This window comes from Lepisosteus oculatus, chromosome 14 (genome assembly GCF_040954835.1).
Source record: "Lepisosteus oculatus isolate fLepOcu1 chromosome 14, fLepOcu1.hap2, whole genome shotgun sequence".
In the NCBI taxonomy this organism is placed as follows: Eukaryota; Metazoa; Chordata; class Actinopteri; order Semionotiformes; family Lepisosteidae; genus Lepisosteus; species Lepisosteus oculatus.
This window is the reverse complement of record NC_090709.1, coordinates 56,255,459-56,314,081: the sequence shown is the minus strand read 5'-3', so window position 1 is coordinate 56,314,081 and position 58,623 is coordinate 56,255,459. Positions and strand designations below refer to the sequence as shown.

General features: G+C 46.4%; 12 non-coding genes and 2 pseudogenes across 12 annotated transcripts; 8 read left to right on the top strand and 6 right to left on the bottom strand.

Annotated features, from left to right (window-relative positions):
• Window positions 1-18,261: 18,261 nt before the first annotated feature.
• LOC138243866 (U7 small nuclear RNA) lies at window positions 18,262-18,317 on the top strand. Its single transcript, XR_011192484.1, has one exon. It is a non-coding gene; the product is annotated as a U7 small nuclear RNA (small nuclear RNA).
• A 306-nt stretch (window positions 18,318-18,623) lies between these two features.
• Window positions 18,624-18,929, bottom strand: LOC138243142 (histone H4-like; annotated as a pseudogene).
• A 750-nt stretch (window positions 18,930-19,679) lies between these two features.
• trnay-gua (transfer RNA tyrosine (anticodon GUA)) lies at window positions 19,680-19,767 on the top strand. Its single transcript is given in 2 exon segments — window positions 19,680-19,716; window positions 19,732-19,767. It is a non-coding gene; the product is annotated as a tRNA-Tyr (tRNA).
• Window positions 19,768-23,545: 3,778 nt separating this feature from the next.
• trnal-uag (transfer RNA leucine (anticodon UAG)) lies at window positions 23,546-23,627 on the top strand. Its single transcript has one exon. It is a non-coding gene; the product is annotated as a tRNA-Leu (tRNA).
• A 5,913-nt stretch (window positions 23,628-29,540) lies between these two features.
• On the top strand, window positions 29,541-29,612 carry trnaw-cca (transfer RNA tryptophan (anticodon CCA)). Its single transcript has one exon. It is a non-coding gene; the product is annotated as a tRNA-Trp (tRNA).
• A 1,549-nt stretch (window positions 29,613-31,161) lies between these two features.
• On the top strand, window positions 31,162-31,235 carry trnan-guu (transfer RNA asparagine (anticodon GUU)). Its single transcript has one exon. It is a non-coding gene; the product is annotated as a tRNA-Asn (tRNA).
• Window positions 31,236-31,932: 697 nt separating this feature from the next.
• Window positions 31,933-32,004, top strand: trnah-gug (transfer RNA histidin (anticodon GUG)). The gene has a single exon. It is a non-coding gene; the product is annotated as a tRNA-His (tRNA).
• Window positions 32,005-32,760: 756 nt separating this feature from the next.
• Window positions 32,761-32,833, bottom strand: trnaf-gaa (transfer RNA phenylalanine (anticodon GAA)). Its single transcript has one exon. It is a non-coding gene; the product is annotated as a tRNA-Phe (tRNA).
• Window positions 32,834-34,066: 1,233 nt separating this feature from the next.
• trnav-cac (transfer RNA valine (anticodon CAC)) lies at window positions 34,067-34,139 on the bottom strand. Its single transcript has one exon. It is a non-coding gene; the product is annotated as a tRNA-Val (tRNA).
• A 1,341-nt stretch (window positions 34,140-35,480) lies between these two features.
• trnav-aac (transfer RNA valine (anticodon AAC)) lies at window positions 35,481-35,553 on the bottom strand. The gene has a single exon. It is a non-coding gene; the product is annotated as a tRNA-Val (tRNA).
• A 108-nt stretch (window positions 35,554-35,661) lies between these two features.
• trnaf-gaa (transfer RNA phenylalanine (anticodon GAA)) lies at window positions 35,662-35,734 on the bottom strand. Its single transcript has one exon. It is a non-coding gene; the product is annotated as a tRNA-Phe (tRNA).
• A 6,275-nt stretch (window positions 35,735-42,009) lies between these two features.
• On the top strand, window positions 42,010-42,118 carry LOC138219188 (5S ribosomal RNA; annotated as a pseudogene).
• Window positions 42,119-48,895: 6,777 nt separating this feature from the next.
• Window positions 48,896-48,968, top strand: trnaa-agc (transfer RNA alanine (anticodon AGC)). Its single transcript has one exon. It is a non-coding gene; the product is annotated as a tRNA-Ala (tRNA).
• Window positions 48,969-49,714: 746 nt separating this feature from the next.
• On the bottom strand, window positions 49,715-49,787 carry trnap-agg (transfer RNA proline (anticodon AGG)). The gene has a single exon. It is a non-coding gene; the product is annotated as a tRNA-Pro (tRNA).
• Between the last annotated feature and the right edge of the window lie 8,836 nt (window positions 49,788-58,623).

Below are 58,623 nucleotides of genomic sequence, written 5' to 3'. Positions count from 1 at the left end.
TGAACTGTGTTCAGTACTTATCTAGATGTGTTGTATTTAAACGAAGCAATGTTTATTGCAACTTTGGAATCAGTCCAGAGAAAAGCAACCAGATACGAACCAGGGTTGAAGACAGATGACAGGCTAAAGGAACTGAGTCTCTTTAGTCTAAAGGGAGTGTCCCACACTGACAGCCTGGAGGGACTGAGTCTCTTAAGTCTAAAGGGAGAGTCCCACACTGACAGGCTGCAGGAACTGAGTCTCTTTAGTCTGAAGGGAGTGTCCCACATTGACAGGATGCAGGAACTGAGTCTCTTTTGTCCGAAGGCAGTGTCCCACTCTGACAGACTGAAGAAACTGAGTCTCTTTAGTCCGAAGGGAGTGTCCCACACTGACAGGCTGCAGGAACTCAGTCTCTTCAGTCTGAAGGAAGTGTCCCACATTGACAGGCTGCAGGAACTGTCTCTTTAGTCTGAAGGGAGTGTCCCTCCCTGACAGACTGAAGGAACTGAGTCTCTTCAGTCTGAAGGGAGTGTCCCACATTGACAGACTGAAGGAACTGAGTCTCATTAGTCTGAAGGTAGTGTCCCACACTGACAGGCTGCAGGAACTGAGTCTCTTTATTCTGAAGGGAATGTCCCACACTGACAGCCTGGAGGGACTGAGTCTCTTAAGTCTGAAGGGAGAGTCCCACACTGACAGGCTGCAGGAACTGAGTCTTTTTAGTCTGAAGGGAGTATCCCACATTGACAGGCTGCATGAACTGAGTCTCTTCAGTCTGAAGGGAGTGTCCCACCCTGACAGACTGAAGGTACTGAGTCTCTTTAGTCTGAAGCTAGTGACCCACACTGACAGCCTGGAGGAACTGAGTCTCTTTGGTCTGAAGGGAATGTCCCACACTGACAGCCTGAAGGAACACAGTCTCCAGTCTGAAGGGAGAGTCCCACACTGACAGGGTGCAGGAACTGAGTCTCTTTAGTCTGAAGGAGACTAAAGACAGGCTGCAATGCCCCACACTGACAGCCTTGAGGAACTGAGTCTCTTCAGTCTGAAGGGAGTGTTCCACAGTGACAGGCTGCAGGAACTGAGTCTCTTTAGTCTGAAGGGAATGTCCCACCCTGACAGACTGGAGGAACTCAGTCTCTTAAGTCTGAAGGGAGAGTCCCACACTGACAGGCTGCAGGAACTGAGTCTCTTAACCCCCTAGGCTCAACCTAGAGTGATACCAGCTCAAGCACTCTTCAGGATCTTTGATCAGCTTCTAGAACTTTGTCTTTCCAAAATCAAATCGTCTCGCGGGGGAGCCAGAGCCTCTCCTGCATTCAACGGGCACAGGGCGGGGTACACCCTGGAGAGGACACCAGTCCATCACAGGACACACACTGGACAGGACACCAGTCCATTACAGAAGACACACAGGACACACACAGGACACCAGACTCCCAGTACTGACACCTGCGCCCCCCTTCTGAGGTAAGCATCTTGTAGAAAGAAAGGGAACTGAAATTAAGGCACATGAAGATATAAGTAAATGAGATGTGACTGTTAGATGTGTTCAGGCACATCTGGGTGTCTCCAAGCTTTTATACGCACTGTAACACAACACCTCCAAGCGACCCATAAGATGCTCAGACGTTCTGACAAGTCATTAACCCATGAAAACCCGGAAAAAAATGAGGCAGCGAGTTCTTATTTTCAAACTTTAGTTCAACATCAAATCAAGTCAAGTCAAGTCAAGTCAAGTTCAAGTTTATTGTCATTACACTCATATAAATGGTACATGGTATAACAAAAGGCTATTTAGCTAGCTCTGGGACATAAGAAAACAACAACAACAACAACAACAACAACAATACAGTTGTGTAGCAAAAAAAAGGCAGAGACAACAGGCAGTGTGCAAAAAACAACAGACGATGTGCAAAAAAACAACAACAGGCAATGTGCAAAAAACCAACAACAGGCAATGTGCAAAACAAGTAAGGTAACAGGTTGTGTGCAAAAATATACATCAACAGAATAAAATAAAGGGATAGAAATTATGGGGAGTGAGCTTTTGTATGGTAGAGGTAGATTTTCAATGTGTGTTTGGGTTTTTGGTAAGAAAGAAAGAAAGGAAGAAGGCACTGTGAGGTTCAGATCATAGGTGAGAGGTGAGGTGAGAGTGAGATTGAGAGAGGCTGGGAATTTAACAGTTTGATAGTGCAGGGGTAAAAACTGTCTCTGAGTCTGGTAGTCTGGGCCCGAATGCTCCAGTACCATTTTCCAGATGGTAGCAGATCATAAAGTCTGTCGCTGGGATGTGTGGGGTCTTTGATTATGCTTAGAGCTTTCCTCAAGCACCGTCTGTCATAAATGTCCTGGATAGATGGGTAACCCCAGTGATGGACTGGGCAGTTTTCACCACCTGCTGTAGGGCTTTGCGGTAAGCAGCACTGCAGTTGCCATACCACACTGTGATGCAGCCTGTCAGTGTGCTTTCTGTAGTGCATCTGTAAAAGTTAGTGAGGATCTGGGGACATATCTTAGCCTTCTTCAACCGTCTTAGGAAGTACAGGCGCTGTTGCGCTTTCTTGATCAGACAGGTGGTGTTGAGAGACCATGTGAGGTCCTTGGTGTATGGACACCAAGGAATTTAAAGTGACTGACATTTCCACTTCAGTCCCGTTGATGTGGATAGGGGCATGTCCGGTTTGCAGTTTCCTGAAATCAACGATCAGCTCCTTGGTTTTGCTGACATTGAGGGTGAGGTTGTTGTCATCACACCATGTTGTAAGGAGATTGACCTCCTCCCTGTAGGCCCTCTCATCATTGTCTGTGATCAGACCTACAACTGTGGTGTCATCGGCAAACTTGATGATGGAGTTGGTGTTGTGTTTGGCCTTACAGTCGTGGGTATAGAGGGAGTAGAGCAATGGACTAAGCACACACTCCTGGGGGACCCCAGTGTTCAGAGTTAGTGTGCTGGAGGTGTGGTTTCCAAGCCTGACAGCCTGAGGTCTGCCAGTCAGAAAGTCCCGAATCCAGTTGCAGAGGGTGGTGTTGAGACCCAGTGCACTGAGTTTCTTGACTAGTTTCTCTGGGATGATAGTGTTAAAAGCTGAGCTGAAGTCGATGAATAGTAGTCTTGTGTATGTGTTCTTTTTATCCAGATGAGATAGGGCCGTGTGTGTGGCAATGGAGATTGCGTCATCTGTGGATTTGTTGGACCGGTAGGCAAACTGGTACGGGTCCACTGTGTTTGGGATGGTGTCCTTAATGTGCTTCATGACCAGCCTCTTGAAGCACTTCATGATGACAGGTGTTAGTGCCACAGGTCGGTAGTCATTAAGACATGTCACTGTGGTTTTCTTTGGTATTGGGATGATGGTGGTTGTCTTGAAGCAGGTGGGGACTACGGCTTGGGCCAGAGACATGTTGAAAATGTCTGTGAATACACCAGCCAGTTGATTGGCGCAGGCTCTGAGGACGCGACTGGGTATGCCGTTGGGTTCTGCAGCCCAGAGAGAGAGACAAACAAAGGGAGGAAAGATATCCAAAAAATATGTGAACGAAAAAAATACACACACACACACACGAAGCAATACGCAGCTAGAGGTTATTATAAATCAGTTTTATATACATCTATTGTTTTTTTAACATTGTAATTTTTCATCTTCATAATACAGTTTAAGTGATATTGCAGTTCCATTTTAGAAGCGTTAAAGGAGGGGGTATCAATGGGCTGTTTTGTTTTGTGATTGCGATATCTAGCCAGTTTTACTAACAGATCAAATGTAAACAGTCAACTTCCACATTACATCTTGCACAGTATAACATAATATCAAACGCCTTAAATCTAACATTGGAACTTAAATGCTTAGAGACATAGTTCTGCAAGTCCATCTAAAATAACTTTGTTAATATATGGAGGTGATAAATAAACGTGTCTGAGTATCTTTTCCAGCTTTACTGAATTACATCAACTTGCCCACCGAGGATAAGCGTACCTCCGTTGCCCGAGTAACGTGACGCCTGTGAATGACGAGTAAAGAGCGCATTCTATACCTAGTGGAGATGGACAACGTTTCCAGCGCTGGGTTTCAGGGGCTTTCCCAAACTCTCCTCGACCTTTAAACGCCTTACATAGTAAATTTACATTATCCTGTAATATGAATTTCCCTAACAGAAAACAAAATGTAACAGAAAAAACTCTCGTAAGGTTAAATTCCCCCCCACGATTACACCCTCCAATTAATCTGCTGACTGGCCGGTGTACGCGTCGCCAGTCCGCTCCGGCTCTGCAGGAGACGGGCTGTCAAACCCGAGACGGGAATCCGGGTCCGGGCCGCCCCAGGGGTGAGTGAACCGCCGTCCTCTCCGGGCTTAGTCCGGACGGAAGCTCAGTAGTACCTTCTGCCCTGTTCACTAACTGCTGTAGGGTTCGTAAGGTCGGCGGTGACTAAACACTCCGCCTACAGGGAGAGGGACGGGACAGGATGGAGACAGTTATTCTCTTCTGGCAGTTTATTTTAACTGTCACATTTCCACCGTCTCTCTCTCTCTTTCATTTTTGTCCTGCTCTCTCCCGGTTCCTCACCAGGGTAAAGTTAGCTCGAAGTTCGAAAACGATTTTGGCACGCCTGTAGCGCTTTCACGAAACCTCTTAGAGTTGCGAGAATGCTTGTTTTGTGTATAAAATACATTGTGAATGCTTTCTCAGCCTTTACTTTTTCGTTTTTAGGACATTTTTTTTAAACAAGCAGGAATATTCTTTTGTCCATATCTTCGCAATGGAAGCACAGAACGCCGTCAAACCAAATGCATTTTAAAGACCACGACTTGTGGATATTTCTTTACATCAAACTATCAGTGAGCTAATTATCTTTTTTTAAACCTCCGTTTTTTCATCGATGCGTAATTACGCACGAACTGGAACCCGGGGGACCGCTGTGTGCACACGTTCACAACGCGAGAAATACTGTTCAATACGGCTTCATGCGAAAAACCAGGTCATCTGACTATTCCCAGCTTTGTTTTGGGTTATGGAACCTTTATTTTTTTATGATTTTCTGAAGATAACACTACAGTTAACACACTGGGATAGGTGGGTCGTCTTCATGGCTCAATAGCATTTCAAATACAACAGCCACACTGCTGAAACCAAGTGTTTTAAACACCAGATATGCCCCAGAACCTCATCCAACCTTGCTGTGGCTGTGGCCCCTTTCTTTATTTTGTAATAATTTTTTGAAGATAACACTACAGGTAATACACTGGGACAGGTGGGTCGTCTTCATGGCTCAATAGCATTTCAAATACAACAGCCAGACTGCTGTACCCAAGTGTTTTACACACCAGACAGGCCCCTGAACCTCATACAACCTTGCTGTGGCTGTGGGCCCTTTCTTTATTTTTTTATGATTTTTTCAATGTGGCACCATTAGACAGGCGGTACATGGGGATAGGGGGGTGCTATTTACGAGTCAATAGCTCTTCAAGCACAACAGCCACAGTGCTGCAACCAGGTGTTTTACACACCAGACAGCTCCCCTAACCTTATACAACCTCGCTTTGAGTTGTTTAACATTTCTTTCAAATCACTTGGGTTCATCAATCATTTGATCATTTTTCAGCGTGGAATAAACCTATTACTTGTTCCTTGGAGATTACCATCTGCTGATAAGATATGATCGCTTTATTGACCATATACAATTTCTTGCATAAGGAATTCATATTCTGCATACACCGATCCCCCCGGAGTCCCAAGTGATTCTGGTTTTGGAAAGCTAAAGGACAATGAGCTTCATGATACCAGGGGGACAGTGGGTGTTCAAGTCTCCCCTAGACAATGTCTCTTGTCAGATTATGATGTCAGTGCTTTTAATAATGTTGTTGAACTCTCTTTAGCCCAAATACAGAGGAGCCCAGACCCAGAATGTTACACATACTGACAGAGAGTGATCTCATTATGTGTGTTTGGATTTTAACAACTATCATTATTGTTTGCTAGAACCAAAACAATCTATGTTAGACATTTTCATCTTCAGCCAAAAATACAAACCTGTGTACGTAGTGTGGTGCAGATACTTGTCCCATCCTGCTCTTGGTCCAGGTTGGAGGGTTGCACCGATTCTGAGTCTTGTTAGCTGGTATGGATGGGTTTGGGGGTGTTGATACCAGAGTGGTCCAGGAGGGGGGTGCAGGTGTCTCGGGGGCATTCTTGTTTTTCTATGAGTTCAGGTTGATTCTGTTGGTTCTGTCATGAATCTCCCTCACGCAGGCAAGCGCTCCCGCATTCCCTCGAGCTCTCCCCATACCAAACGTGCACATGTCAATCAGTCCTCTACTTAAACCCTCATCTGTCCCCCGGTCATTGCTCACGATTGAGATTCTCTCCCGGAGCTTACCTACTAACTACGCCTTTGCCTTACTATGACTTCTCCCCTGGACCTCGACCCCGCTTTTCCGACTACCGCTTTAGCCACTCGATTTTGTACCTTCACCTGTTTTACGCTTTCTCGGATCCTGACCCCAGCCTGTCTCTTCGTTTACGCCTCTGCCTACCGACGCAACTTCTACGCCTTCCCGGACTCCGACCCCTGCCAGTCCCTCGACTACGCCTTCGCCTGTCGATTCTGTGCCTACGCCTGTACTACGCCTTCCCGGACTCGGACCCCTGCCTGTTTACTCCGACTACGCCTGCGTCTCGCGCCAACACTACCAAGGGCACCGCATTGGATCCCTATCCTCAGCAGTCAGCCCCTGCGTGACAGGTTCTGAGTGTCTTGGTTACATCCGTTTGTGTGTATAGATGAAAAAGCTATTGAAGAGCACCCCCACACCCCCCACCCGTCTCGGTGGAAGTTGCCATGTTCAAAAAATCCTAAAAAGATCATTAAAGTTGCACACAACAAAGCATGACTGTGAAAGGTCAGGAGGCCTGCCTAGTGAGCACAACACTTGATTACAGTCAAGAAAACCATTAAAAAATAAAGAAATGTTCCACAACTCAAAGCGAGGTTGTATAAGGTTAGGGGAAATGTCTGGTGTAAAACACCTGGTTGCAGCACTGTGGCTGTTGTGCTTGAAGAGCTATTGACTCATGAATAGCACCCCCCAATCCCCATGTACCGCCTGTCTAATGGTGCCATATTGAAAAACTAAAATTCTTATTAAAAAAATAAATAAAGGGGCCACAACCACAGAAAGGTTGTATAAGTTTAGGGGACCTGTGTGGTGTGTAAAACACTTAGTTTCAGCAGTGTGGGTGCTGTATTTGAAATGCTATTGAGCCATGAAGAATACCCACCTACCCCAGTGTGTTACCTGTAGTGTTATCTTCAGAAAATCATAAAAAAGAAAGGTTCCATAACCCAAAACAAAGCTGGGAATAGTCAGATGACCTGCTTAGTGTGCAAAACACTTACCAGCAGCATTGTGGGTGCTGTGGTTTAAATGCTATTGGTTTGTGAACAGAATACCCCTATCCCAGTGCATTGTGCCACATTAAATAAAAGCAAGAGAAAAAGAGATTCAGAACACAAAGCTGTGTCAGTGTTCTGTGTAAAAAGACCGGGGTAAAGTTAGCTTGAAGTTCGAAAACGATTTTGCCACGCCTGTAGCGTTTACACGAAACCTCTTAGAATCGCGAGAATACTTGCTTTGTGTATAAAATACATTGTGAATGCTTTCTCAGCCTTTACTTTTTCGTTTATATTACATTTCTTGGACCAAGCACGAATAGTCTTTTGTCCATATCTTCGCAACGGAAGCACAGAACGCCTTCAAACCAATTGCATTTTAAAGACCACGACGTGGATATTTCCACAGCCTCTACATCAAAGTATCAGTGAGCTAATTATCTTTTTTTAAACCTCCGGTTTTTCATCGATGCGTAATTACGCACTAACTGGAACCCGGGGGACCGCTGTATACACAAGTTCACAACGCGAGAAATACTGTTCAATACGGCTTCATGGGAAAAACCCGTATATGACTATAGGCAACAGAATAGTGCAGTCTCCAATTACTCAGACTGTAAGCACGCGAATAAAGCTTTGTCTGAATTCTGAAACCCTTTCTTTACGTCCTGTTTTCATTCAGGTAAGAGTCAACTATATGCACAATACTACCGACAGCAGGAAGATTAAAATATTCTTTACTCAGCAGCTTATTAAAAACAGCTCCCATGATGTTCAAACCGATTTTTTACACAGAACACTGACACAGCTTTGCGTTCTGAATCTCTTTTTCTCGTGCGTTTATTTAATGTGGCACAATGCACTGGGATAGGGGTATTCTGTTCACAAACCAATAGCATTTAAACCACAGCACCCACAATGCTGCAAGTAAGTGTTTTGCACACTAAGCAGAGAGCGATGTCTTCCTCGTTAGTATAGTGGCGAGTATCCCCACCTGTCACGCGGGAGACCGGGTTACATCAGGACGTGCATTGAAGTGAAAGCAGGATGCGCTGCGACATCCACTGTGCAGATCCCGCCACACTAAGAGGTGAGTGGGTCTTTTCGATCACAGCGCTAGGCGAATCCCCAAACAGTGTGCATGGCAACAAACGAAACAGGCCTGTTTCAGCCCGGTTTCGATCCGGGGAAATCGGGCCCAGTAGTGGCGGGATCTGTACAGTGCATGTCGCAGCGCTTCAATGTGCTTCCTGATGTCCTACCCCGAGAACAGAAAAGACAGCATCCACAGCAACAACAGCTCAGGTCTCTGCACAGGAGCTAAGCTGCCCCCATCTCCTCTGCTCTGCGGCTCCTGCGGAGTGGAGTCCTGCCTGGAGCCGTGTTTGCAGGCGGCAGCTCCCCCCGCCCTGTCTGTGCGTCGTGTCCAAGAGCTCCTGGGAGGAAGAGAGAGCCCTCCCACTCGGGGGCTTTTCCACGGTCTGTGTGAGGAGGGGCGGGTGTGTCCAGTAGCTTATCGAGCGGAAGCCTGGGGCGTCGGAGAGCTGTGATCGTGCAGACCTTGAGGTGTCACCTCTTTGTCTGCTTTCCCGCCCCCCCTCCGCCCAAGCTCTGCTCCAAAGTAGCCCGGCAACCCCTCACACCTGCACCTTTCACAACTTAAGTTGTGGTCATGAGACACCCATGGGGCGTTGTTCTGTTCTTGCTAATTGTTTCCTGCCCGTCGCAGGCAGGAGTCCATGCGAGGAAGATGCGCTGGACAGAGCTCAGAGGGCGCACCTGGGTGGCTTTCCTTCTGAGTGACGTTCCTGCAACACTCTCCCGCTCCTCTTGGTGCGCTCATGCCGCAACACAGGAAGGCTGGAGCAGGTGGGTGTGGAGAGTGTTAGACTGAAGATTTAAAGGTCCCTGGTTCGATCCCGGGTTTCAGCGTTTTGTTTCATGGAGCCCTCTGTTCCTCTCTGCAGCACCCCCTTCCTAAAGTGACGCTTCCCTTTCTCGTTTCAGCGTTTTGTTTCATGGAGCCCTCTGTTCCTCTCTGCAGCACCCCCTTCCTAAAGTGACGCTGAAACCTGAAAAGTCCCCGGTTCGAGACTGGGCGGAAACAGCATCGTTTTGCACGCTCCTGTACTTCACAGAGGTCTTGAGCGACCGGTCATTTGTTGCCAATGTATTTCCGGTGCCTTCATGCACTCTTGTACCAAACGCACGTTCCTTCTGTACACGGAGCAGATCATTCGCAATTGGGCTGTGCCGACAGACCAGGACGAGCTCTGTTGGCTCAAATGCAGTGCAGGACCTGCAAGAACAACAGAAAGATTAGCATCCAGCGGGGGCTTCTTAGTGAGCCCAAGATCTCATCAAGAATCGGCTCCAGCAACAGGGCTGGGCGCATTGTTCCATTCTCCGCCCACTCTCGGTGTAAACAAGTCTCTCCTGGTCTCTGCTTGAATTGCACTTTCCTGCGTTTGCTTTGGTGTAACTGGCTTCCCCTGCATGGGCGAATGTGAAGAAGATCCTTAGTAAGTCATTGAAGAAAACCGAGAAGAGGTCGGAGTGACCTCTGTCGTTCATCAACGATCCAGTCAGGCAGTACTCCTCTGTAAAGCGCCGTTCGTTCACATGGATTGGCTTTTTTTTGCCTTCATTCATGCAAGTAGTAAAAGCAGACGCCCCTTTAGGGAGCCTGTCAGCACCCGGAGTTTTCCCCTTCTGTAAGCTCTCCATAGCCTCTCAGCTCTTCTACTGTCAAATCCCCCTCAAGTACTTCCCTATCTTCTTCACTCAAAACGTTTTCTAGCTTTGAGGTAAAAAAATGAATTTCTTCATCCTTTACCTCTGTAGAGCTGTACAGTCTTGAGTAGAAGTGTCACGCGCTCTGCAGCCAGAGGGCGGTCCTTCTCTGTCCTGTCCCGAGTTCCTGGTCTGCTGTCCTTCCTGTCCCTCTCTTTCCCTTGGGCTATATATTTCCGGGTCTTGCACTCTGTCCTCGCTCAGCACTGACGTTCGGATGTCCTGAGACCCGCCTAGCACCAGGGCGCCCCACGTCCGCTCCCTGAGGGCACAGGTTTCTATACGGCATTCCTGAACTCTTTGCACTAATGAGCCCGGGCCTTTTTCCCGTCTCGCCGCTACGCATATGGGTCTTTTTCCGCACTCCTGCTCCCCACAGTTAGTCCCTTTGGACGTCCGTGACAAGAAGGCCTCGATGCAGGAGAGGATAGCACTCAGCTCTGTTCTCTCTCTTCCCTCCTCATCAACTACACTTTCCATGACAGACTTGGAGCCTACCACTTTCCTGAAAAAGAAGCAGGTACACTTCTCATTTTCTTCCAAGAACTGCACTCTGCTTCTTAACAGCACTCCTCGACTGCTTTCTTCGGCTATGCTCCGGATGTCCTTTTTTAAAAGGGTGATATCCTCAAGCACATCGAAGCCACTGTGCAGCATCGTGTAGAGACGCTGCAGCTGCCTCTGTTTCCTGGCTAGCACTCCTCTCCGTCTGGCAGCAGCCTTCCTTCCCTCAGCCATGAAAAAGGCCTTTGTCCTCACCTTCACCTCCTCCCACCACTCTCTTACTGACCCGTACAGACACTGCAAGGACAGCCACTGTGATAGTTTCTCCTTGTAGCGGGATACTACCCCCTCGTTCTCTAGCAGCTTTGTGTTGAGTTTCCAGAGGCCTGGGCCAAAGACAGTCCCGCCCTGGAGTTCCACTCTACACCCTAAAGCCTGATGATCTGAGAAGAAGACAGGCTGAAGACTGACCCCAACAACTTTCACTCTCTCTGAGACAAAGCAATAGTCAATTCTGGAGCTGCTATTCCTCCCTGACCATGTATATCCTGCTGTTGTGGGATATATACATCTATATGTGTCTGAGAGTTTAAAGTCTTGAACTAAGTTTTGCAGGGCCAGTGAGCTGGAATCCAATTTTATCGGCCTTTTGGCTAAGATCAAGTTCAAGTGGCATGCCCGCAGTTCTTGTCTTTCCAAAGTTCTAGAAGGCGATCGAAGATCCTGAAGAGTGCTTGAGCTGGTATCGCCCTAGGTTGAGCCTAGGGGGTTAAGGCCAATCAGCAACTGAGCTGGTTGGGATCCGGCAGCAACGTTCTCTCTCTCTGCTCTCTCCTCTCCCCTCCCCCTTTCTCTTGCTCCACCTCCTTGGCCTCTTGGCTGGGAGTAGGTACTCGTGGCCTGCCCGCGGTGCTTGCTTTCTTCCTCGAGACTCAGAAGCGCTATCCGCTCCCTCTCTCTCTCACCTCCTGCGCTTGCACCTAGCTGGGCTTTGCCCACAAGGACAAAGTCCAGGGCTCACTCGCTGCTCCTTTAGCAGCTAAACCGTCCTCTCCACAGGACCTTGCTCTCTCTCTTTCTCTCCTTTTTTCTTTTTTCTCCTTTCCAGATGGCAGACAAGAAGACACTGATCCGGTTCCACTGGACCAAGAAAACAGAGACGATGCCAACTGCGAAATCCTTTTTCATTACCTTCCTGAGAGGGATCCTGCAGTTGGTGGCCGGAGATCTCTACTGCCTGCAAGACAACAAGGCAGAGAGATACATGGAGGCCTACACAGCCACGGACGCCTCATATGAAAAGGCAACGAAAATGATCAGAGAAAAAGGTAAGCACCCCCGTTTCTCTGATTTCAGGCCGGAGCCTATGAGGAAGACAAACCAGAGGACCATCACAATCCTCACGTACAACCCCTACGTACCAATGGCACTGGTAACAGCGTACCTAGGGAGGTATGTAACTGTGGTGGGCAAACCAACGGAGATCAGGGACAGTTGCGGCGTCTGGTACGGCAAAGGCCAGTACCGAGTCCTCCTGAAAGAGGACCTAGAGGGCGTCGACGGTTTCCAGCACCCCCCGGCCCGCTTCAACATCGGAGCCAACAGGGGGTACCTTTACTACCCCAGGATGCCGGATTTCTGCAAGAAGTGCAGACAGTCCGGCCACAAGGAGAACACGTGTGACATCGTCAGATGTCACAACTGTAACAAAGAGGGGCACCTGGCAAAAACCTGCCGGGAAGCAAAAAAGTGCGATGGATGCGGTGCCGAGGGACACCTCCTTCACTAATGCAAGGTAAGCAAACCTTCGTTTGCGCAGGTGGTGGAAGCCGACCAGCAGAAACCGGTCTCAAGACAAAGGGAGAGAGGTGAGAACAAAGAACCCGCACCTCCCCCGCAGAGAACCGAAACTGCCGAGGCCACACCCCAGCCGCACCAGTGCCTCAAGATGGCTGCCAGGACGACGGACAAAATGGCTGACCGGAGGAAGGGCCCTGGATAACTCCCAGCAAGAAGGGAAAGAGGATCCACCTTCGGAAGGACAAAAGAAAAGAGTGGTGTAGCGGCGAGGCTTAATAATAAGGCAGAATTAAGTGTTTCTGAGCTTCCGAAATGAGGCCCCATTTCTCTGTTCATCTCTGTGGTGCAGCCACAGAGAAACTATTCATGCAGGCTGATTTAAGATGTTTTCTTTTGATAAGGACAGCTCCCAAAGAGGGATGCACCTAGCTAAGCCTGGCTATCATGATCAATGGTCACCCATTGGCGCATATCTGTCTAGGGAGTGCCAGTTGGACATCTGGACTGCATTCCTAAGTGTCGGGAGTAAGTGACTCATATCTCACCTTGATCAACCAATCAGGGACTGGTAGGGCCGAGTAACCCACGTGGGACTCTGGTGCCCATGGAACTTTCAGCCAATCAATGAGCTGAAGTTCCTCCAGGTAAAAACAGGCAACACGAGATTCAGTAAGATTCAGTAAGATTCTGGAGAGGATTCTGTGGACTGTTCTAAAGGGAATTCAAAGGAGAATTCCAGGGCAGGACGGCCCAGGAGCAGAAGGCTCCCAAGGGCAGGACATTCTCGCAGAGCGCCTCCTGACCATCGTGAGACTCAGCCCGGACAACCACGGAACGGACAGTGTGTCCGAGTGCCAGAACCTTCCTTTGTTCTAAGAGTCTAGAGTGGAGGTTGCCAGAGAGTAACCAGCAGCAGGCCTCGTGAACAGGTCGGAACTGTGGACAGCTGAATCACTATTCAGAACTAGCTCTTCATCAGGAACGAACCAGTCCTCTTCCTGACTTGCTGGGACCCACAGTCATCTTTTCTCCTGTGCACAAACTTTGCTAGTTAAACCCAACACTAACTAGCCGGTCAGTGAGCATCTGCAGCGCACCATCGCAAGCCGCACAGCACAGCCTGGCACCGAGCCAGAGAGCGCAGATTGGACAGCAACAGCCTGCAACTGTTTCTTTGTGCCCGCAGGAGATCTGAATCCCCAGAGATTGGATGAGTATTCAACTTCACTGCATTACTGCTCGAGAATTCAATTGTAATCCCAACCAGTTGATATCAATTTAATTCCTAAGAGTTATGTTCTTGTTTTGAGTATCTAATGTAGAAGTTGTAACCAAGTTCACTTTAAGAAACGGTCTTAATGAATGATATACTGAATGTATGTCCTCTTGATATGTGTAACACTTCGTAACTGACTGAATATATATCTTTTGTATTCTGATAACCCTCTCGATAAGATCTGTTAGGTTTACATGCATATTTTATGTATTAATAAATGTATCCTCGTGTATTAGTACCTGTGTGTGTGCGTTGTTTGAGTTATGTCGCATGGTTGGATTCTAAAGCCATCAAAAGAATCAACTTTGTGATTTACTGCTACAATTAATAATTGTCTCAGTAAATGCCCAAACCCTACAGAACTGGTGCCTTCAGAGAGCCACTATGATTACATATTTGGCGTCCCTGAGCCGGTTTTCTTACATATTTGGCGTCCCTGAGCCGGTTTTCCTACAGTGGTAAGGGAGAACCGTTTCCTCGTCCTAGAGGAAACGGAACTTTCTTCCCCCGAGGCCCAGGAACAACCGGAGGAGGCAGCCCAGGAAATGGGAACCCCCCCCCCCGAGGCCCAAAGATGACAGGAAGTGACAGCCCAGGAAACGGAACCCCCCTCCTCCGAGTCCCACGGACAACAGGAGGAGGCAGCCCAGGAAGAGGTTACCCCCTCCCCCGAGGCCCAGGGACAACAGGAAGAGGCAGCCCAGGAAGTCGGAACCCCCTCCCCCAAGGCCCAGGAGCAACTGGAGGTCCCCGAAACTCCTGGAGAAAGGGAAGAAAAAAGCCTTCCCGAAGCGGTGGCGGAGAGTATCCTCAAGGAAGACAAGATTACTTTGAAGCCACCCTGGAGCTGGGACTGATGGTAGGGCTGGACCTGTCCAGCATGTTTACCTTTCAGTCCCCAGCGAGACCTGGAGGGAGCCCAGCATATTCCCCCCAGGACCCGAACGAGAGGAGTTACATCTAGGCTAAACAGTGCCCAGATGTAGACTCCCAAGTTTTCCACTGTAAGCACAAAGAGAGGAGGTTCAACTTTCACTTGTTTAATCATGATTGTGAAACTTACCTTTCTAACAACTAACGTGAGAGGGCTAAGAGACCCGGTGAAAAGATGGGGAGTCTTTCATGATCTGGTCTCAAAGTCTTTCTCAGTTTGTTTCTTACAGGAGGTCCACCTGAAGGATGAAAGCGACAAGCTGACATTCACCAGGGAATGGACGAAGGGAGAATCATGCTGGAGCGTAGGAGGGGTCCACTCTTCCGGAGTGAGAATCCTCCTCAGAAACCCAGAGATGACGCTGGTTTCCTCCTTCTCGGTGGTGCAGGGCCGGATCGTGGTCGCAGACATCGACTGGAGGGGGCAGAAGTTGAGAGCAATTAACGTCTATGCTCCGACGGAACCCTCTATCCGGAAGGAAGTGTTTGCTGACCTGGCCAGCTGCTGCACCACCAACAGACAGGTGGTGCTTGGCGGGGACTTCAACGTCGACCGGGAGAAGGGGAGCGACGCTAGCTCGGCAGAGCTGGAGTCGCTACTCAAGCAGTTCTCCCTGGTAGACGGTTTCAGACGGTGCCGCCCTAACGACGCCAGAACGACATGGAAAAACTCCTGGGGACTGTGCAGCCGCCTGGACTACATCTTTCTGCACACGACCTGCTCCCTGGAGTCGGCGACGGTGTCCCCGGAGTGGTATTCCAGCCACGAGCGCTTGATGGTGGTGGCTAACACCAACCTGCCGGCATTCGGTCGTGGGTACTGGAAGCTGAACTGGGAGATACTGGAGGAAGACGACTTCAAGGCACTGTTCCGTAAAGACTACGCGAGCTGGGTCGATCTGAGAGACGGCTACAGCTCCATGGTGGAATGGTGGGAGTCGGTGAAAGACAGGACCCGAACCCTGGCGCAGACGTACTGTAGATGGAAGGCGGCCAGGGAGAGGAAGGAAGCTGCACGACTCCAGAGACAACTAGAGGAGGAGTACAGCTCGGCTAACAGGGGAGGAGCCTTCAATTCAGCCCGGGCACGGGTCCTGAAGGATAGGCTCCGCAAACTCAATCAGGTCCGAGGAGCTCAGAAAAAGAGGGTGATCCACGGCCTGAGACGGGAAGATGGAGAGGAAGTGCTGGACGAGAGCGACAAGGTAGAAGCGGCCACCGCTTTCTACACAGAGCTCTTTTCAGAAAAGCAGACGGAGGTGGAGGCAGGCGATGCTTTTCTGGAAGAGCTGAAGGCACGAGTACCGGAGGAGGTGAGGGAGGACTTGGAGGGTCCGATCGCGGCCGAGGAGCTGAAGGCGGCGCTCTTGTCCATGGAGAATGGCAAGGTGCCGGGGCCGGACGGACTCCCCAAGGAATTCTACACCTGCTTCTGGGACACCCTGGCGGCAGATCTGGTGGAAGTGGATCTTCCGCCGGGGGAAACTCGGAGACACCATGAGGGAGGGCATCATCTCCTCTTCAAGAGCCCTTAGCAGAGACGGTGAGACGGGACCCTGTCATCGACGGCCTGGAGATACCGGGAGGCGCGGGGGCAACCCTGAAGATCTCCCAGTACGCCGACGACACAACGCTGTTCCTGAGGTCGGACAGGGGGTTGAGGAGGGCCCTGCAGGTCATGGAGCAATACTCCAGAGCCTCAGGGTCGAAACTCAACCGCCGAAAGAGAAAACTGAAGTTCTTCGGGCCCTGGAAGCACAGGACGACAGCGCCGGAGGGTCTCAAGCTCTGCACGGAGCCCCTCAAAATATTGGGGTTTTCCTTCCAGAGCCAGGACAACGAGACCAACAACTGGACCAAGAGGATCGCCAAGGTGAATGCGAAGCTGGGTCTGTGGAAAACGCGGTCGCTGTCCTACACAGGGAAAGTGATGGTGTTGAAAGCAGACATCCTGCCGGCTTTGGTTTACCTGGCGGTGGTGTACCCGCTGCCGGCCAGACTCAGACGAGCGCTGCAAGGGATTATCTTCGGCCTCGTCTGGGGCGGCAAGTACGAGTACATCACTCGAAAACCGGATGTGTCAGCCGGTCGAGGAAGGGGTTCGAGATGTCCCACATTTCCCCCTGAAACTCGACTGCATCTTCTACTGCAACCTCTGTCGGGCGCTGCAGGAACCCATTGCCCACAAGTACCAGTACTTTGTCAGGCTGTGGCTCTCCGTCCCGATGAGGCACTTGGTCCAGTGGTCAAACACTGGGCCCAAGGCAGAGAGGCGACCGAAGTTCTACACCCACGCTGTCAAGTGGAGCAGGAGGTACGAGGCCACGAGACAGCCAGAGCTCTGCACCAACCACAGAGCCCTGTACAAAGAGGTGAGGGGGCATTTGGTCGCTGACGAAAGGCTGCAGGTTCCCAGACAAGTCTGGGAAAGGACACAGCCCAAAGAACTTGACAACCAACTGAAGGACCTCAACTGGATGGCTGTGCACAAGAGACTGGCTACCAGAGAGGTCCTCTACAGACACTCGCTAACCAGGAATCCGCATTGCCCCCGGGACACGTGTTTTGTCGAGGAGACTCAGGAGCATGTGTTTTGGAGCTGCCTCTTCGCCAAGGTGGTGTGGGGCAGAATGGACAACATTATGCAACTCCTGGGAAAGGATGCAGTGCTCAGTTACCAGTACATTCTGCTGGGGGCTGGCACCCACCAGACTGGACAAGGGGACACAGGACCTGTGGGGGCTGCTACTGTCCCTCACAAAACAAGGACTGTGGAAGGCGAGGAACACTCTCATCCGGCACAACATAAAGTGGGGGGCGAGGGAGCTGGAGGAGAGGATCCTGGCGGACCTCAGGAGGAGGACGAAGCACCACGTCACCAAATGGGGTCTCCCCACGGCGAGGGAGCGCTGGAATGGACTTTGGGACCTATACAGAGATTAAAGGACAATAGCAAGTGGTAGATTTGGAGGGACTCTCTTAATTGCGCAAATCCACCCCCACTCGCAAAGATTGATAACGGACAATCAATCTCCGTTCCGCCGTTGTTTTTTATTACATGGAGTGTTAATATGTGTGAGATGTTCCTTTTGAGATGTTTTTTTTGCAGAATAAAGTATATTTTGTAGAACAAAAAACATCTTATGACAAGGTTTACAAGTTATCTGTTGAACTACATTCTCATAGGTGTGGTCACATTCCAGATCATTTGTTTACGTTTTTGTTTCTGGAGCAACTGTTAGATGAAATGTGCTAATATGTAACCTAACTCCAGTGTGAATAACTAGAAGAGGGGAGCAGCTCCATTCCATACCATGGGAGCTTTGAGATTGGCTGGGCCAGATCTCTCATTTGCATATCTGATTTGGAAATATAACACTAAACCCCTTCTTGCATGGATTTAACTTGCACCCAAGAGTCCCCTACTGTGTATTGCTACTTATTTTTTTATGATAAGTGGTGATTACCAGTTGACAGGTTTTATTTGTTGAATTATAAATGGTTTTGTATTATCATCCTGAATGGCCTGTACTCAAGGTTTGGTAGGGTATGTGTTTTCATTTCATTTACCAAATTGAATTTTTGCTCTTTTAGTATTTGTCTAGAAGGCTTTCTGAAGTCAGGAACCCCATTTATTTGGTGAAAAAGGATTCTGTATTAATATTAATATTTCTCATACAACATAAATAGGGTCTTTTATGAATAAAAAGATCTTGCACTTGGAAATCTTGATAAAGCTGTGTGTTTCCATACACTCAAGCAGTTTTGATTCCTAATATTTGACCTTAGGTGCGGGAACGGGTCTTTTTTGCCATTTGATTTCCAATTGATCAGCACAGTATAGAAAATAGACCCATAAAGCAACCTTAGCAGTGACAAATGTCACTGGGTCACTTGGGTTTATACGTCGGGGTCCGGTAGTGAAGCTCCGCTCCTGTTTAGCCTCCGAAGCCGTACAGGGTGCGGCCCTGGCGCTTCAGCGCGTACACCACGTCCATGGCAGTGACGGTATTCCTCTTGGCGTGCTTGGCGTGCTCGGTGTAGGTGACGTTCTCCAGGAACACCTTCAGCACCCCGCGGGTCTCCTCGTAGTTCAGCCTGGAGATCCGCTTCACTCACCCACGGCGAGCCAGGCGGCGGATTGCGGGCTTGGTGATTCCCTGGATGTTGTCGCGGAGAACCTTACGGTGACGCTTAGCACCTCCTTTCCCGAGTCCCTTTCCGCCTTTGCCTCTTCCAGACATCTTCTAGTTATCAGCTGTGAACACGACACACACTGCTCATCTTTGATGTATAATAGACATCTTTCTTTGATGTCTATTATACATCAAAGAAAGATTTTTATAGGTGTAGAAACTAGTAAATAAAGCCAATGATTTGTTTTAGAAATGTATTCTTAAAATATACAATTATTCACACCTGGACAATATGTAGTTCAAATTATACATTATATACAATATTGTATTCAAATGTCAAATCATCATAAAAAACACAACTAGTAAACTTCAGTTACAAATTCTAGTAACATGGCAATATATATAGTAATGACAAACACAAACTAATTACATGAACACGCTAATATTTAACTCAAAACCACATTTCGATTCAAATATAAATTTTTAAAATTTACAACTTCTTTATTTCCACGAAAATATTATTAATGTAGCACAATCGCTACTTTCTAATAAAGACAGAAAGAAACTGTTTGTTTTGTGTCTACTGGTGATCCTCCTCTCGATACTAATGAAATGTTTAATATGATCCCTCGAGAAAAAAAAGGAATCAATTTCCACCTGGAATGATTGATGCCCCATCAAACATTTTGTAATATCCCTGGAAGTTTATACAGTAGAATCCTGGTTCGTGGCTTAAATTCAAGGTAAATGAGACTAAGGAAACGAGTTGGAAACTTGATGTCGAAGTGGGATTTAAATCACCCATTTCACATTTTACTTCATTGGGCAGTATGTGCCAGAGAGCAATGCTACAGCATCTCTTCGATAGCTCAGTTGGTAGAGTAGAGGACTGTAGTGGAGTCAACAGGGAATCCTTAGGTCGCTGGTTTGATTCCGGCTCGAAGAAAGGTGCTTTTCATGTAATTTAATCAAAGAGTTAAAAAAGCGACTCTGTTTTATTCAGACATTGATCAAAAGCTCAATAATCGACAAAGCAAAGGCTCCTGTTCCGAATTCAGCCCACGTCTGATTGTCTTTTTTTTGCCAAGATCTGATCTTTGAATTAAGGGACTACACTGTCTGTTTTGTAATTCAAAAATACATACAAATGTCAAGTTTTTTGTAGATATAAAGGTGTTCTCTGTTTTCAAAGGATAGTTACTTAATTGGCATAATGATTTGGTATTGATTTTGTATCGTTGTATTATAAAGTTTGTGCTTTCTGTGTTTTTATCGTATTGTGAACTTATTTTTTAAACAAATGCTTACAAAGGCAAACACGGCACACATCTGTTTATACCAGCGGTGAAAAGTACAAGCTACTGTGCACTTCTGGGAGTATAACAGGTTCGATATAAAGTGGCAAAAATATAAAAGGGGAAAATACCCCAGACTGCGTGTAAAGCCCTCGTTGTGACTGTTTTAGATAAAAATGGCGTACTGTGCACGAAATTTTGCAGAAACACAATCTGATATTTTGATATTTATTATTTTAATAATTTTATAAGTATGAGGCCCCGGATCCAAATCTTCAGTTCTGATTTTTTTAAGTGATATCTTTCCTTCCTGTCGTGGAAGTCACACGATGTGAGCAATTGTTTTTTTTATGTTACGATCCAAAGAGCCTCAGACTCACTGTAACCAAACCAGGATGGATTCTGCTGGGAGCCGGACTGAGCTCATTCTCACTCCCTGTGCTGAAAACAGAATTAGCTCTTCCCCGAACATCGTCTACAGCTGCTGGATTGTGCTCTGCATCTTACTGCTCCGGCAGTTACTTTGACGAAAGACAAATCACTTGTGCGCTTTTAACCTTCTCGCAGCTACGGGCGAGACTGACGCTCACGATATGAAGGCACCCGCTGGTATACCTTCTCTAACTTTCAGTCGCGACAGACTTCGCTTTTTTAAAAAAAAAGTAGATATAGCCCTGAAAAAAGCATTAGCTTTATCAGTTTTATATTAATCTATTTTGAATCAAAGTTTGATATTTTGTTTTATTTTTTATTGCATTTTACATAATAATAATAATCATTATTGCTTACACTTATATAGCGCTGTTCTGGATACTCCACTCAATGCGCTTTACAGGTAATGGGGACTCCCCGCCACCACCACCATTCTCCTGAATGATCACAGAGAGTCAGGACGTTGGTTTTACGTCTCAGCCGAAGGACGGCACCTGTTTACAGTTTAGCGTCCCCGTCATTGTACTGGGGTATCAGGACCCGCATGGACCGCAGGGTGTGCGCCCAGCGACAGAAACCAGACGTGTGTCGGGCTCGGCTGCGAGCAGGACAATGATGTCACGGGGACAAAGTAGAGGAAATCAAAACAGTTCTATAAAAGACCTGTGTCAGCTGTTGGTTTGCAGTCTGGACTCTAAATCCTCCGATCCGATTTTAAATCTCTCTAATACCTGAGCTGCGGCTTCTTCCGAGTATTTATTCGTATACTTATTATGTGTAAGTGTATAGATGAAACCTTTCATAGTGTAACGCTTACGGCCGACAGGCACTGTGTAAGAGCCGGTGTACCAGAGCAGGTGACGTCACTGCCCTTCCCTGTGATAGCAGGACCACAGCCCGTGGGTTGTGGGGAGATCTCTCTTTAGCTCACCGGGCTGGGTCGCTGCAGAGAGACATGGGAGTCCCGGGTTCGAGCCCCCGACGGTGGGGGGCCGACCTAATGCGGCGACGGCGCCCGCCTGAGCCCTTGTTGCGTTACAATATATTGTTCAGTTTAAATCAAAATGCTTTACTAATACAAGAGAGAAGTATAGTATGAAGGATGTGACAAATGTATGATTTCACGGAACAAAACGGTTTTTATTTGCATTCGAAATGAAGCGGAATTTTAGCGCAACACACAAGCCCTTTGTCTTTTTTAGTGATTTTTAAACAGACGTAGAAAACGCGTTTTTTTAACACTATAATAGCAGGGTCAGTGGCATAATGAATAACGCGTTAGGCCTCGTGTCAGAAAATTATAGGTTCGACTGCCATCTGGCTTGTTGAGTTTATACCTCTTTTATATAAATGAACTGCACCTGAAAGCTATAGAAAACACTTTGGGTAAGTTGTCTGCAGCCTCCTGCGTCGACAATTTACCCAAAACACTGTACTGTCTGGAGATCAGCTCCAGCTCTGAACTCAATTGCAATGAAAAACCATGCGTAACAAAACTGGAGAACAGCTGAACTTGTGCTCAGTTCGGTGATGAGGGTTCAGAACTGTCGTTGTTGTAATTAGCACGAACTGCACAGGCTCTGAATCAGACCATGTCAATTAGTCTGATCAGTGTAGGACACGTTAATGTAGAATTATTAATAGGTTTATTAGTTAGTTAGTTCAGGTTTACCCACCTGAACTAATGTAGAATTATTACTTGGTCTGTCTCTTGTTTGTATATAAATGAATGTCTCTGACAACTTAATGTTAGTTTTACGATGTAGGTCAGGCGTTGACATATGCACGAGTATACGAAATGTCTCACTCCTGATTCAACTCATGTTCTATAGGAGATTGGCGATTCCTCCTGTTTCTCATACAACCATATCAGAACAGAAGCCCGTGTCACCCAGCTGTGATTCAAGATCGACTCGCATCTTTATCCCTTTTTTGTTCATGATCATTATTTTCTTTAGTTATGATCAATATTTAACTTTTTTTAAATGAAATGACAATAATCAAACATGCAGGCAGATTTTTGAAAAGTATTCGGAATTGACAGGGTGCCCCTTTGGAACAGTCATCAGAAAATGTGAGAAAATGAAAGTTATGTAAGCTCTCACACAAAGCATTGAAGATTGGAATCTGAGTGTAAAAAAGCTACCTGTCTCCCAATGATAGGCAGGGATACACACCATGACTCGAATAGACTCAGCGAACTTTAACACCTATGATATTACGAGTGCTTTGCACGTGTCGAATTTCAAGAAGGAACTACTACAACAGTTTGGACATAATTCAATACCACCGGCAAAGTCCAATGCCGGCAACTTCTGAGAAAATAATGTTCACTCATGGAATTTGGTCTTTGAATGGCTGGCGGGAAAATTCATTTATACTCCTTTTGCACCCTCAGCTGAAACATGTTAAAATAACAACGCAGATTTGTTGGAGAACCTGACAATAATTATTGGGTTAGTACTGTATGTATTCTTGTATATTTACTTTAATTTTAATATAAATGTAAACATGCATGCTGTATAAGCTATTGTAATTTTAAAATATGTTAGCTGAGGATGCGAGGGGGGCTATTATACCTTGTGAAACACACAAGGAACTGTAAAAAAGGCTGATATTTGAATAAAATTGGCGATCACAAGAAAACCACAATTTATGTGGTATTATCATCAATATCCTTCAAAATCGACGTTCAAATGAAGGATTTGAAGAAACTATGAAAAAAGCAATAGTAGTAGGAGAGGATTTTGATTTTTGCTCTTCAAGTCAGTAGATCGACGTAGAGTTGCGCCCCTACAAACAGCACAAAGGATGAAACTCACCTCCTTCGTTATTGCTATGTTTGTGCAGGTGAAAGTAGCATTTGTGCTATTGAAAGCATCTCGGAAGATGAAGGTGCAGCCACTTCCACGTGTCATGATATCATTAGATCCGACGACAAGAGCTGAAGCCCCCCCAGTCCAAGCCAGCAATGTGAGGAAGATGGACATGGAGGAAGGTAGCGTGGCCGAGCGGTCTAAGGCGCTGGATTTAGGCTCCAGTCTCTCTGGGGGCGTGGGTTCGAATCCCACCGCTGCCAAATGTTAATGTTTTAAGACCTGCAATACGATCAGTAAAAGTGCTTTTTGTTAGGCTGCAGGAGGTGTTAAGAGATAAACTTTCTAAAAGACAGGCTTAACATCAAGGCAGAAAAAATATTTTGTTTTCTCAACAGAAATTCTCTTTGGCACGTTCAGCTTTATGTAGGGAACAACATCTGCCAAGATCACTTTTGAGGCAGTGCACATGATAGTGTACCGGCAAGTACAGTACATTCAATATTGGCTGTGGTGGTGAGCTGCTTTTGTCTGTGAAACTTTTAATTCTTCACGCCGAATCGTTGGCAGGGGTAAAGCTTATTAAATCTTTGAACATAGCGCTCCATCAGAAGTACTTTGTTCGTGATCAAAAGAGATCAGAGGATTAACTTCATGAATTCACATAGCATACCTTACAGGAAAGATTTAAAAGGGGAATTGATTGTGCTTCCTGATGTTGTTCCTGTGGTTTCTTTGGATACAAAGGTGAATGTTCTTTGACGTTCTGCTAGAGTATCCACTGGGTGAGCTTTATCAATTAGCACGGATAGGTCATCAGTGCTCCGTCTCCGGAAAATAATCAGCACTGTCGATCACGAGTTTACAGATTTCTCCAAATAACAACTATACATTTTAACCCAGCGGTTAGCATTCCTTCAATCCAATAGTTTTACTCTGGGTAAAAAGCAGAGCAATCTACAGAGAGATGATATTCAAATATTTCAACGTTCTTATTGGATTACCTGTATGGAGATATCGCTCAGAATTCCCAATATGATTTTGAGTTCAGTTTTGCTTTACTACTTTCAGAGTCTTTTATTGACCTTGCTGAAGCAGAGAAATGACATAATCACAAATGCGACCTACCTGTGCTGCTGTTTCTGGTTAATAATTATTATTGCGAGGAAAAAAAAACAGCTCCTTGCATTAAGAGCAAGAGCAACCAACGCGCTCTCTTGTTGAGTTGGGTTTTTTCCGTGGTGCTCTTCCTCAGATGCAAAGTTATTTGGCGAGCAAGGACCTCTGAGAAGGAGCCTGAATCCGTCAAGAACTCTGAAATTCTAATATCGCACTACCGTCTTGTGTACAGAGATCTGCTTCTTCCTTTTTGAGTGTTTTGGTGTTTAAGAGCACACTTCCTACCTCGAATGTTAGTTTCAGGAGATGTGTTACCAGATCACAGATCATCTTGAAAAGATTTGGGATGCACTGGCTCAGTTATTTGAAGGAACCTATACCACCAACGCACTTCTGAGAAGCACCTGCACATTTTCGCAATCCTCTCTCTCACCTACAAAGTTATGAAGACACAGACGACCAACAAAAACTAATTTGATTCACTCAATTATTTGTCCATCTCTAAAGCCTGTGTGTATTGACAAGGCAATTCAAAAGCACATATTAAATAAGAACACAATCCTTCTTGTTACCATTCACGTGGTTGGAGCGTTGTTTCGCCCTTTAACATTCTTCTACAATATTTACAAAAGGGCTTTATCACTGGAGTTGTGTGCATCAGTCCATGAACATCAACTGTACTGCTGTTTTTCTATGCGTAATTTAATTGCAAGCACTTAAAAGATGCAAAAAGGTTTCAAAGAAAACATAATTGAAAGACAGTCGAGTAAGGAGATAGAAAAACGCACTCCCCCATTGAAGAATCAACCACCGTCGCCCATGTGACTGGATATAAAAATAAATTATTCACTGCAATTATTCATGAAGGGTGGATTGTGGTCAGTAAACATATGCACATCTTTAAGTCAGTTCCACCATCTGTGCCATAGGGGATGTAGCTCAGTGGTAGAGTGCATGCTTTTCATGTATGAAGTCCTGAGTTCAATCTCTGGCTTCTCCAGATGTCTTATATTATTGTGCTCACATCGCAATCTTCTGTTGAGTAAGAACTCTTTGCTCGTGTTCATAGAGAGCCAGGTTTACACAATTAAATTCAGTCACACACGAAGTGCTACAGTCTTGCTCTGCTGTTTTAAATGTACCTCCAAAGCATTTCGTTGTGTTAACTACCAAATGATTTGAACTAATTTTACGTCATATTCAGGAAATCCAGAGAAGGTCATCAGACTTTTAGTGGCTGTTGAAGAAAACACCTGTTGAATCTCACCAGGGATTTCTTGACAGATCATTCAGCGAGCAAGTCCTCCCTCTGGACTCCAAATATTTTGGGTTAAACTGTTATTCACATACTCTAACGAAGAGAAACGTTAGTGTCTTCCGGTGTGTGAGCCCATTTCTAAAAAAAAAAAGTTATATAAATTGAATTGTTCTACTTTTTAGGCTTGCATAGTCTTATTAATATTTCAGTTAAATCTTTTTTTCTGTAGTAACATCAGTTGATATTAATATTAGTCCTGATTTATAATTTTTTTGTCATGGTTGATCTTAAATAATTTTGTAATTAGTTTCAGTTTTGAAAAATCATGCAGAGAAGCTACCAAAACTGGTAATGTTCATATAATGTGTAATGCAATAGCAGCATTTTGGGTTGAAAACAAAAAGTATATCTTGGTATGAATCCTAACACTTCATAGACAGCGTTCTAGGACTTCTCGCTTCAGATAAAGTTGTCAATACATCATATATCAATATCAGCAGTGTTATCGCTACCGAACGCTAAATATAGATCCTGGCAATACTTCATGAGATCTTCGTAAGAAAATCCCAAATACTACGGAAGGAATCGAATTTATACGTTTCTTTGGATCGAGAAGATGATCATTATGAGACTCAAAACATGCCTGTCTTTTCTTTTTTCGAGGACAAATGGATTATTGAGGTGTAAAGATGGGTTCAAAACCAAAATCACCTGCTATCGCTGCTGTTTCTTCAAATCCTTCAACTGATCATCGATATCGAGGAATAATATATAGTTTCTTCAAATCCTTCAACTGATCATCGACATAGAGAAATAATATTATACAATTGTGGTTTTCTGTTAATTGCCAATTCGACTAATTACATCTTCGTTTACAGATGTCTTGCATGTATCACAAGGTATAATAGTCGTCATGCGTCCTCAGTTAAAATGTACGACAAAAGTACAACATTTATGGTTATATCCATATTAAAATGAAGGTAAATATACCAAGATATTAAAATACAATTGTACAGTCCTAACTTAATAATGCCTGTGAAGTTTTCCAAGAAATCCGAATTGTAATTTTGAAATATTATAGCGGAGAATGAAAAGAGAGTACAAAGATCAAATTCAATGAGTGAAAATGCACCAGTAGTTCTCTAAGATGAGTTTCTTCCCTGAACATGACTTGCTTGCGAAGCACCAAGCAGCCTTGAACGGATCGCGGAAATCAAATATACAGTACAGATGGATTCAGAGTGTGCTTTCCAACTTTTGTGCAACATTTTCCTTTGATAGGGTGGAGTTGTCTTCACAATCTGGGTTAAATAAAAAGGAGTGACGTCAGTGTTAAACAGCTTTCCTTCTTGGAGAACAATGGTTGTGTTCCATATTTCTAATTATTTTGGTTTCAAGATCGCAATTTAGTGTGAAACATAAAAGCCAGCTGGATAAGCTTTATTAATTTCCCTCATGGGATCAATAAAGTATCTACAGCAGTGGTTCTCAAACTTTTTGGACCAAGTACCACCCCTAATCCAACCAAAGCATCCAAGTACCACCTACAAGTCATCATCTCATAGGAACCCCAGAAATTCTCAATGACCAACATGAGTGTACGTGCACATACTCACACATACATATAATAAATATTATAATAATGAACTTTATTTGATATAGCGCCTTTAAAGGTGGCTTCTCAAAGTATTTTACAGAAAAAAAAACATTAACAACAACTAATAAAAAAGCACCATTTCAGTGAGAGTGGTGAGCCTATTTAGTTGAGCAAAGGAGATGTGAATTAATTTTTCGAGCCTTGATACAATTCACAACAGAGTCTAACAGATATTAAATCATCAGGCATTTTCTTGACGGCAAAGGTCTCGCGGTGGATGTTGTAATGCGTACATTAATTTCTGGAGCAACCTCTCTAATTCGTGCAACTGCACCGTTATGTCGGCTTGTCATTGCTCTAGCACCGTCTGTACAAACTCAGATGCATTTTATCAAGTCGAGGTCGTTCTCTTCGATAAATTCATTCTGAAGCTGAAATATGTGCTCTCCTGTAGTTCCTGTTGGTAGCGGTTTACAGAACAGAAAGTCTTCATGGGACATACCCTCAAACTCGTATCTAACGTAAACGAGCAAATTGGCCAAATCGACTACAGACTCATCTAATTGCAGTGAAAAACATCTGCTCATCTTAACGCGCTCTATCAGTGTACTTTTGATATAATCCTTCATTTCAATAATTCTATGAATGACTGTGTCTTTCAGGGGAAGGGGGGCAGCAGGTCGAGCTGTTTAGCAGCTTTTTTTCCACACATAATACGTGTCAGCTCTTTTGCCAACGGTAAATAAGGTTCTTCAAAAATAGTGTAGCTTACCTGCTTTAGCAATCCGCAAGCTTTTTCCGCGTTTCCGTTTTTATTTCCGTATTTATTTAAAGTTTTTATTTCATGTGCATGGGAGCGAAACACAGAGACGCTCGGTTTATTTTTCTCAAATTCGAACAGTTCTTAAATATTTTTCTATCACGCTTTCGTGTGCTCACAAGATTGCCTGCGTTCATAGCACGTATTTCTATGCATTCCTGTGTTTACAATGTTGGCATTGTTCCAAAATCACGCACATTCTCCTTTCTCCCTATTTGCTGGAGATACAATAGCTTTTTTTAAATACAATTGGTCACTTGCATCCGTAGCACGCATTCCTATAGAGTGGTATAGAATTACAGAGTATCTCTTGTGTCTACTGAAGTATTAGCACGCACTGTATCGTAGTATGTAGGCTGCGTATTCGACAAGTATTAAAATACAAAATATGAAAACCCGTCCCGATTTTTCAGTGCACACTACACAGTTCCAGGGTCATTTGGCGTACCACCTGGTGGCACTCCACATACCACTGCCGGTACGCGTACCACAGTTTGAGAACCACTGATCTACAGTATCTATAAATCTCTTACACGTCATTTACAATGGCTTTTCAACTAATAGCCCGTGCAGGGATCAAACCCTAGCTGTTGGTACAGTACGAGTTGCATAAGGCTCTGTAACGCGCAGATGAGAAACTAACCTCTGCTTCTTCATTATATACACAGTGAGCTATATATGCGAGCTTACTGCCTCCTACGGGCTCTGTATTTGATTGCGGTACAAGACCGGCCGTGGAGATAAAGTGAGACGGGTGTGTACATTAAAAGGCTCATAGTGTCCCTGGGAGGGCTCAAACCACCACCCTTTTGGTTAACAACCGAACCACAAAGACTCATGTACAGCTTAACACTTCTCGGTCTCAGTGAAAGTGATACACTCCGTAAAATTTCCAGAGATTCATTTATTTTTAAAGGAAAATCACCAACAGCGGCCGAGATCTACTGGAGTTTTTTCATTCTATACTGCGATTTCTGAAGGGTACTCTGTGAAAATACGAGTTTTGACGAGAAGGGATGGACATATAAGGTCAAAAGGCTTGAGGAATTGAACCTTAAGGTGAAGACTGCGGGTTCAGTAGCAGCAGAACCTGATCAGTATCAGTTGACTCCGATATACTTTGAAAATGAACTTGGGGATTTAGAGTCAGACGTGCTACCGTTGCACCATGGGGTACTTAATTAAAAAAAAAAATAGAAAAAAAATCAGTGTTCCTGGATCTGTAATTGAGAACAACACCTGCACAAGAGCTGCGCAAGAAGAATAAAATGTGGTCTGGGAAGAAGAGACTCTCTTCGGAGAGCTGCGCTCTTCACAGGAGATTTTTTTTTTTGTGAAGCTGATTTGTCTCCTTTGGGAAATTCAACAGAACTGACAGCCGTGACTTCGTGGCGCAACGGTAGCGCGCCTGACTCCAGATCAGAAGGCTGCGTGTTCAAATCAAGTCGAGGTCAGCTGCTACTTTTTCAGGTTCTGCTGGTCCTGAACACGGAATTCACCCCATGCAGTTGAGTTCTATCTGTACACCACATAGATAATCAAAACAAAATAGAGCAGTACAGGACACGCAGTGTGGAGCTCACACAGGCTTACAGTCTCCAGCATTGGAGTGGAGGGGAAAAAATAACTTTGTTTTTTTTTTTTAAGAGAAAAGGCACAGTTCACATCTGCTTAACATCACGTCCAACTTTAGAGACAGCTACATCAGATAATGGAATCCCGGAAGTTTCAGATAACTTTTTTTAATACAGGTTCAAGCAAACCTGAAAGTTAATGAGTTTCCGGACACTTGTGTTTTTTTAAGTGTCTGAAGCCTGAAACCGTAATTTGAAAACAAAACCCGCTATTGGACATTAGCAGGTGCTTTTTGTAACGATTTGCTATTTCATGCTGTAAAACCAATTAAACAGACCCAACGTTTGCTTTCAGGTGCGGTTCATTACATAATATACATCTATTACTGAGGAGCTTGAATAAAATTTACACGAGCCAGGTAGAAGTCGAACCTACAATCTTATGATCCGAAATCAGACGCGTTGTTTATTAAATTGCTGGCATTTCACATGACCTGAATTCCCCCATAGTGTGCTCAGCACCGCTACTAGTAATGCACCGCTCCGTCTAAAATTTCAAAGTGAGAAACATATTTTTTATGAGTTTTAAAATATAATCTCTTTAAATCAGACAAGGGGTTTATGTTTCGCACTGAAATTCCGATTGCCTGAGAATTCAAAGAAAGACTGTTTTCTTCCACAACACCGTATAATTATCACATCCACCAGACTCTCCAACCTCTCCAGATCTTGCTGGTCGAGCAATTGCTCCGATAAATTACGTCACGTATCATGTTAAATCATTTCTTCTCAACACAACATTTCCTGGTGCACGTTTTCTCTATGAAAAAAAAGACATTTTTCCGTTGCACGATTTCTCGTTTTTTATCAAAGCGTACAGAAATAAAAAAGAAGAAGAAATAGTGTCGCAAAAGAACTCTGTCGCCCTTGGGAGATGTCAAACGCACTGGACATGAAAATGGCAGATAAAAGCCAGTTCTCTTCGTTTCTCAGTGTCGGGGCTGCTATGTAAAAGAGGCAATTTGCTCTGAGCGCAGGTTCAGCGCTTACTGAACGCAGATGTCTCAGAGCGGTGTGTCCAAGCGGCTGTAAAAGGTGAAGGTTTTCCTGTCACCGTAGCCTAGTTGGTTAAAGCGCTTCTCTATTAAACAAAAGAACCGAGATTCAAATCCCAGCCGTGTCTTTCTTCCTATCTTGTAGTACAGAACGTATCATTTCGGGCAATCACAAAGGGCTTGATTTCGTTAAATGCATGTGTTCATTTCCTTTCTGGAAAACTTGTTTTTGATGAAATTCACACAGCTTGCGAAAAATGAAATTCAGTTCTTGGTTATCAGTGCAGAAAAAAATATTACAGGCTGGCAAAATAAACGGGAAGAGATTTTTTTTAACCCAAAACTTGTAATTCGAGAAATGACCTTACCAGTCAGTCTCTGTGGCGCAATCGGTTAGCGCGTTCAGCTGTTAACCGAAAGGTTGGTGGTTCGAGTCCACCCAGGGACGGCGTTCTTTTGCGATATAAATATTGTCTTCAGTCGATTGGATTTCTCAGCGAAACCTTAACCATTTTAATATTTGCAGGAAATGCGAGTGTTTAACACGTGTCAGGGTCACCGGGAAATGTCCAATAATGCCCAACATTGCATTTGCATTGCATTTTTATAAGACGTTGCGCTGTAAAAAAGTTCAGCACTTGGTCCCTTCTAAAACTTGCCCTTTCTCTAGGAGAAAACAGATTACATCATAGAGCGAGAGAAGAAAAACTAGATTTGTTATTCAAAGCTTATCAGTTACTTTCAGCTAATTCTAATGACCCAGACAGCATATATTGTTTTGGTACATTGTCTTCTAAACTAACCTAAACAGTGTACTTTGTTGACGAACTGTTTTCTAAAATTCTGCGCGCACTGTAGCACACCAGTTACATCCTTGAAATATATTATCTAAAAGCACCAATATATTTTTTCAAAGCTCTCTACATTTTTAAGAATCAATTTACTTATTAGATTTCCACTTCACCGGCATCATGCAAGCAAACTACATAAATATGAGAAAACACGCAAGAGAGTTGTCACTCAGAGTGTCGAAGGGTCGATGTATACTGGGGCTCAGTTGAAATGCAACGTCAGGACTTTTCCGAATTATGTCACACGAAGCGAGCACAGCCCTTTCCGCCCTGCCGCGTGTGTCTCGGTAACTCGCTGTGATCGTATAGTGGTCAGTACTTTGCGTTGTGGCCGCAACAACCCCGGTTCGAATCCGGGTCACGGCAGAATAGGGGCGTCTGCTTTTACTACTCGCACGAATGAAGGCAAAAAAAAGCCAATCGACTTGAACGAACGGCGCTTTACAGAGGAGTACTGCCTGACTGGATCGTTGATGAACGACAGAGGCCACTCCGACCTCTTCTCGGTTTTCTTCAATGACTTACTAAGGATCTTCTTCACATTCGCCCATGCAGGGGAAGCCAGTTACACCAAAGCAAACGCAGGAAAGTGCATTTCAAGCAGAGACCAGGAGGGACTTGTTTACACCGAGAGTGGGCGGAGAATGGAACAATGCGCCCAGCCCTGTTGCTGGAGCCGATTCTTGATGAGCTCTTGGGCTCACTAAGAGGCCCCCGCTGGATGCTAATCTTTCTGTTGTTCTTGCAGGTCCTGCGCTGCTTTTGAGCCGACAGAGCTCGACCTGGTCTGTCGGCACAGCCCAATTGCAAATGATCGGCTCCGCGTACAGAAGGAAAGTGCGTTTGGTACAAGAGTGCACGAAGGCACCGGAAATACATTGGGAACAAATGACCGGTCGCTCAAGACCTCTGTGAAGTACAGGAGCGTGCAAAACGAGGCTGTTTCCGCCCGGTCTCGAACCGGGGACCTTTCGCGTGTTACGCAAACGTGATAGCCGCTACACTACGGAAACCTGTAGGGACCGCTGCTGGTGTCTCGCTTGCGTTTCGGGCTGAGAAAGGGACGCGTCACTTTAGGCAGGGGGCGCTGGAGAGAGGAACAAAGGGCGCGATGAAACAAAATGCCGAAACCCGGGATCGAACCAGGGACCTTTAGATCTTCAGTCTAACGCTCTCCCAACTGAGCTATTTCGGCAGTGCGCAAAGCCCACAGCCACCTGCTCCAGCCTTCCTGTGTTGTGGCATGAGCGCACCAAGAGTAGCGGGAGAGTGTTGCAGGAACGTCACTCAGAAGGAAAGCCACCCAGCTGCGCCCTCTGAGCTCTGTCCAGCGCATCTTCCTCGCATGGACTCCTGCCTGCGACGGGCAGGAAACAATTAGCAAGAACAGAACGACACCCCATGGGTGTCTCATGACCGCACCTTAGGTTGTGACACGTGCAGGTGTGAGGGGTTGCCGGGCTACTTTGGAGCAGAGCTTGGGCGGAGGGGGGGCGGGAAAGCAGACAAAGAGGTGACACCTCAAGGTCTGCACGATCACAGCTCTCCGCCGCCCCAGGCTTCCGCTCGATAAGCTACTGGACACACCCGCCCCTCCTCACACAGACCGTGGAAAAGCCCCCGAGTGGGAGGGCTCGCTCTTCCTCCCAGGAGTTCTTGGACACGACGCCCAGACAGGGCGCGGGGAGCCGCCGCCTGCAAACACGGCTCCAGGCAGGACTCCACTCTGCAGGAGCCGCAGAGCAGAGGAGATGAGGGCAGCTTAGCTCCTGTGCAGAGACCTGAGCTGTTGTTGCTGTGGATGCTGTCTTTTCTGCACTCGGGGTAGGAGTGAATGTTGAGTTGCCCTTAGAAATGAAGCAGAGCACTTCAACGGCACGGGTGTGTGTGTGTGTGCGCCCTGGTGATTCTGGGAGACAGATCGAACCTGGGCTAAAAGAGAGGGGGCTTAGCCCTCTTCCATTTGCTAGTTCAAAGTTGTACAACCCCTTTGTATCTGCTAGGCGGCGCAGTCGTCGTGCACAAAGAACACTTTGAAAAGCGTCAAAGGCAAGTCATTCCGAGTTGGTCGTTTGTGTTTTCCGTTCAGACGCGAAATGCTGACATGATCTCTCGGCTCCTCGGTTGTCATTTCTGCTCCGTAAAGGGATCACAGCACGCGTCGCCTTCCAGCACGGTGGGTCGGGACACGATGCCGGGGGTCGGAGAGAGCGATGTCTTCCTCGTTAGTATAGGACCTGTCACCTGTCCCCACCTGTCACGCGGGAGACTGGGGTACATCAGGACGCGCATTGAAGTGAAAGCAGGATGCGCTGTGACATGCACTGTGCAGATCCCGCCACACTAAGAGGTGGGTCCAGTGGGTCTGTTCGATCACAGCGCTAGGCGAATCCCCAATCCCCTTTTGTGCCTGGCGACAAAAGACGTCTGTTTCCACCCGGTTTCGAACCGGGGACCTTTCGCGTGTGAGGCGAACGTGATAACCACTACACTACGGAAACGGTGGTAAGACGTGCCCAGCGGCCCAGCGCTGAGCTTCGCCAATGCGATTCAGCTGCTTCCAGTGCCTTTATTGGAGTGCGCTGATGGACCGTGCTCTCTCTCCAGAGACCAGCACGCCTGTCATGGACGGAGCAGGAAAGGCGGCGCCACATTCTACAGCCCTCTCCACGCAATCGACGAAATCGGGCTACTGAAGTGGAGAAAATCGCCTCTCCAAAAAGTGCAAATATCATCTTGGAGACTCTAAATCCTATTGCCGAAGGTCAGCCCTGTCTACCAGAGTAACCCTCACACAGCGATGATCAGCTCGTCTCACACGCGAGAAGTTTCGGTTGGAAACAAGCGCCCCCTCTTCTCGCACGTTTTGCACGTTCGAGTAGTTTTAATGCAGCTCTTTCGTACACGGTGCTGATCTTTTGGAAAGCAGGAGGCAAAACCGAGTCGAACCGCCTGGGTGAAAACCAGGAACCCTAACCGCTAGACTATATGGCAGCGAGCAACCATGCTGTTCCCGGCATCATGCAAGCAAACTACATAAATATGAGAAAACACGCAAGAGAGTTGTCACTCAGAGTGTCGAAGGGTCGATGTATACTGGGGCTCAGTTGAAATGCAACGTCAGGACTTTTCCGAATTATGTCACACGAAGAGAGCACAGCCCTTTCCGCCCTGCCGTGTGTGTCTCGGTAACTTGCTGTGATCGTATAGTGGTCAGTACTTTGCGTTGTGGCCGCAACAACCCCGGTTCGAATCCGGATCACGGCAGAATAGGGGCGTCTGCTTTTACTACTCGCACGAATGAAGGCAAAAAAAAGCCAATCGATTGTGAACGAACGGCGCTTTACAGAGGAGTACTGCCTGACTGGATCGTTGATGAACGACAGAGGCCACTCCGACCTCTTCTCGGTTTTCTTCAATGACTTACTAAGGATCTTCTTCACATTCGCCCATGCAGGGGAAGCCAGTTACACCAAAGCAAATGCAGGAAAGTGCATTTCAAGCAGAGACCAGGAGGGACTTGTTTACACCGAGAGTGGGCGGAGAATGGAACAATGCGCCCAGCCCTGTTGCTGGAGCCGATTCTTGATGAGCTCTTGGGCTCACTAAGAGGCCCCCGCTGGATGCTAATCTTTCTGTTGTTCTTGCAGGTCCTGCGCTGCTTTTGAGCCGACAGAGCTCGTCCTGGTTTGCCGGCACAGCCCAATTGCAAATGATCGGCTCCGCGTACAGAAGGAACGTGCGTTTGGTACAAGAGTGCACGAAGGCACCGGAAATACATTGGGAACAAATGACCGGTCGCTCAAGACCTCTGTGAAGTACAGGAGCGTGCAAAACGAGGCTGTTTCCGCCCGGTCTCGAACCGGGGACCTTTCGCGTGTTAGGCGAACGTGATAGCCGCTACACTACGGAAACCTGCAGGGACTGCTGCTGGTGTCTCGCTTGCGTTTCGGGCTGAGAAAGGGACGCGTCACTTTAGGCAGGGGGCGCTGGAGAGAGGAACAAAGGGCGCGATGAAAAAAATGCCGAAACCCGGGATCAAACCAGGGACCTTTAGATCTTCAGTCTAACGCTCTCCCAACTGAGCTATTTCGGCGGTGCGCAAAGCCCACAGCCACCTGCTCCAGCCTTCCTGTGTTGTGGCATGAGCGCACCAAGAGTAGCGGGAGAGTGTTGCAGGAACGTCACTCAGAAGGAAAGCCACCCAGCTGCGCCCTCTGAGCTCTGTCCAGCGCATCTTCCTCGCATGGACTCCTGCCTGCGACGGGCAGGAAACAATTAGCAAGAACAGAACGACACCCCATGGGTGTCTCATGACCGCACCTTAGGTTGTGACACGTGCAGGTGTGAGGGGTTGCCGGGCTACTTTGGAGCAGAGCTTGGGCGGAGGGGGGGCGGGAAAGCAGACAAAGAGGTGACACCTCAAGGTCTGCACGATCACAGCTCTCCGCCGCCCCAGGCTTCCGCTCGATAAGCTACTGGACACACCCGCCCCTCCTCACACAGACCGTGGAAAAGCCCCCGAGTGGGAGGGCTCTCTCTTCCTCCCAGGAGCTCTTGGACATGACCCACAGACAGGGCGCGGGGAGCCACCGGCTGCAAACATGGCTCCAGGCAGGACTCCACTCCGCAGGAGCCGCAGAGCAGAGGAGATGAGGGCAGCTTAGCTCCTGTGCAGAGACCTGAGCTGTTATTGCTGTGGATGCTGTCTTTTCTGCACTCGGGGTAGGAGTGAATGTTGAGTCGCCCTTAGAAATGAAGCAGAACACTTCAACGGCACGGGTGTGTGTGTGTGTGTGCGCCCTAGTGATTCTGGGAGACAGATCGAACCTGGGCTAAAAGAGAGGGGGCTTAGCCCTCTTCCACTTGCTAGTTCAAAGTTGTGCAACCCATTTGTATCTACCGGGGTAAAGTTAGCTTGAAGTTCGAAAACGATTTTGCCACGCCTGTAGCGTTTACACGAAACCTCTAAGAATCGCGAGAATACTTGTGTATAAAACACATTGTGAATGCTTTCTCAGCCTTTACTTTTTCATTTATATGATATTTTTTTGACCAAGCACGAATATTCTTTTGTCCATATCTTCGCAACAGAAGCACAGAACGCCTTCAAACCAAATGCATTTTAAGGACCACGACATGTGGATATTTCCACAGCCTCTACATCAAAGTATCAGTGAGCTAATTATCTTTTTTTAAACCTCCGGTTTTTCATCGATGCGTAATTACGCAGTAACTGGAACCTGGGGGACCGCTGTATACACAACTTCACAACGCGAGAAATACTGTTCAATACGGCTTCATGCAAAAAACGCATATATGACCATAGGCAAAAGAATAGCGCAGTCTCCAATTACTCAGACTGTAAGCACGGGAATAAAGCTTTGTCAGAATTCTGAAACCCTTCCTTTATGTCCTGTTTTCATTCAGGTAAGAGTCAACTATATTCACAATACTACTGACAGCAGGAAGATTAAAATATTCTTTACTCAGCAGCTTATTAAAAACAGCTCCCATGATGTTCAAACCGATTTTTTACACAGAACACTGACACAGCTTTGTGTTCTGAATCTCTTTTTCTCTTGCTTTTATTTAATGTGGCACAATGCACTGGGATAGGGGTATTCTGTTCACAAACCAATAGCATTTAAACCACAGCACCCACAATGCTGCAAGTAAGTGTTTTGCACACTAAGCAGAGAGCGATGTCTTCCTCGTTAGTATAGTGGCGAGTATCCCCACCTGTCACACGGGAGACCGGGGTACATCAGGACGGCCACAACGCAAAGTACTGACCCTTATACGATCACGGCGAGTTACCGATACACACGTGGCAGGGCAGAAAAGGCTGTGCTCTCTTCGTGTGACATAATTCGGAAAAGTCCTGACGTTGCATTACAACTGAGCCCCAGTATACATAGACCCTTCGACACTCTGAGTGACAACTCTCTTGCGTCTTTTCTCATATTTATGTAGTTTGCTTGCATGATGCCGGGAACAGCATGGTTGTTCGCTGCCATATAGTCTAGCGGTTAGGGTTCGTGGTTTTCACCCAGGCGGTTCGACTCGGTTTTGCCTCCTGCTTTCCAAAAGATCAGCACCGTGTACGAAAGAGCCGCATTAAAACTATTCGAACGTGCAAAACGTGCGAGAAGAGGGGGCGCTTGTTTCCAACCGAAACTTCTCGCGTGTGAGACGAGCTGATCATCGCTGTGGGAGGGTTACTCTGGTAGACAGGGCTGACCTTCAGCAATAGGATTTATAGTCTCCAAGATGATATTTGCACTTTCTGGAGAGGCGATTTTCTCCACTTCAGTAGCCCGATTTCGTCGATTGCGTGGAGAGGGCTGTAGAATGTGGCGCCGCCTTTCCTGCTCCGTCCATGACAGGCGTGCTGGTCTCTGGAGAGAGAGCACGATCCATCAGCGCACTCCAATAAAGGCACTGGAAGCAGCTGAATCGCATTGGCGAAGCTCAGCGCTGGGCCGCTGGGCACATCTTACCACCGTTTCCGTAGTGTAGTGGTTATCACGTTCGCCTCACACGCGAAAGGTCCCCAGCTCGAAACCGGGCGGAAACAGACATCTTTTGTCGCCAGGCACAAAAGGGGTTTGGGGATTCGCCTAGCGCTGTGATCGAACAGACCCACTCACCTCTTAGTGTGGCGGGATCTGCACAGTGCATGTCACAGCGCATCCTGCTTTCACTTCAATGCACGTCCTGATGTACCCCAGTCTCCCGCGTGACAGGTGGGGACAGGTGACAGGTCCTATACTAACGAGGAAGACATCGCTCTCTCCAACCCCCGGCATCGTGTCCCGACCCACCGTGCTGGAAGCCGACGCGTGCTGTGATTCCTTTACGGAGCAGAAATGACAACCGAGGAGCTGAGAGATCATTTCAGCATTTCGCGTCTGAACGGAAAACACAAACGACCAACTCGGAATGACTTGCCTTTGACGCTTCTCAAAACGTTCTTTGTGCATCGAACAGACCCAGTGGGCGAAAGACGTATAATATACGTCTATTAAACGCATACCTTAGACGTCTAAATGTGGTCTACAATTCGTCTAGAATGAAATTCTAATATACGTCTAAAGTTATACGTCAATTATACGTCTATGTTTAGACGTTCATTATACATAAATGGTTGGAGTTCTATTATATGGATAACTTTAGAGGACTATTATACGTATATGGTTAGAGGTCTATTATACGTATAACTTTAGAGGTCTATTATACGTATATGGTTAGAGGTCTATTATACGTATAACTTTAGATGTCTATTATACGTATAACTTTAGATGTCTATTATACGGATAACTTTAGACGTCTATTATACGTATATGGTGTAGCGGCAATGCTTGTTAATAAGACAGAATTAAGCTTTGGTATGCTCCTAAAAGAGGCCCCATCTCACCCTCCATCTCTGTGGTGCAGCCACAGAGAAAGAATTCATGCAAGCTGATTTAAGAGTGTTTTCTTGTGATAAGAAACAAGCTCCCAGACGGGGATGCAATTAGCTGAGCCTGGCTATCATGATCAATGGTCATCCATTGGCGCCTATCAGTCTAGGGAGTGCCGAATGGACATCTGGACTGCATTCCTAAGTGTCAAGAGAAAGTGACTTATATCTCACCTTGACCAACCAATCAGGGACTGACAGGGCGTGGTAATACCACGTGGGTCTCCAATGCCCGCCAAACTCTCAACCAATCAGCACACATCTGGGTCTTGATCAAAAAGGGAGCGCAAGCTCAGTTCTGGTTTCTCCTTGGCCATTTTCGCGCATCAGCAGAGACAATCACGTGACAACTGCTGTTGTCTGCAAAAAGGACTTGGACTTTGTTCTAAGCACGAGGCCGAGGATCCCGTACGTACTCAGAATTCTACCAACGTGAATGCTCCGCTTGATCAACGGCAGCCTACAGTTGGACCTTCGTCGACAACCTGAATACCTTATTCAGAAGCAGCGCTGGACCGGGAACTAACCAGTTTCTTCCCAGGCAAAAGAGTGACTTGTGAGGACTCGCGGTCACACTCTGTGCATAGAGACTTTCTACTAGCCAGCCGGACTGCTGGTAGATCCCCTCGGAGCAACGACTGCCCTGCGCGCCGCAGTTAGATTCCTCCGCCCGTCCTACTCCGAGCTGCACCTCGACTGGTTGGCCGGTAGCCAGAGGACGCCGTCACAACGCCCATTGGACAACCGCTGGAACAGAGGCTGCAACAGAGCCTGTCAGCTGGTTTGGTGTTCGTGCCGGGAAATTCCAAATCCAAACACAGTGGATAAGTAAACCCCATGTTCTACATTGTGTCTTGAGAATTCAATTGTACCTCAACACAAGTTGTTATCAATTTAATTCATGAGTAATGTATTTACTTCCGAGTTTAGAGTAACAGTGGGTAATAACACTGATTAGCGATTTGGTAACCGAACAATATATATTGACATATATTCTCTGTTGTGTATCTCTTTGTGTTGGCATCTCTTCGAGATTATATACCTTGTATATTGATAACCCTCACAGTAAGGTCTGCCGCTCGTATCCAGGCAGACTAGTATATGTTTGGTGCACAATTTATATGAATAAATGTATCTCGTGTATTGAAACCGTGTGTGTGCGTTGTTAGTTGTTCTGACGATTGATTTTCTAAAAGCCACAACGAACAACCTCGTGATTACTGCTACAATTAATAATTGTCTCAGTAAACCCATCAAACCTCTACAACCACGATACACCACCATAAACTATATTAATTTAGGAACATAAACATATAGTGTAAACTGTATATGGCTGGTATTGGTAGTTTAAAGAAAAAATACACACCAGTATTCCACTTTCTTCCTAAACATTTTAAGCATCAAAGTCTTACATGTATTAAGATTTTACTACGTTTCGGAAACGTTTTTACATGCTCCTTCTGACCATCTTAAGTTTATATACTTTGTGAAAAGTCATAAGATATTAACATTTTCTGTGAATGTGCTCGTTATCGGAGTAAACAAAAGCATACTTTTAGAATTTGATTAATAGGGAATATAATATGGAATCACGAACCTAAAGAAATTAATAACGATATAATTATTTTTATGTACTGTAGCTCAAATAGTAGTATAATACACTTTCTATGGATACATGTGCTTCTACGCAACGCAGAAGCACATCCACAAGTAACATTACCTATCTAAGAGAGGACATTGGCTAGCCAATATGATAGATACAGTGGAAAAAAGCAATTGGGAAAATAAGACCTGCTGATCTGTTATACATACCAGGAAGAGAACAGAATATGATTTTTTTCTGTTCGAAACGTGTGTTGTCTTTATGAAATTCATGTATTTTAAACGTTTAAGTAAGAAGAAAAAAACTTACAGAAAGATACTAAGCTGATCACGAGATAGAAAGATCACCCGTTTTTCGCGCATAAAAAGTGGCTATTAACTGGGTGAACTGTTATTAACTGGAGTCAACTGGGTGAAAACACATAATATGAACATGAAACAAAAAATAAAAATAAGATACAATCTACAGACATTAAAACCAGTGTCATGGAAATTTAACTATCAAGGAAGCCACAAGAGAGAGTTCTCACCTGAGTAAGGTCTTTATTTCAATATTGCAATATTGGGAGCACTGCTGCCACTTCGCAAAGTGCAACCAGAGACTCAATTTGTTACAAGCAGTACAGGGTTTTTATAAGACGTTGCGCTGTAAAAAAGCTCAGCGCTTTGTCCCTTCTAAAAGTTCCCCTTTCCCTAAGAGAAAACAGATTACATCAAAAAGCGAAAGAAGAAGCACTAGATATGTTATTCAAAGCTTATCAGTTACTTTCAGCTAATTCTAACGACCCAGACAGCATATATTGTTTTGGTACATTGTCTTCTAAAGTAACCTAAACAGTGTACTTTGTTGACGCACTGTTTTCTAAAGTTCTGCACGTACTGTAGCACAGCAATTACATCCTTGAAATATATTATCTAAAAGCCCCAATATATTTTTTTGCAAAGCTCTCTACATTTTAAGAATCAATTTACTTATTAGATTTCCACTTCAAGACTTGTTCGGCCGGCGTTCTGGGAGTTGCGTTTTTCAGAATTGTATTGAGATCGTTTTCCACAGAGCTCAGATGTCAAAGCACAGCAGCAGCTCTCCACAGCGATCCTCTTTAGCGCCCTTTCTCCCGCAGCTCCGTCCTCATTGGAAGGAAGCAAGAGTGAAAGGCTGAAGTGAAATAGAGCGGGGACGAAGGCAGTTGAGAGAGAGAACGTGGGAAGAAGAGAAAAACGCAAGGGAAAAAAAGCAGCGTAGTAAAAGAGGTGACGGAGCTGCCCTCTCTATAAGAAGGGTGCCAGCGACCCCTGCTCTTGCTTACGGGCACACCCCCTTGAGCACACTTGATCTCGGAAGCTAAACAGGGATGGGCCTGGTTAGTATTTGGATGGGAGACCGCCTGGGAATACCAGGTGCTGTAAGCTTTTAAGCGCAGGAGGCGCCCTATCCCCGTTCGCTCGCTCATTCCCCTGTTCACACGTGCAGTGCGGCTTGTCCGTCTGTTTATTTGTCAGCTTTGGCGAGACACGGGTGCTTGTGTATTAGCGTGAGCGTTTTTTATTCTGATCATGAACAGTTTTACAAGTCCGCAAAGGATCGAGGAAAGGTTTATCGCCAGCTGAAAAGAGACAAAGCGCTTCGGCTGTGGAGACTTGTTCTGCTGGCGTTCGGGGAGTCGCGTTTTTCAGAATTGTATTGAGATCGTTTTCCACAGAGCTCAGATGTCAAAGCACAGCAGCAGCTCTCCACAGCGATCCTCTATAGCGCCCTTTCAGCTCCGTCCTCATTGGAAGGAAGCAAGAGTGAAAGGCTGAAGTGAAATAGAGCGGGGACGAAGGCAGTGAAGAGAGAGAACGTGGGAAGAAGAGAAAAACGCAAGGGAAAAAAAGCAGCGTCGTAAAAGAGGTGACGGAGCTGTCCTCTCTATAAGAAGGAGAAGAAGAAGAGGAACAGAGGATTTGTTTGTCTTAAGTAAGACTTTGTTTTTTGTGGTTTTTTGGTGTTTTTGGTTGATTTTTGAAGCCCTCCCCTTCAGCCTAGCTCTGTTTGGTGAGGATAGAGACTTTTGTTTTTTTTTGTTGCTTTTTTGTTGCTTTCTGAGTCCTGTTTGTGTTTTAATGGAAGGAAAAAACATGGAGGCAGAGAATGTTATTGTAGTGGAGGAGGAGAGTGGTGTAGGAAAGAGAAGGATGAGGAATTCGGACCGACCCCCCCGGCGGGTTTTTGCAAGGGCGCATACTGTTGTGGTGGATGTGAGCGGCGTGGAGAAACCGTCTGCGGGTGCTATTATCGCAGCTGTGCACGGCGTCTGTGGGGAGGGCTCTCTTTTTGCCTGCCACCCCCGGACGCCAAAAGAGTTTGAACTGACTCTGGACTCAAAGGAACATGCAGACGCGGTGGCTGTGGGGCTGGATGTGCAGGGCACACCCTCCTACTGACGCTGGCTGGAGCGGAAGGAGGTAGTGGTGTCCTTCCTCCATTTCCCGGCATATATCTCAGACGAGACTATCAAGGAGAAGCTGAGTAGCTGGGGGGTGAGAGTGATTTCGGACATCAGGATGCGCCACTACCCCGGGACCACCATTGCTGATGGCATGAGGTTTGTTCGGATTCGCTTTCCCGAGCATGTAGCCTCGTTGCCATACAGCATCCGCTTCGCCACGGCAGAGGGGGACCAGTACTTCAGGGTCCTCCACGACCTTCAACAAAGGGTGTGTCATGTCTGCCTGGACTCGGGGCACATCGCCAAGGACTGCCCTGAGTTCCTCTGCTATGAGTGCAGACAGCCCGGCCACCGCGCCAGGAACTGCACCGCTGCCAAGTGCCCGGACTGCCTCCACGCGCTCATGAGCTGCAACTGCGAGCCGGAACCGGAAGATCCAGCCGCCGCAGGAGCAGCTGCCCACAACACCGAGGGGGTTGAAGATGGACTACGGGTAGCCGCTGTAGCTGAGCATGGAGAGTTGCCAGCAGCGGCGCCCCAGGACCCCAGTGAGCCAGCAACGCCCCAGCCGGTGATGGGGGAGAGGCAGAGGGAGGCCCCTCCAATCCTGGGTACAGCGCAGCAGAAAGGAGCCGGGGACCAGCCAGCATCTCCACCAGCAGGGGCGCCCCGTTGCCCTAACAATCCTGCTGCATCCCACTCTGTGCCGCAAGAGAAGCAGAGGGAGGTTGCTCCACAACATGCGGCGGTGCAGCGTGGTGCAGCTGAGATCCTACGGGCACCACCACCACCAGAGGCTGCCCCTCAGCGTACCAGTGGGCTTTTGACACCCAAGCCTGTGCAGGGAGAGAGGCAGAGGGAGGAGGCGACGGCACCAGCACCACCACCACCATCACCGCGGTTCCCCAGCTGTGGGCAAGCCGGGGTACAACCGCCTGGGCCCTCGAAGGCTGGAATCCAGTGGCACCACGTCAGGCCTCAGCCCAACCTGAAGCCCAGTTCAAGAGTTGTCCGCAGACCCATCCCTGATGTCTCTGCGGTGGCGGAGACAGGAGGTGGGGAGGAAGCGGCAAGTGTTGGCAATGAGAATGTGGCAGAAAGGGCGGGGGAACTGTCGCGCGGGCCGGAGAATTAATTTCACTCTTATGGCCATATGCGTGATGGCAACTTTCGCCTCTTTAAACGCCAACGGGCTGAGGGACTGAGCAAAGCTGGGGGCAGTGTTAGCTCTGCTGGGGCGGACGGATGTTGTCTGCCTCCAGGAGACCTTCTGGGACGAGGAGTGTGTCCGGAAGGTGCGAGCACAGTGGGACGGGGAGCTGTTTTACAGCAACGCATCCGGCCTGTGCAGGAGGGGGGTGGCTGTGCTGGTGAGGAGGGGAGTGTACGAGAGCGTAAGGCTCCTGCACCGCGACACGTAGGGCCAGCTCCTGCAGGTCTGTCTTGGGTTTCCTGGACAGTCCGTGCTGCTGAGCAACATCTACGCCCCCAATGGGGAAGCTGAGCGGCTCGCCTTCTTCAAGCAGCTGGAGGCGAGCTGCTTTCAGCAGCCAGGGCTGGTCGTCGGAGATTTTAACTGTGCACTGAGTGCGCTCGATGTCGCGGTTGGGATGACCTTTAAGAGCAGTGCGGAAGCTCACTGGTTCGTGGATGCGTGGCGTCAGGCTTAGTGTGCGCGGAGGGACTTTTCTCGGCGGCAGGTCGTCGAAGGTGTCTTGAGACAGAGCCGGATCGACCTGTTGCAGGGGCACATGAGTCTCTTCCCGTGCCTGAGCCAGATGCGCTATGTGTTCATGACCCTGAGCGACCATGCTGTGCTTCACTTTTCTCTAGCAGGGGCACAGGAGGACCGGTGCCCCGGCCTCTGGTGCTTTAATAAGGCGCTCCTGGGGAGGCTTCATTCTGTCAGGGCATAGAAGACCTTATCCGGCAGCAGCTGCAGTGTCCCCTGTATAGGTCAGAAAAGCTGGTCTGGTGGGATAATCTCAAGTACGCCATCAAAGAGTTCAGTATCTAGTATGGCCTGTCCCGGGGGCGGGAGAAGGCCAGGCGGGAGAGACAGCTTCGGGCTCGGATCACCTCAGAGCTCAGGCTCCTGGCAGATCACGGCGGGGGCTGCGAGCTCTTGCTGGAGCTGAGGGGTGAGCTGCAAGCCCTGGAGGAGGAGAAGTGGAGAGGAGCCAGGGTGCGCAGCAGAGCCCAGTATCTGGCCGAGGGCGAGAAGAGCACGAGGTTCTTTTTCGGCCTGGAGCAGGAGAGGCAGCGCAGCTCCTTCATCGAGGAGCTGGTGGGAGAGGACGGTGTGCGGCTCTCTGCCCCCGAGGCCGTTAGGAATGAGGTGTTTTCTTTTTATAGCGCCTTGTTCTGGCCGAAGTGGTGGATGAGCAGCAGACCCGGGCCATGCTGGCTTGGGTGAGTACCCGCCTGTCACAGAGCGATCGTGAGCTCTGTGACAGTGCGCTGAGCTTGGAGGAAGTGCTTGAAGCACTTCGGGGCTCGTCTCCTAACAAGAGCCCTGGGTGGGACGGGCTCTCCTCCAAGCTCTACAGACACTTTCAGCAGTCCCTGGGGCCCCTCCTTCTGGAGGTGTTCCAGGAGATTGCCAGGACCGGCGCTCTGACCCCATCTATGAGAAGGGGGATGATCTCTCTTGTCTACAAAAAGCAGGGGGATCCCTCCCTTTTGAAAAACTTTCGCCCGATCAGTCTGTTGAACACAGACTATAAGATACTAACTCGTGTTCTCTCCCTCAGGCTCGGGAAGGTTCTGCCCAGGATCCTGTCGCCTTCGCAGACCTACTGCGTCAAGTGGAGAGACATCGCGGACACGGTGTGCTCCATCAGAGATGTTGTGGACCTTATGCGGGAGCAGCCGAGGGGTGGATACGTCCTGAAACTGGACCAGGAGAAGGCCTTCGACAGGGTGGAGCATTCCTTCCTGTTTGAGGTCTTGAAGAGCTTTGGCTTCGGCGAGGCCTTCATCTCCTGGGTGAGGCTCGTGTACAAGGGGATCGTGAGCTGTGTCAAGGTGAATGGTTCCCTCACGAGCTTCTTTCCAGTGACCTTGCCTGGGGGCACCGCCACCTCGTTGATCTACCAATATGCTGACGACACCAGACTGACGTTGGCAGAGGTGGTGGAGATCTCGGCCATTTTAGAGGTGGTGCAGGCCTACTGCGCTGCCTGGGGCGCCAAGGTAAACTTGGAGAAGTCTGAGGTCATGCCGGTGGGGAGGGCAGACCTTGCCCCGCTCCTCGGCTACCCTTTCAGGGTTGAGACGGGTCACCTGAAGGTCCTTGGTGTCTACATTAGCGCTGATGAGCAGGCCACTGGGCTTCTCCTGTGGAAGGAGAAGCTCATTAAGATGAGGGCCAATTAAATCGGTGGAGACACAGGTCCCTGACCCTAAAGGGAAGGGTCCTGCTCGTTAACACACTGTGCCTGTCCCTCTTGTGGTACCCACTGTCTGTGATGCCTCTTCCTGAACGGGTAGAGAATGAGATTAGGCAACTGGTGGTGGGATTTGTGTGGGAGGGGAAGCCTCCGCGGGTCACTCATGACACCCTCATTGGGGAAATCTCCAGGGGTGGGCTGAAGCTGTGTGATATAGGCCTGAAGCTGAAAAGCTTTAGGCTGAAAGTAGTGAAGAAGTTCCTTGACCTGGATAATGTCAGCATTTGGAAGATTGGTATGGCAAGCTACCTCGAGACTTGCGGGGGCTTGGGGCAGGAGACCCTCCTGGTGAGGCTGACTCCAGGGTTGATAAAACATCTGCCCTCCTTTTACAGGGAGGTCCTGCTGGCGAGGGGGTAGTTCATGTCCCAGCATGTCTCCTACACGCCGGAGACCCGGGCCCAGCTTCTGTAGCAGCCTCTGTTCCTCGACCCCCTGCTGGTGTCTCGATGGAACAGGCAGCTCTACGAGGCTGGCATATCCAAGGTCAAGGATCTTCTTTATGAAGTAAAGGACGGATTTCTGCCCACCCAGGCTATTGTCGACGCTGTGCGAGAGGTCGACGACGAGCTGCCTGTCAGTAAGATCCGTCAGGATTACGAGCAGCTCAAACTCGGTCTCCCGGACAGTTGGCTGGAGAAGCTCCATCTACAAGACGGGGCAGCAGGCCCGGCCTGGCCGGAGCTGAGGGTGAAGTGGGGGGACCGTGGGGTGGACCTCCTGGGGTTCACCACCAGCATGTTCTACAGGCTGATGGTGGCGAAACGCTTCAGAGTGCCGGTCTCAGAGGTGTTCTGGGGTAAGATCTTCCCCCAGCTCGAGCCAGGGCGTACTTGACGGATCTGCTGGATGGCCTGTTTCGCTCTGTTCGAGGAGCTGTTCTTGACATGGTGCCCTGGAAAGAGCTGTTCCTCTTTGGGTACCGAGGGTCTGAGAGGGGGGTTAACACCATTTTAGTGAACCTCCTCCTCAGCCTAACGAGGACAGCTGTCTGGGAGAGGAGGAACCTCATGATGTACAATGGCCCGAAGCCAGACCTTGTCAGGCTGTACATTGCCAGGGTGAAGGACTGCTTCTCTCTCAGCCTGGCCTACTGCAGGGCTGAAAGGCGGATGGCCGACTTTCGCAGGATCTTCTTAAAAAATAACATCTTTGTGGACCTGCGGGAGGAAGGCCTGTACTTCTGGCTCTGAGATGTAGGTGTCTTTGAACAAAAGACACACACGGCTCCACCCTTTTCCACCCCTGAATAGCATTGGCGAGTTGAATAGCATTCAATTCACATCGAATAGCATTGGCCCCTGAATAGCCCCTGAATAGCATTGGCGAAGCTCAGCACTGGGCCACTGGGCACAATTTCCCACCGTTTCCATAGTGTAGTGGTTATCACGTTAGCCTCACATGTGAAATGTCCCCAGTTCAAAACAGAGCAGCTTTTTTTGTTGCCACGCACACTGTTTGGGGATTCGCCTAGCGCTGTGATCGAACAGACCCACTCACCTCTTAGTGTGGCGGGATCTGCACAGTGCATGTCGCAGCGCTTTCTGCTTTCACTTCAATGTGCTTCCTGATGTCGAGTCGTGTGCTGTGCAGAGGCTCTGAAAGTGAGAGCAATGAAAAAGTGCACAGCGCTGTGAAAGAAAACACAGAGAAGTGAAAGGCAGTCCTTTCTCTAAGACCGGGGTAAAGTTAGCTTGAAGTTCAAAAACGATTTTGGCACACCTGTAGTGCTTTTGCGAAATCTCTTAGAGTTACAAAAACACTTGCTTTGTGTATAAAATGCATTGTGAATGCTTTCTCAGCCTTCTCTTTGCCATTTTTATGACTTTTTTTTACCACGCTCAAATATTGTTTTGTCCATATCTTCACAATGGAAGCACAGAACGTCTTCAAACCAAATGCATTTTAAAGACCACAACTTGTGGAAATTTCCACATTCTCTGCATCAAACTTTCAGTGAGCTAATTTCGTTTTTCATCGATGCGTAATTACGCACTAACTGGAACCCGGGGGACCGCTGTGTGCACATGTTCACAATGCGAGAAATACTGTTCAATACGGCTTCATGCGAAAAACCCGTATATGACCATAGGAAGCAGAACAGCCCTGTCTCCAATTACCCAGACTGTAAGATGACAAGATGAGTTGATGGAAAGAGCACAAAAGTTCAGCTCATACAATAGGCAACGAAGGTCCCAGCGTCATCATCGCACTTGAAAGGACTGCCTTGCAGACCAAGGGCAGTGGGCGGTGCCCGGTAAGAGGGGCAGAGGCGGTAAGACATGATGCCGAGAAGCATGAAGCGAGGGGGATTAGCTCAAATGGTAGAGCGCTTGCTTAGCATGCGAGAGGTAGCGGGATCGATTCCCGCATCCTCCGGGTCTGAGTTTGGATCTCCAGAAGCCCGGTGCTTCTGCGACTTCTGACAGGTGCTCCTCCGTTGCGGAGAGAATGTCCTTTAGTTGTCAAGCGTTGAAGGGCCACACCTCCTTCCCAACCTCAGTCTGCACTGAGTGCGTCTCCAGCATTTTCTCGTCCAATTTGTCAGCTTAGCAAGTGAAAAGTATATCCGAGTGAAAACAGTGCTGATAATACTCTCACGAATTGTTAGAAGACGTGCTTTTGATCATCGATTGCTTAACAATCACATTCGTTCGACTTGAGCCATCAAGCTCGTAGTTTTCCTTCAAATCTTGAAAGCTCTCAGTGAGAACATCATAGGCTGCAGGACGCCCCGTAACTTGATTACTTCAACAGAAAGAAGAGCAGACAGCTCCACAAATATGCGAGGCGCAGAGAGCGCAAGGCGAGCCGCACACGTTTCGGTGGCTGAGAGAGGGCAGTTTTTGCTTCTGCATTTCCCAAGTAAGGACGCATGACAACAAGCGATCGCGGTGCTCATCTACGACATAGTGGTGATGAGTTTTCAGTACGTGTTCTTTTGAACAAGCAATGAGGTTGCCGCCTTGGACAGCTGACTGCACGCTCTCATTGTGCCACGTGATGAGAATTCACCAGGCTCGTTCAGTCATTAGTCACATTCCATCGTTTGCCATAAGCAGACGCTGCGAAGTGATGTGGATATCAGTTCCCAGTCTTGTGGAAGAGGAGGAAAAGAGCACACGAGGTCTCGTCCGGGAGTTGAACCCGGGACCTCTTGCACCCTAAGCGAGAATCATACCACTAGACCAACGAGCCACAGCAGCACTTTCCATTTCAATCGGTCAGTGAGCTTGAGGATGGGGGAGAGGCGTCATTCGCTCGTCCAGTCAGACCTTCATCAATAAGTCAAGAAAGCCGCAATTACACGACTGCCTTGCAGACAAAGGGCAGTGGGAGGTTGCTGTTTTGAGACGGAGGCATTGGGTTGGTGGGCCGGGATCTATTCTTCTTAAGGAATTCTTCATCGTGAAAGATCGGTCCACGGGTCATCCAAAGAACTCAGGGAATCATGTGCTACTGAAGGGAGTGAAGTGCTGAAACACATGACATGCCCCCTTGATCTCACATGCACAATTCTGCTGCAATATACACAGCTACCGTCCACACCAGGCAGTGGGGCTTCAGCAGAATCTGCTACGCCACATGCAATTACATATCCAGCTGCACACATATACATGGCCCTTCTGTCCTTTTCAGGATCTCAAAAAAAAGCATAGCGTGGTTTTCCTGCCACATGATTGACCTCATCTCCCTCAGAATGTGCCCCGCCACATTCATTGCTGAAGCAGGACGGAGGCTAACGGACATGTCAGAACAGTGAGGTTCAACGATCTCTCCAAAATATTGTGGTTGTAGTGGAAGAGATATGTTTTAAATTGTACCTTGGTATTTCAAACTCTCTCTAGAATGTTATCCATTTCTATTTTATTTTGACAGGAACTGTTAAAAGGCTAATGACACTATATGAAAAGAGAAGAAAGAAAACACAACGTTTCAGCCGTGGAGCCTTCTTCAGGTGTGAGGGCTCCACGGCTGAAATGTTGTGTTTTCTTTCTTTTCTTTTAAGCATGGAATAGACCTATTACTTGTTCCTTTGCAGCCTACACATGGTGATGCAGCTCCCCACCTGAACTGCTAATGATACTAGATGCCTGGTAGTTTGTGGTACTTGGTTATTGTCTTATGTTTGCTCAAACTGCATATGTGTTGTAGCAGCGAGGCTTATTAATAAGAAAGAATTAAGTGTTCTGAGCCTTCCCAAATGAGGCCCCATCTCTGTTCATCTCTGTGGTGCAGCCACAGAGAAACTATTCATGCAGGCTGATTTAAGGTTTCCTTTGATAAGGGACAGCTGCCAAAGGGGGATGCACTTAGCTAAGCCTGGCTATCATGATCAATGGTCATCCATTGGCGCCTATCTGTCTAGGGAGTGCCAGATGGACATCTGGACTGCATTCCTAGGTGTCAGGAGTAAATGACTCATATCTCACCTTGATCAACCAATCAGGGACTGGTAGGGCCGAGTAACCCACGTGGGACTCTGATGCCCATGGAACATTCACCAATCAACGAGCTGAAGTTCCTCCAGGTAAAAACAAGAAACACAGACTTACTGTAGTAAGATTCAGGAGAATTCTGTGGACTTTTCTAAAGGGAATTCAAAGGAGAATTCCAGGGCAGGACGGCCCAGGAGCAGAAGGCTCCTAAGGGCAGGACATTCTCGCAGAGCGCCTCCTGACCATCCTGAGACTCAGCCCAGACAACCACGGAACGGCCAGTGTGTCCAAGTGCCAGAACTTTCCTTTGTTCTAAGAGTCTAGAGCGGAGGTTGCCAGAGAGTAACCAGAGGATCCACCCAAGGTTAGCACCAGTAGCAGGCCTCGTGAACAGGTTGGAACTGTGGACAGCTGAATCACTATTCAGAACTAGCGCTTCATCAGGAACGAACTGGTCTTCTTCCTGACTTGCTGGGACCCACAGTCATCCTCTTTCCTGTGCGCAAACTTTGCTAGTTAAAGCCAACACTAACTAGCCGGTCTGTGAGCATCAGCAGCGCACCGTCGCAAGCCGCACAGCACAGCCTGGCACCGAGCCAGAGAGCGCGGATTGGACAGCAACAGCCTGCAACTGTTTCTTTGAGTCCGCAGGATATCTGAATCCCCAGAGATTGGATGAGTATTCAACTTCACTGCATTACTGCTCGAGAATTCAATTGTTATCCCAACCAGTTGATATCAATTTAATTCCTAAGAGTTATGTACTTGTTTTGAGTATCTAATGTAGAAGTTAAAACCAAGTTCATTTACGAAACGGTCTAAATGAATGATATATTGAACGTATGTCCTTTTGATATGTGTAACACTTTGTAACTGATTGAATATATACCTTTTGTATTCTGATAACCCTCTCGATAAGATCTGTTAGGTTTATATGCATTTTCTATGTATTAATAAATGTATCCTCGTGTATTAGTACCTGTGTGTGTGCGTTGTTTGAGTTATGTCGCATGGTTGGATTCTAAAGCCATCAAAAGAATCAATTTTGTGATTTACTGCTACAATTAATAATTGTCCCAGTAAATGCCCAAACCCTACAGAACTGGTGCCTTCAGAGAGCACACTACAGTGTGATTGCATATTTTTGTGTATTTTCATATGTCAATATTTAATTCACTCACATTCCTGTATGCTTGGAAGGAAGGCAGATTGGATTTGGCACAGGACGCCTGCTCATATATGTTGATCTTTGTTGGGCTGGAAAAACAATGATAAAAAGTGTATGAAAAAAGCTCTCCCCAAAATTTCCCTTCTCTTGGCCATGGTTACACTGCCCTTTCTTTCCGTCTTTTGTCCTTCTACAAAGATTCCAGGGCTCTTTATCCACCATAATATCAGAAGCCAAAAATAACCATCTAATGTGTAAACAGCATTTGTAATGTTGGTAGCTGGAAGAGGTTAAGTATGTTTGCAAGACCTAGTTGATTACACCACAGACTTACCTTGTTTTTTTTTTCTCTTTTAAAGGCTGTGCTGGACTGTACCACTATCATAGAAGATTTTTTTCAAGACACATCGCAGTTCCATAGTAGAATTTATCAATAGTAGAATTCCATAGGACATTATTTATCAACATCTAACATTACCCAGTGTGAGACTCTGCCAGTAAACCTCAGAGCATTGAGTTCTCCACTGGTGAAGATGACTTTCTGAAGTCATGAAATCCACTGCTGGGATGCCTGAGAGACAGTGATTGAATCCTGTCTGGAATTAGGCTCTCTGTTAGTGTTGATCTGTGGGAATTATGTGGTAAAAAGGGAAAACTCCTTTACTTTAGTCACTTTGAAAGTTCAAATGTACAGATCTTCAGAAACCCCAGTCTGAAGGATGAAGCAGGTTCTGCTCAAGGAGTTGCCTACATTTTGCTCCATTCAATCCAAGCAGATAGTCCAACATTTGCCTTCTCTTGGCCATGATTACACTGCCCTTTCTTTCATCTTTGTACTTCTACAAAGATTTCAGGACTCTTAATCCACCATAATATCAGAAGCCAAAATTAACCTTCTAACATGTACAAATCATTTGCAATGAAAGGAGGTGGAAGGGTTTAAGAATGTTTGTAAGACCTGGTTGATTACCACACATAGACATACTTTGTTGTCAGTTTTTTTTTCTCTTTGAAAGGCTATAGGAGGGGTGTGATGGACTGTACCACTATCATAGAAGATGTTTTTCTTCTAAGGACACTTCTGTAGCGGCAAGGCGTATTTAAAATACAGGAATTAAGTTTGCTGCTCCCTTGCCAGTCCCTCTCTCCCTCATCTCAGTGCAGCTGGATACAGAGAGGCCATTCCATCTGGTTCACATTTAAGGTGTTTTTCTAGCTGATAGAGTTTCCTGATAAGGAACAGCTCCCAAGGCTGAGATTCACCAGCCACCCTAATAAGTGGTCATCTCTGGCGCCTTACTGTCTGGGAGATTCCATGGGAGAGGTTCATCCCAAGGTTTACAACCCTAAGGTCAGAGGTCACTGTTACTCATCCTCCACCTCAATCAGCCAATCAGGAACTGGTAGGGCAGGGTAACCCCCACGTGGGTCTCGAATGCCCGCGGAACTTTAAGCCACTGAACTACCGTAGTTCCTCCAGATAAAAAAGGCAGCACGATGCCCAGAAGGTGCCCCTCCAGGACATTCTCAGACTCAGCTCGGACAATCACGTGACGGCCAGTGTGTCCGAGTGCCAGGACTTAACTTTGTTTTAAGAGTCGAGAACGGAGGTTGCCCATGCATAACCAAAGGATCCGCCCGAGGTTAGCCCAGCAGCAAGCCCCGTGAACCGCGGGTACTCCACCTTCAAAGCTCGCCTGATCAACGAGTGAACTACGGTTGGAACTGTCGACAGCTGAATCTCAGGATTCAGGACTAGCGCTACATCGGGAACGAACTAGTCTTCTTCCCATCTAAAGAGTGTGACTGGCTTGGACCCGTAGTCACTTTCCATGTGCACAAGCTCTGCTAGTTTCAGCCAACACTAACTAGCCGGTCTTCAAAGAGCATTAATAATTAATAATTGTCACAGTAAATACACAAAACCCCTACACACGCATGGAAACCAATATTTACCTGCTAATCCAGAATGCAGCAGAGAACAGTTGGAGAGAAGGTTAGTATCTGTCGATACTGCATCACAGAAGTCAGTCTCTTCCCCCTCATTATGCAGGCTGACTTGTTCACGATGAACTGTCCTCCAGTGACAGTCAGCTGCAATCACTGACTCAGACATGGTGTTGATACACTGACGGCACTTTGGCTGATTTGGTTAACATGCTTTCCTCTTAAACAGGAGATGCTTAAATCCCAGCAGTGCTTTTCTTCCTGTCTTGTCTTACAAAATGTATCACTATGGATGATTACGTACAGCTTGATTTTGTTTAACGCAAGTTTTCATTTTCTTTCTGGAACAACTTGCTTTTCATGAAATTCATAAAGCTTGTGAAAGATGAAATACAAATCTTGCCTTGTATATCGCAGGCTGGTAAGAAAAAAGCATTATTTTCTTTTTTTTAAGCTTGCAAATGGAGAAAAGGGACACACGTGAGTCTCTGTTAATTAAAAGGTTAGTGGTTTGAGCCCACCCAGAAATGCACTTCTCATTATTGCAATGTAAACCTCATCTCTACTTATTCGGATTTCTTAGCAAAACCTTAACCCACTTGATATTTGCAAGAAATATGAATGTTTTTGTTAAACAATTAAGTATGTAAGTCAATATCACTGGGAATGGCCAATAATGACCAACATTCAAGGACATCATATTCAGCCAAGGACTTTGATCTTCGAACGCCTAGCAGAAGAATTCATTTATGCTCTCGATGCATCCTTAGTTAGAATATTTAAAATTACGACACAGATTTGTTGGAGAACTTGACAAGCAAAAAAGACAGTTGGACAGCATGATTATGCTAGGACTGTACATTTGTATTTTAATACTTTTGTATATTTATCTTAATTGTAATATACATGTAACCATAAATGCTGTTCTATGTAAATACATTTTGTTGTATTTTATCATATTTTAGCTGAGGGCACAAGGGGGTCTATTATACCTTCCGAAACTTCCAAGACAACTATAACAGAGGCTCATATTTTAATATAATTTGCTTTAAAAGAAAACCACAATTTGTACGATATCATCCCTCAATATCGACGTTCAAATGAAGGATTTAAAGAAGCAACAGCGATAGGAGAGTACATTGATTTTGGACCAATGTTTGAATCTGAACAATCCTTCCTCCTGGAAAGAAGAAAAAACAGGTATGTTTTGAGTCTCATGATGATGCTCTTCTGGATTAAAAAAAAAAAACAGTGCAAATTTGTTTCGGATGTATTTTGGATAAAATTATAACTGTCATCGAAGAGAAATTTGATCAGTTGAATGCAGTCGAAACTTTTGACATTTTATATTATGACAGGACGTACATTTAGGACTCAGTACCGATAACGCTGCTGATATTGATGGAGTAGAAATTAAGTGTATTGGCAATTTTATCTGAGGCAAGAAGTACTAGAACACCTCCTATAAAAATGTTAGGATTCAGAGCAAGAAATATTTTTCCACCTCACCCAATGGTATTGCATTAACGAGGCTGAAGCTGGCTTCTTATTCGCCAGCTTCTTCTTCTGCCTTAAATGCTGCTGCTGTGATGTTATGCCGCCTTTCGCCTGTAGATGGCTCTTTACAGTAATTTTTAAAAGTACTAATCAGGATGGATTACTGTATTTATCCTCAGTAAATGGGAATATGTAAGTAGTGACTATCCAAATATAATTTTTGTGTGAAACACATTTCAGAAAATTGTAAATCAATTTTCAAAACTCACAATAACACAAACACAATAAGTAAATAAGACAAAGGCAAAACATAAGTTCACAGGCACTTTCTGCATTTTTACCACGACCTTGCCTTCTGATCAAAAAAAGTCTTAAAATCTTGCATTTTACAAGAACTTTTTAATATAAATGGGACATTTAGAACATGGCATATCAGAATATATGGTTAACCGAGGATGAGCAACGGGTGATGGCACTTTCTGCTTCTTGCTATAAACCTACCCCCTGGTTATAAAAACATCTAAAAATTATGACACTGAGGTGTGAGAGACAATGGAACAGACTATCAAAATCCTGAGCTATAGGAAATTTTACAGTACCATTTTTTCAAATATGACCCTGTGAACATGGCATGTCCCTCCTTCCTCATTACCAAAACATCTCAATGTTCCAACACTATGTACATTGGTAATTACAACACTTCACTGTTGCATTTCTGAGTTGTGACATTGTGAACATGGCATGTTAAAGTATATAGAAAATCTAGATCAGAACAGGCTAAATGCAATTCATAGTGATTTATCATTTTCTGACTTTCTAAATGAAAAAAAAAAATTTTCGGTGATTATGACACTTCGGTATGACATAAAATATGCTTCAATGACAGAATAAATAATCATGGAAAAAATACCCACAGTGGACATTCATAGTTGTGATTATAGGAATGTTAAATATCAGGTGAGTAGCTGCGTCAGCATGCGTAGGCTGCAAAGGAACAAGTAAAGGGTTATTCCATGCTGAAAAGAGAAGAAAGGAAACACGATGTGTTGGCCGTGGAGCCTTCTTCAGGTGTTAGAAAGACAGGGCAGTATGCAAAGATAATTTTCTTTTTATCTTTGCTGACTGCAGTTTATCTTTGATGACAACATCAAAGACATTAAGGAATTCTTACGGCTAACAGCTCCACATCAACTTCCTTTTATAACTAACCTCATCAGTTCTCTCAACTGCACTCTTCCAGTTTCTCACTTCAGAGAAGGATAAAAAATTCAATCATCCTCTACAGAGAAAAACCATCAACACCCCTACCACCTCCACCAATCCTAACTTTGTTGTTACTATACCCTCTGACCTTTCCCTTTCACCCCTTTGCATCCTCAGCTAACATATTTTAATATTACAACACAATTACAATAGATTGTACAGTATTTACAGTTTAAAATTAAGGTAAATATGTCCAAATATCAAAATCCAACTGCACAGTGCTAACAAAACAATGCTTGTCAAGTTCTCAAACAAATCTGCATTGTATTTTTAAAATATTTCAGCAGAAGATGTGATGGGAGTATAAATGACGATTCGACGATCATTTTTCTTGGGTGAATATGGTTTTCTGGGGAGTTGCGATGTTGGGCATTATTGGACATTTTTGACAAGTGTTGAACAGTCACATTTCCTACAAATATTAAAATGGCTATGGTTTAGCTGAGAAATCCAATCGACCTATGCGAAAACAATGTTTACATCGCAGAAGAAACCCATCCCTGGGTGGACTTGAACCACCAACTTCTCAGTTAATAGCCAAACGCGCTAACCGATTGCACCACAGAGACTGACTGGTGGAGTCTTTTCTCGAATCAAAAAAAAAAATCTCTTACCGTTTATTTTGCCAGCCGGTAATATTTCTTCTGCACTGATAACCAAGAATTGAATTTCATGTTTCGCAAGCTGTGTGAATTTCATCAAAAACAAGTTTTTGAAAGGAAATGAACACATGCATTTAACAAAATCAAGCCCTTTGTGAGTGCCCCAAATGGTACGTTCTGTACTACAAGATAGGAAGAAATACACAGCTGGGATTTGAACCACAGTTCTGTTGTTCAATAAAGAGGCACTTTAACCAACTAGGCTACACTGACAGGACAACCATCACCTTTTACAGCCACTTGGACACACCGCTCTGAGACATCTGCGTTCAGAAAGCGCTGAACCTGCTCTCAGAGCAAATTGCCTCTTTTACATACAGTAGCAGCCCCGACACTGAGAAACGAAGAGAACTGGCTTTTATCTGGCATTTTTCATGTCCAATGCGTTTGACATCTAACAAGGGCGACAAAGTTCTTCTGCAACATTATTTCTTCTTCTTTTTTATTTCTGTACGCTTTGATAAAAAACTAGAAATCGTGCAAGGGAAAAATGTCTTTTTTTCATAGAGAAAACGTGGACCGGGAAGTGTTGTGTTGAGAAGAAGTGATTTAACATGATACGTGACCTAATTTATCGGAGCAAATGCTCACCCAGCAAGGTCTGGAGAAGTTGGAGAGTCTGGTGGATGTGATAATTATACGGTGTTGTGGAAGAAAACAGTCTTTCTTTGAATTCTCAATCAATCGGAATTTCAGTGCGAAACATAAACCCTTTGTGTGATTTAAAGAGATAATATTTTAAAACTCATAAAAAATCAGAAAACATGTTTCTCACTTTGAAATTTTAGACGGGGCGGTATATTACTAGTAGCGACACTGAGCACACTATGGGGGAATTCCGGTTATGTGAAATACCAGCAGTTTAATAAATAACGCATCTGATTTTGGATCATAAGATTGTAGGTCCGACTTCTACCTGGCTCGTGTAAATTTTATTCAAGCTCCACAGTAATAGATGTCTATTATGTAATGAACCGCACCTGAAAGCAAACATTGGGTCTGTTTCCTTTGTTTTCCAGCATGAAATAGCAAATCGTTACAAAAAGTACCTGCTAATG